At 37.2% G+C, this 72,089-nt stretch overlaps 3 protein-coding genes, 1 long non-coding RNA gene and 1 pseudogene across 15 annotated transcripts; 2 read left to right on the plus strand and 3 right to left on the minus strand.

The window, feature by feature from the left end:
• Positions 1–5,591: 5,591 nt before the first annotated feature.
• LOC130961861 (uncharacterized ATP-dependent helicase C29A10.10c-like) lies at positions 5,592–13,190 on the minus strand. Of its 2 annotated transcripts, none has more exons than XM_057887898.1 (8): positions 13,135–13,190; positions 10,780–12,283; positions 9,679–9,867; positions 9,075–9,173; positions 8,825–8,987; positions 8,573–8,702; positions 6,726–8,492; positions 5,592–6,612 (listed from the first exon to the last, which is right to left on the minus strand). In XM_057887898.1, the coding sequence occupies exons 2-8, from the start codon at positions 12,161–12,163 to the stop codon at positions 6,184–6,186; spliced, it is 4,161 nt and encodes a 1,386-aa protein (XP_057743881.1). In that variant the 5' UTR covers positions 12,164–12,283; positions 13,135–13,190; the 3' UTR covers positions 5,592–6,183. The 2 variants fall into 2 exon arrangements, with proteins under 2 accessions (XP_057743881.1, XP_057743880.1); XM_057887897.1 differs by having other exon boundaries at positions 12,731–13,184.
• A 6,667-nt stretch (positions 13,191–19,857) lies between these two features.
• On the plus strand, positions 19,858–28,437 carry LOC130960348 (uncharacterized). Of its 7 annotated transcripts, none has more exons than XR_009079071.1 (4): positions 19,858–20,134; positions 21,477–23,151; positions 26,597–26,651; positions 26,729–28,423. It is a non-coding gene; the product is annotated as an uncharacterized LOC130960348 (long non-coding RNA). The 7 variants fall into 7 exon arrangements; XR_009079070.1 differs by having other exon boundaries at positions 21,468–23,151; positions 26,729–28,422; XR_009079073.1 differs by lacking the exon at positions 19,858–20,134 and having other exon boundaries at positions 20,146–23,151; positions 26,729–26,875; positions 27,600–28,437.
• Positions 28,438–32,395: 3,958 nt separating this feature from the next.
• LOC130962343 (uncharacterized) lies at positions 32,396–33,387 on the plus strand. Its single transcript, XM_057888563.1, has 3 exons — positions 32,396–32,750; positions 32,823–33,076; positions 33,177–33,387. Exons 2-3 carry the CDS (start codon positions 32,841–32,843, stop codon positions 33,247–33,249), a joined length of 309 nt encoding a protein of 102 aa, XP_057744546.1. The 5' UTR covers positions 32,396–32,750; positions 32,823–32,840; the 3' UTR covers positions 33,250–33,387.
• A 3,835-nt stretch (positions 33,388–37,222) lies between these two features.
• On the minus strand, positions 37,223–47,489 carry LOC130962444 (uncharacterized; annotated as a pseudogene).
• A 1,724-nt stretch (positions 47,490–49,213) lies between these two features.
• LOC130962200 (helicase sen1-like) lies at positions 49,214–58,056 on the minus strand. Of its 5 annotated transcripts, none has more exons than XM_057888335.1 (9): positions 57,750–58,056; positions 55,683–55,872; positions 54,369–55,499; positions 53,298–53,486; positions 52,694–52,792; positions 52,444–52,606; positions 52,192–52,321; positions 50,345–52,111; positions 49,214–50,231 (listed from the first exon to the last, which is right to left on the minus strand). In XM_057888335.1, the coding sequence occupies exons 2-9, from the start codon at positions 55,750–55,752 to the stop codon at positions 49,803–49,805; spliced, it is 3,978 nt and encodes a 1,325-aa protein (XP_057744318.1). In that variant the 5' UTR covers positions 55,753–55,872; positions 57,750–58,056; the 3' UTR covers positions 49,214–49,802. The 5 variants fall into 5 exon arrangements, with proteins under 5 accessions (XP_057744318.1, XP_057744317.1, XP_057744319.1 ...); XM_057888334.1 differs by having other exon boundaries at positions 54,369–55,148; positions 55,242–55,872; XM_057888336.1 differs by lacking the exon at positions 55,683–55,872.
• Positions 58,057–72,089: the final 14,033 nt, after the last annotated feature.

A 72,089-nucleotide genomic window follows, 5' to 3' on the forward strand; every position in this document is an offset into this window, starting at 1 on the left:
CCTATAAACTAGAATTACACCTAATCCTCTAATCGAAATTAAGTGACCAAGACATTGGCGGTTAACTAGGTTAGATGAGACTAAATCACTAAGACATTAGGGTGTAGCCACTAACAGTTTGTCCTGAAATAAATCTTGCATGATTAATTTAGTTGGTAAGAAAACTTAATCCGAAAAAATAAATATCACAGATACCTTAACTGTTTTCTCATATATATTTCACACTAATTGCATTGTTTGCTTCCTTGAACTCTAAATTTCTATTTAATGCTATTTACAACCTTCAAAACACCACTTTGTGCTTGCCTGACTAAGTGAGTCATTCTACCATTGTTGCTCAATTTATCAATTCTCGTGGAATCGATCCTCACTCACCTGAGGTTTTACTTGTTACGACCCGGTGCACTTGCCAGTTAGTTTGTGGACTTTGAATTCCGCACCAATGTTAGCGGCACAAGCAACTATGGCTTACACTTGCATAGAAGCAGTTCTATGGAGATCACTACCTATAGAGACTTGGACTGGGGTGGTGATCTTAATGATAGGAAGTCCACAAGCGGATTCTGTGTTTTGTTAGGGAAGAATTTCATATCTTAGAGCGCTAAGAAGCAATCATTGATGGCAAGATCCAGCATTGAAGCTGAGTATAAAACAACAACATATTTGGTGGCTGAGCTGATTTGGATTAAAAACCTGATGATTGAGCTGAAATTCGACATCCCAACTCTTTGTTTGATATACAGTGAAAATCTGAGCGCTGTTTTATTGACAACAAATCCAATTCTACATTAAAAGTCAAAGCACTTTGAAACTGACTTACACTTTGTTAGAGACTATGTCACAAAAAAGATGGTGACAATTGGTCATATTCCAATATCAGTACAAATAGTTGATGTGTTAACCAAAATCTTTTCAGCTGCAGCATTTCTGAGCTTTTATGTGATATTGAATGTAAACATAGATCACAACAAGAATATTAAAGATACCAAGTTCAACAGTAAAAAAGCAAAAGGAGAAATAGAAGAATCAGAGAATAAGATGCATGAAGCAGGATTGGAGTGTAAAAAAGAAAATTTAGAAATAGCAAAACCAATAAGACAAAGTGAAATTAAAGTAGAGAACATGATAGAATATGAGTAACTCTAATAAAAATAGGCCAGATTAGCTTAACAGAGTTAGAAGGTAGTTAAAAGATTATTAGATTGTTAGTGTAATTAAAAAATTATTAGACTTCAGTTAATTTTCAATTATAAATATGCTAGCTGTCACAAGTAATTCTACACATAGTAAAATGTGTAACTTATTTAAGGGAGGTAACTATTTCACAATTTCAATAGCAGAATTACTTCACTTCTCTTTTTCCTCTCTTTTTCACTTTCTCTTCTCAAATTTTTTAGACTCTTATTCTTCCATTTCTCTGCTTAGAGTCTGGTACTTTATATATATATATAAAAGAAAGTAAAAAAAAAAAAAAAAGAAGAAGAAGAAAGAAACATTGCTTTTGTTTCACTTTATACAAACAGGAGATAATCATCTCGTTTGGTTTATATAAATCCATACATAATTCATCTATCTGGAAGAAAAATATTATCAAAATTTGAGCCATTGAGATGTCTATCTCATACTTTTTTGCATGTTCCTATGTAAGCTCGGTCACATGCAAATTAAATAAAATTGATTTTCAGTTCATTATATATATATATATATATATATATATATATATATATATATATATATATATATATATATATGTTACTGTTGTTAGTTGTGAGTTTACACCGCCAAAAATAAATGAAAGTTGATTTTATTAGACATATAATTATTTATGTTTATATATATATATATATTTACGTTTAAAATGTTTAAAATTTAATTTTTGATAAATTTAAAAAAAATAAGATAAATAAAAAAATTATACAAAAAATTAAATAAATTCAAAAAAAAAATTATTCGAAGAGACTTAAATTTTTTTAAAAAAAGTTCCACCATGATAGATTCTTTAATTTTAAGATTATGCTAAACTATGATATCATTTCCTTTTGAAATAAAACAACATAAGATAATAAATATATTTTTTATTATCTATGTATGTATCTATATCCATCAATATTATTGATAGAAATTTAATTCGTTCATAAAACGGATCCAACATTCCAATTTTCAAGTACATTCCAAATGTATGTAGCTCATTCTGCTTATGTAAATTGCAAAACTTTTTTTTATATATCCAGTGGTAGGAACTGATGAGTAGCACGCAAACTACTTATGATTATGACAATTAAAGTGTTATATTTTAGTTCTGCATGCATGCAGAATCCTTGGATGCATCTAATTAAAGATTGGTTCTTCTATAATTAATTTTTTAAAGTTGACACTGTCTTCTTGCTACCTCTATATATAATAAACTGAGTCATTTGCAAGAAATTGATTAAAAATACAAGGAAAAAAAAAAAGCAAAATGAGACACCTATAAGTTGGAATAATTGGTCGCTGATATAGTAAAGAAATCAAGGGTTGAGATATGGAAATAAAGCGACAAACTTTTGTTAATAAAATTTAATTGAAAATAAAATTAAATATACATGGTACTGTTAATTAATAATATAACAAATAAACTTTATTTTCTTTGTTAATCATTATGGATCCTTTCATCAAAACATTCACTTTGTCACGGCAATTATCATCACGAGTCATCACTATATTCTTAAAAAAAAGGTTTGTCACTTAAGAAATTTTATTTCTAAGATGGATAAAGTTATGAGAACATTTAATTTTAAAATAAAAAACTTTAATTAAGAGACTTTTTAACTGGAGATTTTACTATCATCACCCCAAAAATAGCACATAGTGGCGATCTTTTAAACCACCGCCAAATGAATAATGGCGGCAATTGATGCGACGGAGAAGAGAGGTGCTACAAAATTTAAAGATTTCATGGTGATAAATAAATATCCATAAAGACGAATATCCTTCTTCGTTTTCATTTAAGAAAATATCTCACGTCTCCACCTCATTTTTGTCATAGGTCGAGTCTCCTCCGTTGAATTATCTCGCAAATATTCATGAATATTTTTTAAAAAAATCAAAAAAATTAATACAAAATCATTATATAATTCAATATAATTCAATAAAATTTAACACAATTATAACATAATTTAACATAATCCAACATATACATTAAACTAAAATATAAATAATTTTTAATATATAAAATAATATAATTTATTTTAGTAAATGAGAACATTTTAGTAAATTTATCTTTGTAGGAATTTAGCAGATTTCTATAAAACGGGTATATTTTACCCAATCTTGAATCTTCGACCCTATTTATTTATAGGGGCAGGTTTTCATACCCATGTAGATTTTACAAATCTCTATTTACTCCTTGTTGTAGATAATCTCTGCAGGTACTGCTTATTTGATTTTTTTTTTTTTTTTTTTTTTTGCTATCCCTAATGATGAGTTTGGTATTGCTGTTGGTTTTTTTCATTTTCAAATTTATAGTAATTATGTTTTGTAAAATAAAACAAAGATTCTTCCAATAATATGCATATGCATAAGGGAAAAAAGGTATTTAGTAGGTTATTCTTAAAATTTTAAAGGAGAACATTAGACACGAGTATAAAACTAAACCAGGTTATTTATTGTTAAGATCTAAAGTTTATATAAAAAAATTTTAAATTAAAAAATACAAGATGGTTTTAAAAGACATCTTCGTATATATTTCTAAAAGTACCATTTTATAATTTATGCTTTTGAAAAGCTTAAATAATACACCTTCAATTTATTGTTATTTAAGCCACAAAAGAATTTATTATAATGTATATGTTTCAAAAAATAGAGAGGAATCAAAGCTAATGAATATCACCATAGCATACTAAGGGACGTGATGAGTATAATTTTTTGTATGCTTTTACATTAATGTTGGACAATTGCATTTACCTACTCTTGCTTTTTTCTTTCTTAACCCCTTGTATTAGGGGTGTTATCGATTCGGTTTGGTTTAATTTTGGACCAAAAACCAACTGAACTGATATGTTCGGTTTTTACAGATACACAATTGTTTGATTTGCTGCTTTTACAACAATTGAACTGAATCGAATCGAACCAATAGCGGTTTGGTTCGGTCGTTTTTTTTTTATTTCTAATGAGAAAAATATGAATCACAATAATTAGAAGTTTAAAATAGTCAATAAACTAAAATAATAAGAGTAAAATATTTAAATAGTTAGGGGTTGGGAATTTTTATTGTTAGGTTAAAGATTAAAATGGTTAAAACATTAAAATAGATGCATATGTTCAGTTCGGTTTGGTTCGGTTCGATTTCTATCAAACTAACTGAAAATCGAACCGAACCGAACCGATTGGTTTTGTTAGAAAAAAAAACAAAAAAAAAAAACAATTTTTTCAGTTTTTAAATCGATTGTTGTAATTTTTGGTTCAATTTACGATAATTTTCGGTCCGGTTCGATAACTTACACCTCTACCCTATATGGCGTTACCTGCTGTAATATTTTCAATTTATAAAGGTATATATATATCAAGTGAAAAAAATGATTCAATCGTGCATTAAAAAATGAGGCTGCTGTCCAAAAAAAAAAAAGTTCCTAAAAGGCTGGACATAGAAAAACATAGAACCTATAAGATATGGTTTTGAATAAACAGCAATGCACCTTTAAAAAAAAAAATCGCCATCGTGATGGTGCTTCTCACTGAACCTTTTTTTTTTTTTCTTAATTGTTGTCTGTTCGCTATGTCACCATCATTGTGGAGTGAAAATTAAATGCAAAAATCAGAATAAAAAAAGAATAAAAGAATAAAGCAACTATTTGTGGTCGATGATTATTAAGTAAAGTATAAAAATGTCTCAAAAGATATATGTGCTAAGAAATTATTTTTGAAAATTAAAACAGTAAAAGTATACTTAAAAATTCAAAATTTAGATCAAATAAATAAAAAATACAACTTTTTGAGAGCCAATCGATTTGTATATTTGATTCGAATTTTTGTGAATATATTTAGACCATAAATGACAAGAAACCTCATAAAGCAAGGGCAAAAATTGAAATTCACCAAATTCTTCGGGGAATAGGAACCCATTTTTGTAAATAGAGATAGATGCAGGAAAAAAGTTCGTCAGAGACTCGCTAAATCTTCATAAAATGAAATTATAATATAATTCTCGATTCTATTTATGCAAAAATTTAAAGTTAGAACTTTAGTTAATTATTGGTTTTGTTTATATGAAATCTATACAATATTTTTATAGAAGTTGATAGAGACAATACATGAATAATCTTATATAATAGTATGTAATAAATTAATAATTGAATCTATCTTAAAAACAATTAAAATTGTTGTAGCTTCATTTTATAAAATATTTAGTAATATTCATTAAAATAAATTATACCTTTGAATTAGTATGTAATTTGAACTCCAGGATTCAATTCTCCCGAACATTAAACTAGTATATATCCAAACCTAATATCGTAGCAGCAACAACAACAACAAAATTTTGTCCCACTAAGTGAAATCGACTACATGAATCAAACAACGTCATTGTACTCTGTCATGTATCATGTCTACAGATAGACCGTTTAAAAAAATTAATTAAATAATGAAAATGTCATACAAGCACACCTTTTGGGTATTGAAGTAACAAGAAAAGAAGGGTAACCTTTTCTTCCTCCTTTGGAAGTGAAACACTTCCGTTTAACATAAATGAAACACAAAACAATTTGCTAAAAACAATGTTGTGAATCCATGTTATGTACAGAGTCAGTTGACAGCAAACTACTACCTTAGATCCCTAAAATTCCCTGTAGCAGTTTTCCTTTAATATTTGGTACTGACACAAAAATGAGTACTCCGCCTCCAACCAGCTTGGTCCCCGTTCACTTTCATACATTGTTGGCGGACTAAAGTCTGCAGTCTTCCGCGCAGCACATCAATCTGCTGTACAAAATTGCATGAACCAACGCGTGTCTGACGTAACAATGTAGGCCTTATCCACACTGGATGCTGGTCTGTCCTCCAAGGCTGTGCATATCTTTGTCTTGGGCTCATACAGCTCCGGCCGATCCAGTCTGCAAGCTTTCCACGGTGAGAGATCACAGAATTAGGAAGTCAGATAGCCCCATAAATCCCCCTCAAGATGGACAATAATGTGCAGATAAGCCATGGTTACACATCTCTCTTTCCCCCATTTCCAGCAGAGTTCTGCTTCTTCTGTGCACCATACTGCCAGGAATCTCTGGATTTATCGCCCATATGGTCAAAATCGTCTAAAGAATTCTCCATTGGATATCTTGATGATCGATGATTCCCATTTCTGAAGCTTGCTGGTGCACCCATCTTTTCATCATCTTCACATGGTGCGCCCATCCTGGGCTCCCCATGCGCCTCCATTCCTCTAAATCTTTGTCCACCTGATCTCATGCCCCTCATATTTGAGGAAGCCTTACCAGGCAGTGGCGTGTAAGTAGGTCCCTTCGATACCATAAAGTCCTTCGGAAGGGAGTCCATCTCCATATAGCAATTTCGGGATTTTGCATCAGTAATCAACGCAGCCCAATCATCAGATTGTACCAGAGCATTTGCATTTCCCATGACCTGTCAATGATAACAAACACTTTTAATACCAACCAAAAAGTGTGCCAGTCATTAGGTAAACAAACATGAATTCATGATGAAAGATTAACCATCCATTAGGAAGAGATACATACCCAAAGGGCCCTCCTTGCACGTGTAAGTGCAACATTCATCCGTCTAATATCTGCAACAAAGCCAACACCATGACTAGAAGCACGCACACATGACATTATAATGACATCTCGTTCTTGACCTTGGAAAGCATCTACAGTATTAATATATAGGTCCTTCCCTTCTTCTGAATTTAAGACTTCCTCAAATTCACGCTGGAGGCATTTCAGCTGCAGCTTGTAAGGAGTAATTATTCCAACACTAATCTTTCCCATACCCAAAGATTTCAAAGTTTTCTGAAGATGCTCATACAATCGGAGACAAAATTGTGCTTCATGTATGTTTTGATAAGAGACTGATCCACCCCTGTGAGACTCCCGTCCATGTCTGATATCATAGAATATATAAGGTCTAAGTAAAGGGTCCTTGTGGTATACCTCATCAGGCAATTTAACCACGCTTTCACTGTCAGTAAGGCGCCCCTGATAGAAGTATCTAGAAGGGAAATCTCGAATTTGGGGATGCATTCTATACTGCACAGACAACAACATTGTCGGGCAACCTGCTTGTTGGAATCTCTCAAAAAGACTCCTACTGTACATCAATGTTCCAGCAGCCTTGCTAATAACTGTAGCAGGAAGCTGCTGAGGATCTCCGACCAGAACACATCGAGCTGCACCAAGAGAGAGGGGAGGCAGAATTCCCACCTCACTAGCTTGAGCTGCCTCGTCAATGACCACCATATCAAAACCATGGGAAAGACGAGAGAACAACTTGCGACCACTGCTGGAAACTGTAGTGAAAACTATCTCTGCTTCATTGGCAAAACTGGCCTCCAAACTGGCACGGGCCTCATCCATATTGAAACCACTACCAGGTCGGAACCTACTTTCCAAAAGTGCAAGGCGAGACATCTCAACTAAAACCTTGTCCCTTCCTTCAACTACAGCAGCAAGATTTTGCAGTAGAGCATCCCGACTCTGATCCCTGGCCATGAGAACATCAGGGTCTACACCAACAGATCCTTGGGAACGAACTGCAGCGGCAGTAGCATTAAGTTCTCTATGAAGACAATGTAACTGCTGAGTCAACTGAGCCTCGCGATTCTTTAACTGATGCATCCATCCAAGAACTTCGTCCTCCTTCTTGACCAAAAGCTGGTCAGTTCTACGCTCAACAGAAACTGCTTGGGCAGCACGTGTCTGAGAATCAACCCCAACTCGAGCCACATCGGGTCGATATACTTTCATCTCACCATCAATAAATCCACGATCAAGGACACGAGCAAGAAGCTCATCAGTGGCAGCATTAGATGGAGCACAAACCAACATTCTAGGTTTGGGGACCAACTTAGGCAAAGTACGCAAGAGATTCTGGTTCATGTTTTGAAGAACTTCATCAATAGATCCCATGGGTGCATTATCTGAACTGATCTCATTAGCTTGCTTGTAGCTTTCCGGGGCTACATGCTTAAGCAAGGAGGTATAGTAATGCTGATACTGCACAAGGTGAATGACATTCAACATTCCCCATACAGTATGCGTCTTTCCTGTTCCTGGAGGTCCCTGAACAAGGGTAAAGGGCCACGGTTCTTGCCTTTTTGTTGTTCCACTACTTGTACCAGCAGCTGTATGCGTGGCAGCCCATTGGATTGCTGCCAACTGGGGTTCATTAAAGGTCCTACGAAGATGATCAACAAAGTTTGGTGTAAAGCATTCAGGCATGGCTGGGGTTTGCTGCTCATATTTAGGGAAGTGTTCAGGACTAGGTTGAAGGATAGCAGTTTGCATCTGCATAGTGAGAGGGAGAAATCATCAGTTACAACTGTAAAACCACGACACAATTAGAAATTGTGTGTTTCATCATATACCTGTGAATTTAACCGACGAAATGCATGTAGAGCAACATACTCCCTCTGTGTGGTAGCAAGAGATCCAAGTATTGTGAGGTACCAAATGCTTCCAATTTGAAGTTTTCTTATGATATGATCATCATCAACCCTACAAGAATGAACCATCTTTTATAAGTAATATTATGGAAATATTGAAGTACATAAATAAAATAAAATAAATGAAAACTCAATATTAGAATCTTTAATGGCAAGTTTAGAGTAATCAATTGCCTGATAGGATCATAAGAGTCCCCAACATAATAATGGAGAATTGCACAAGTTGGATCACGGGTATCAATAGGTTTCTGTCGCCTAACTGTTCCAACCACTCGTCCAGTGATTTCCGCTTCCCCATCATCCTGAGCTAAAGATGCACTGCTCTGCTTGGACCTGACTGCTTGACATAATGAAACTGTCAATTGAAGAACATTAAAGAATTATCAGAACAAAACAATCTTATATTAGATATTCCACAACAAACCTGATCCAGGCCTAGGAGATGATAGGACTGCAACATCTCCCTCCTTAAATGGCCATTTGAAGTCATGTAATGGAGGAAGTAGTTTCACATCATACCATCCTAAATAGAAGACAAAAAATAACAAAAGCGAAGTTTAGTAGTTAACCAATAGAGAACCAAACTATAGGATTCAATGCTTTAAGTTTCAGCAACAAAGCAACAATCACACTCATTATAAGGCTAAATATAAAAAATTACAAGCAATCAAGCACAAGAGGATATTAAATTTATTGAACATGAGACCATAGTCACACAGAACGCAACATGTTCCAGTCAAGGAACATGTATATGGTCCGCCACATATAAAATACGTTATGCGGGAAGTATACCATGACATTTTGGTACGGAGATGAATTGGGAATTAGCATGGGCAAACTGGTATGCGGTATGCCACCTAATTGGTGAATTCATTTAACTACGGCTGAGACAACGAAACTCTCAGAACACAGTAGGAAAATTTAAGTTTATATAAATAAAGAGCTGTCTATACAGCATAACCAAAATGTTAACTAGAAGAAATAAAACATCAACATGAAACAAAACAAGCAAAGAATGGTATGAGTACCTCTTTCTCTTGATTCATTTGCTTTTACTCTCACCATAATATGAGTATCCCTTGATACTGTCTCCATTGATTCCTCCCATGTACTGTATAATTGAGCCCGACATTCCTCAAAGAGTAAAGGTTCAAATACTCTGACATACTCTTCGACCGACTCAAACCGTCCAGGAACACATTGTAGCTCAGTTTCCTCTGGACCACAGGAACTTGAATCAGTTACCAATAAATGAATAATAAGAAAACTTTCTCAAGGAAATAAAGGATATCATACCAACTAATTATTTAGAGAGACAGAAAGACAGAAAGAAGTGTGGGGTGTGGGGTGTTGGGGGGGGGGGGGGGGGGGATTAACCAAAGAAGAAATCACAGAGCAATTTACCAGCAACAAGTCCATTCAAGTTTTACATTTGCCAGTAATAGTATATACTACACCATAAAGCCTTAGCAAAAAATTATTAGGAGCCGGCTACATGAAATCAGGATTTTAACACAAATGGATATGTTTAACCATGCAATCCAATCAACAGCTGCATTATACTCTATTCTATCCATTTCTATCATCATTATTCTATCCATCTTATTTGCTCATGCTCTGATACCCACACCTTCAATATGATGATTCTCAACCTATCTTGCACATCCATTTATAAGACACAAATAACACTCTGGAATCTTCACTAAGCTACTAAATGATTATTTTAATAACAAATAATCATAAATAACAGACAGAATTAACGTAAAATTCCAAGTCGCCCTTCCACCTGTTATCTTCTCTTCTTTATAAAAGAAACAAGCCAACTTGAGAATCATAACGCAAAAGAGGCATATGATGGTGACTGGATTACACAAATAATTCATGTAAACCAGTGGAAGCTATCAAATCAATATCAAATTTCATTCCAAAAACAACTGTCATCACCTTTGCATATGTCTCCAGTGTTATGACTCTCACAGTGTGACAACTGGAGGAAGGGAGCAACAATACGAGAAAATCAGAAACAACATAAGGGCAAAACACAAAAGAAAAACTCTAATAGAAAGCAAAAAAGCTAATCGATCACTGTAAAGATTTGCAGTAGTAGTGACAATAAAACTATTTGATACCTGGGTGGTGCCAAAATTTTTCACTGGTAACCTCCCGTATAAGGCGTTCAACAGATGTGTCTTGGGGCTGGATGCTGACAGGAGTCTGCTTCTTCATAGGAGCATGTTTTTTGTTTCCCACCTTGACATCATTGGAGTTGGAGCTTTGACCAGTCTGTCCCAACTTCCTACTTGAACCAAGTACATTCTTCTGCTGTCTTGAATCTGTTAGTTGTTTCCATGAACCCTGTCTTGGAATGGGTGGTAAATTAACCTCTGCCGGAGGTTCCGTCTCACTGTTTAGCCTCCTAGACCTACCAAGTGGTCCAGAATTATCACCATTAGAATCAGATTTAGGTTCATGTAAGTCAGCATGGATGCCACCTTCAGCAAAAGATGTCTCAACCTGTTTCTGATCCTTAGCTGCTCCAACACGCTCAACTTGTGCAGGAACATTACGGACCTCCTTTATGGTACGAGTTATAATAGGCGATGAAAAATTCTGCCTTCTTGGTGTTGAAGATTTCATAGGACCTGCCTGCTTGACATCTTCCAAGTTAAGAAACATAGTCTGTCTATTTCGTTTCTTTCCCAACATTTCCTCTTTGCGCTGGTCAATCTTTCTCTTCCCAGGATTATTTGCACACCTAAGAGCATGACTAGCTTCAATACCTTTCACTTCTTTTTGCTTAGGAATCAAACTGGGCTCCTCTTGAGCATCATTAGAAGCTTCACTTTTTATACTGCCATCTGAATTTGGGACAATGTTGCTCTTCTGTTCGGTAGAATTTGACTCTAGACCTACAGAGGCACGGCTACTCTTTTCATCAATTGTACTATCAGGACCTTTAGTATTACCAGACTTGCTTTCAGAAGTAATATTGCTAGACTTCCTTTCAGAAGCCACTCCACCCCCATCCACCATTCCAGATGTTGTTTGCTCTTGTGACACTTGACTTTGTTGGAGCAAATTATGAGATCCATTTACATCGGCAGAGACCTCGTCATCAGACCATTCCCCTTCTTCCCTCTCTGTGGATTGAGCAGCTGCTGAACTTAGTATCCGTGAATCCAAAACTTTCAAATCGTCCTCTTTGCCAGACTTGGAACTAGCATTTGTATCTTGTTCTTCTGCTCCCTTCGATACAGCATCTACATCAGGGATACAAGAGGAGGATTTAGGCCGAACAAAAGGTTGAAATCCAGAGACAGATGACGCATGTGAAAAAGCATGATTATTTATTATTCCTTGGGCAGCAGATGATGCTGCAAATAAATCAGAAGAGTTAGGATTTGTTGATGGCTGAGTCTTTTGGGGCTGGAGACAAATAATACCATCCCTCTCATCATTATCTTCTGCAGGTGGCTCATTGAGATCAAATAATGGCCTTCCTCGAGAACCCATCTCCTATGCATATGGATACAAACTAAATTCGGATTATATTCAAGTTGAACGGGCACTATACTTCTATTCTTTTTAACAGACAATGTCCATGACATGCCCACAATGAGGATGTAAATGGATCTGCAAATCAAGCACAAAAAAACACTAGTCTATAAATGCCTTAATCAGACCAAACACATGATCATCAATTATAATCATCTCACAGTTAAGTACCATGTAGCAACATATACAAATGCATAGAACATTTAGAACACTTTAAGCACATATTATTTGGATGAAATACATAGAGGTCTCGCACCCTGCCTAAATGCAACTACACCATTATAACAACAAACACAATAACACCATAATTTACCAACCCAAACCGCTATAAGATACAATCAAATGTCAACCATTATCCAGTTATTCACCACACGCAAATTCCTGATTAAGATTCAAACAAATCAGAATATTAAGACACAAAACAAGCAAGAGGAGAGAAATCCTAAACAGCACATCAAAAAATTATTAAGAAAAACAATTTTCAGCACTTCTAAATCCTAACTGCATCGTAAAGCTAAACTTAACTCAATTTTCCAATCCCACTCTTCAACAAAAAATAACTCCCTTCAACTGCCAGAGAACATGAGACATAGCCCCAATCGAACGTAGCTGAATCAAATACAGATACTCCAAGAGGTCAATAGCAATCCTCAACTCTTATAATCCCGGATCAAAAAATCCTCTAAATTTATCTGCAAGCCATCAAAACACTGAGAGTGGCCTAACTTATACATCTAGGGTTTCAATACCAACCAACTCATCGAAAACCCTTCTATCAGAACCATTCCCTTACAAGTAGGATCTTATCCTCAAACTCACCCTCCATAACAAAGATCAAACCAGTTTGTTCATTCCCCCAATTAAAAACCACATCAGAAATAATGGCACAAATAAAAGTGGTCAACCCTCTCTATTCATTCACTTCTTACCAAGGTTGCGAGAGAAAGGGGCAGAGAGAAAGGGGCGAGGGTGGGTAACTCCGTACTGGGCAGATCTGATTCTCTCTGTTTTTTTTTTTTTAAATATTTAACACTGAACCAGAAAAAATCCGGCCGGTTCCAACGGTTCACCAATTAATCGACGGTTTGGACGGTTTTTAAGTTGATTTTTTGTAGAACGGTTCTCTTTATTAACCGAACTAGATAGGTAACCGGTTTTTAATTAATCCGGTTAAATTAATCGGTCCGATTAGAGTTTTAAATCATTGTTTTTTTTTAGTTTGTCTAAAATTGTATGTACTTTACTTCTGATATCTATATTATGCTAATACAAAAATCCATTTATTCTTGATAAAGATTGAGATTATTGTATCTAAATTATTACAATTTTTCCTCCATCACCCTTAATTTTTTTAGCGAAACCTCATTCCGACCCCTAATAATTTCACGAAATTCCTATCCTCCCTTTAACGAAAGCTAATCAAATCGTGATCCCTGACGAATAACTCTGTAAGACCTTCTGGCTCCTCCATTAATGTCTCCATTTAGAGTTAACGGATCTTGCCTATGTGAACTGTTAAGTCAACAATTTAATGGACAAATTACCCCCCTTTCTTCTTTTCTTTTCTCCTCTCCACCTCTGTGCGAACAAAAACACCACCAGGCCAACTCTCCTCTCTCCTTTTCCTCAACATCATTTTCGGCTACCATCATTACCAACATCCACTATCATTCTCTGTTCTCGCTGCACCAACCCACTGTTATAACACCCCGTTACCCTAAGCCTTACCTCTAGTCGTAAAGCGAAGGATAACAAAGCGTCACGACAGTTCTAAAGCTTATACAGTAGTAAATATAGAAGAAAATACTAATACTAGAAGCTTGATGAAGAAATATAGCCCAAAGACATAGAAACAAATATACAATCATGAAACGTTCCTCACGATAACAAAACGCATAAAGGCACAAGATACAACATAGAACATAATACCATAAAGATTAAGATATATATATATATATATATATATATATATATATATATATATATATATATATATAAAGAACTCTAGTCGTAGCCCGCGGAGTTTAGGCCGATTAGTTACAAACAGACAATACAGTGTTTTTAAGTTAAAATAGCTTATACAACTTATCTCTCAAGTAAGCCTCTAAGGCAATAAAGTATAGAATAGAAAAGATGAGAGAAAACTACAATAAAGGTAAACCAGAATAGAACAAAAGAGAAACCATTCTCCGCTCTGTCACCATGTCCGCAAACTCACCGAGGTGGATTGCGACCTGCATCTAAAAACAACAACAATATATGGTATGAGAACCGGAGGTTCTCAATATGGTAACAGTGCCCAATATGTAAGATATAAGGTTCCGGGACGCCAAAGGCAATTCTAGAACTTCATATCAATACAGAATATTCAAGCTTAATGAAATAAATAACTTAAACCATAAACCATAAACATGGTTATCTAAACTTAGGGGATTCTAACTAATACCAAATCACGCCGCTGTCCCACAGTCTTAGCCAACATACCCTCCACGCGATCCCATCGCCACCCCCTACCTAACCTCCTTAGCACCAAACAATCACAGATAATGCAAGCAAGTAGAACACAAGTAATATACATGTACAGTAAGTAGAACAACTAGTAAGTAAGCATATTATACATTTAGGCAAGAGATGCAAATAAGCAAAGCAATCAAAACACTTAGAAGATGCACATGATGAATGCATGTCCTATGGGCTCGTGATATCACTTGTCGGTTCAAAATGCCAACTCAACACATCCCTAGGATGCCGCCTTTCTACCACGACCAGGGTTATAGTGCTCTGCTCACTCTTTCTAGTGCCCAGCACTTTATCTTGCGCCCCGTGAGTTATAGTGTCCGGCACACTCTTTCGGGTTATAGTGCCCGAGTTCACTCTGGCGGCAGAAAGGTTATGTGAGCGGGAGATCGCTTCAGTCCTATCTCAACGTAGGCGGGAGACTGCCTCGACCCCTACACCAGCATCGCTACCTTGACAAGCAGGAAACTGCCACAGACCTTGTCTGAGGCACATAGCGACTTACCAAATCAATGTATGTCACGTGAGCGGGAGACTGCCACAGCCCTCACATCCGAATGTAGGTGGGAGACTGCTACAGTCCCTACAATGGAGAACAATTCATATCACAATCACATACTCAATCTCATCATCCAACCTCAATATCACAAATTCATCATTAACCTGGCTCCCCATCAGTTCACATGACAACTCCATCCAACTGACATACCAAACCTAAGTCATCGTCTACTAAACTCATGCATAATTTACCAATTTAAGTCACCAACCCATCTCTATTAGTCTTAGGGCCTAATTACTAGGTAGTAATCTCAAAGAGCAGTTTAAAGAAGTTTAGAAAGATAGAGAACCCTTGAAAAACGAAGAAAAATATTTTTTCAGCAAAATAGGGACTATGCGTACGCACACCCCTACCGTGCGCACGCACGCGTTGAAAAAGTGAGGGTCGCGTACGCAACTCCTCTCTCGCGTACACAAGACTCCTAACCCGAGAGGAATCCCCGCGTCGCGTGTTAAAACTCGCGTACACATAGCCAAAATTCACATGCTCGCATACGCAACACAGTACCCACCTACGCGAGATCCCCAGGGAGTGGAGAATGCCCGCGTCGCGTGCACAGGTTCGCGTATGCATGCTGCATCAGACTCAGAAAAATTTTAATGCTGCAGAAATTCAATTTTAAACACCATACTTTAAACGCTCATATCTTCCTCTACAAAACTCCATTTTCCTCAAACTTTATAAAATGTTAAAGCTATTTAAACCATCTTTAATTTAAAATAAAATTCAACAAATTTCAAAAATCGAGACTCAAGTTATGATCCGCCAAAGTTCACTAAAAACATATTTTTACCAAAAGAGATAATTCTCTAGTTTTCTAAAACTTCAACACCAAACCAACTCAAAATATACTCAAAACAACCAAAAATCCACAATAGACACTCCCCAATCATTTATCAATTACCTAACTATCAAAACCATTTAATACTCACCTCATCTAACTTCAAGTTCAACCTAAATTCACACTAAACTTCCTCAATACCACCATTCAATATTTCCAACAATCATCAATGTTACAAAGATAAAATCTTTCATCCAATTAGTCCCATTATCATCAATCAATTCATTCAATTCATCAAATCTCCTAAATCATTTGTTTTCAATATGAACCACAATAACCAATAATCAATATCATTATCAACATTTGTCTTCAACATCAACACCTACCACCATAACTCATCAAAGTCATCATACTCATTAATAATCATCATCTATCAACATAATATATATATATATATATATATATATATATATATATATATATATCTTCACATGCAAACTCATTCAACCTCCATCCAAACCATCATCAAGCATAACATGTACATACAAATAATTATACAACCACATCATTCAAACCTATCATAAAGGCCACTAGCCTAAGTTTCTAGAAACATTACATATTACATAAAAGAAACCGAAATCGTACCTTGGCCAATTATCCTCCATGCATAAAACCACTTCACCACAAGCTTTCAAGTCTTCACTCAACACCAAACAACAACAAGAACACTCTATATCATGAAAAACAACAAGAATCAAAGCTAGGATTATGACATAAAACTAAACCAATGAGTTTTAGGGTAAAACCCACCACTCACCCAAGTTAGATTACACCTAAACAACAAGAACACAAAGAAACTCAACAACCCAAAAGTCATTTTTGAAAATAACATAGGGCGGAGAAATGGAGCTTGGAAAAAGAGTTTCTTACCAACTTTGATCTGTTAGAAATGAAGAGCTTGGCAAGAGCTTTGCGTGACCACAAAACGTTCGTCAATCCAAGTACAGTAGCTCAAGATATGGCCAAGAGAAGGAGATGATGAATAGTGTCAATGGTGGACACTCTTCTCTCTCAATCTCATGCCCTCTCTCCCTCTTGTTCTGAAAATGAGCTTTCTTGGCTCATTTATGACTTTATATATGTTGAGCTTGGGTCCAATTTGGGCCTGTTTCAACCGCGTAGCGTTTTTGGTCCGTTTGCCCCAACTTTGAACCACAACTTTTAGAATTAGCGCCCGGTTCGCTATTCCAAATATTTTTCTTAAGATTTTTACTATTTTATTCTCTTTCACGCAGTACCGGACAGACTTAAGCCAGTATTGTCGGGTAATCTATCGGTAAGCATTTTTTATGCAAAACTTTTCTCAAAAGATACATTTTCCCACTTAGAAAAATCTATTGAATCTAAATCTCACCTTTATATTTAAAAAATATATTTTTTATATGTTTGAACCTATTCTGGACAATTGAATTTTTATTTTATTCTAAAATTCAGTTCTTACAACTGTCACCTTCTTCTTCTTCTTCTTCTTCGCTGCACCAACCCATTGACACCTCTTTCAATTGAGTAATTTTTTCTGTTTAAATATTTAAATTTGGTTTGGAATATTGTCTTATGAGTTGTCCTTTTCTGGATTTTGATGATTGAGTATAGATATTTACTTAAAGTATCGATTTTTATTTGAAAGAGTAATTTGGTGATTATGGGGTGCGATGGTGTTTTAATTTGTTCAAGGTAAAGTTCTTTACTTGGAATGCAAACTTGGAATTTAGTGTGAAACCAAATAGAGACAAAGTTATCTACTTGGAATGTGGACATGAAATTTAGTGTGAAACCAAATAGAGACAGGGGCAAGCTAGTGAGAGAGGGATTGTGAGAATAAGGAGAAGAAAAAGAAAGAGAGGATAGTTGTGGCAGCACAGGATTGCCGATGGTGAACAAAGAAGTAGGGGAAGAGATATGACTTCGTGGTTTTGGTTCAGTCAAAAAGAAGAAGAATGATGGCAGTGGAGTAGTACAGCAAAAGTAGAAAATAGTGATGGATGCTGGTGATGATGGTGGCCAAAAATGGTGGAGAGGAGAAAGAGAGAATGCAGAGAATGGTGGTAGATGTTGGTGATGATTAGGAGCCGGGTTGAGGTTATACTCCTCCTATTGACAGAGACTTTGATGGAAGAGCCAGAATATCTGACAGAAGTAATAGATAGAAGTCGCGATGAAATTATGCTTTTGTTAAAGGGGAAAGAGATTTTGTGAAATTGTTAGGGGTTGAGGTGAGATTTCACTCTAATTTTTTAAAATATAAAAATCCTAAATAGCTAATGGTTTATCACTCAAATGTCTACCCATTTATCTCACATGTTAGTTCAATGCAACAAAAATGTAAATTAGATCCACGCTTCTCTCTTCATTTATTATTTCTCTGAAATCCAGAATTGTAGAATTGTTGTTATGGTGTTAGTTGGTTGTGTGTGGTGAAAGATTTGCATCTCTCGATTTTTTCTCTGTTCAATCTACTCATCATATCCGTTTTTTTTCCTTGCATCTTCCGTGATGCATAACTTCTCTTCTTCACAACCGCCCTTTATTCGCCTTTTTACTTCGTGCCTCTTAGTATGTACCATGATATGTTTGGTAATTTTGTTGTTTGTTGCAAACTATCTTTGATTAATTTTTTCTTTTTCTTTATTTGGAGATTTTTTTGCCTACATCTTATTAGGCTCTTAGTTTTATGTCCTTTGTTTTGGGACTTTTCATGGCAAATTTACTTTGTACATTCTTTTTCAGCGGTTTGAATTTTAATATTTTATTGTTTATTGGTAATTTTTTTCAACCTTGCCTCCTTTTCCTCTTTTTCTCACTAATAGTAGTCTTATTTTTCCCTCAAATGATAGTTTTTATTTTTGTCCTCAAGGAGCAATTAATTGAAAATAGAGTCCTACATTTTGTTAAAATTATGGTAATTTTTTATGTTAAGTCTTTACGTTTTTTACCAGTGTTTATGTACATGTATTCTTATTAAACTGTGTATATATATTCTTATTAATCTTTATTTTTTACCGTTCATAGCAGCGAACAAAGCATAGAGCATCGTTAAAACTTGAAAGAAATTGTTTTCATGGACTTCTATATTTGTCATTATTTGATATTTTTTACAAAGCTAAATAATTTGTCCTTTTTCAGAGTAAGAAAAAAGGAAATATGTTTTAATAGCTATGCTGAGTTCAGCTGTTTCTTAAACTTCATGTCTTCTTGCAGAAGGAAAAAATAGTCGGCCAAGGCAAAAGAATAATGGATCCTTGGTAGGTATATTTTTTCTTTGATAAATCATTTTTCGCAAAAGAATGTATTATTTCTTTTATAAATGGTATAAATAGAGTTTGTAAATTGGCTATTAGAAGATTAAAGTTTATAGGATGCTGATGAATCCATATTTGACGATATATTTTGGTTTGATTTAAGTGGATTTCATCATATAAATCCACATGTATTCATCCAAATAGCATACTTTTGTGTTCTCTCCCTAAATTGAACCTAATTGTGAAAATTAAGGTACTGAAAACTGGACCGGACTTGTCGATCAAACCAGTTCAACCAAGAACCGACAATGAAAACGGTCCGGTCTACTACCATAACCGCTGATCAAGAAACCGTTTGGAAACCGTTGAACCGGCCGAGAACTGGTCGGTTGGATCGGACCGGTAATCGACCGGTTCTATGAAAACGATGTCGTTTTGTGTAAAACTTAAAAAAACCCAAATGTGAACCCCCTTTTCACCAGCATTCCATTCGTGACCCCCCCCTTCCCCATCATTCGTGAAACCCCCCTCCTTTGGAGCAAAACCCTAGCCGCTTCTTCCTCAGGTTCCTTATCGCCGCCGCCCCAAGTTCTCCGTTCTCGTCGCCTCCGCTTCTTCCTCTTTCTTGGCTCCGGAACCTAGGTAGCTTGGCTCGTCATCCACTGGCTTCTCTCTTCGTGGCTTGGAGGTTGGAGCAGCTTGCCGTTTGCTGTCGTCTCACCTATCGCCGTCGTCTCATCTCTCGTCGGTTGCCGTCCGTGTCTTCGTCGAAGGTGAGTGGTCGTGCTTTGCTTATTCCTTTTAATTTTGCTCTGGTTACTGATGGATTTGGTTACTGAATGCTTGGTTCTTCTTCTTCCTTTTAATTTCTGAAATTTTTGCTCAAATATTGTTGCTAATGTTCTTCTTCTTCTGCCTTGCTAATGCTTTGTTTAATTTAGTATTGTTTTGAACTTTTGAATTTCTACCTTGATAATGCTCTGTTTAATTTTTAAAATTTCATTCAGTGTTTAATATTTAATTTAGTGTCATCACTGCCTTACTGAATGGTGTTGCTGTTCGATAATGTACTGGTGTTGCTATTTTAGTGTTTTATAATGTACTGCTGTTTTCAGTGTTTTGTAATTACTGAATGGTGATTGTTGAGTTTAGATATGGTGTTGTTGATGATTAACTTAGTGTCACCTTTTAAATGTTTGTTCTTTGTTGCTGAATGCTACTGCTGTTTAGATATGGTTTTGTACCTGTTGATAACTTATACCGTGTTGTTTGTGCTGAGGTTTTATGTTGTTGTATACTTGTTTTTTTCACAGCTTCATGTTTTAGGAATGGTTTTTATTGGCCTCATTTTTTAAGTGTTTGTTTTTTTATATAATAATTTATTCCTATTTCATGGTATGAATCTAAATTAATTTTTCACTTAGGTAGTTGTTATGTTTATCAGCAAGCTTCCAATTTGTTTCTGTAGTACCTGCCTCTACTTTTTAATTGTTGTACAAATGAATGTGTGATATATGTTGGTTGTCTCTTCTTTTTTACCTCTTGTTGACTGTGGTAGAGTTGCTTGTTTGTTTATAGGATTTGGAGCATTTTCCAATTGAGATTAATTGGTTATGTATAACTTATTCATAACGTTCACATACTAAATCATGTTGCTGTTTCAACCTAGTTGATGTGTCATATAAGCCGAGTTTACCAGCTATTGTTATTTTAATTGCTATCCACCTGTGTATAAGAATGCTTATGGGATTATAGTCTTCTTGTCTTGGATATAAATCCTGAAATCCTAAAATGCCAATAAATTTGAAATTCTTGTTGTAATATTTTATATTTGTAAGATATTTTAAGATTTATATTATTCTATAATTATATTTTAAAATGTTTATTTATAATTTATTTATTATTTTATTCTAAAGCGGTTTTTCTGGTTGAACCACGGTTGAACTGGTTGGACCAGTAAATCAGTGAACCAGGAACTAGAACGGTTTGATGACCGGTCTGGTTCTCAAAACCTTGGTGAAAACATGCTATTTTGTGCTTAATATAATCACTTTTATCCCACTTTATTCCATTCGATGCCTTGATGGTTTTGATGAGTGATTTCAGGTGTAATAGGTTGGAATGGCTTGATGAGAGTGGAAGAGAAGCATGGAATTGGGAGAAAACAAGAAGAAATCAAAGGAGAAAAGCATTTCAGCCTGTACTCACGCACACCTTCTGTGCCCACGCACAAGGGTAAAAATTAGCACATGTGCCCATGCACAGGTCTGTGCCCACGCAGAGGAGGAAAATCAGCATGTATGCGTACGCACAAGTCCCAACGCGTGATTCATTTATTGCAAATCGCTGGGGGCGCTTTTTGGGCCTCTAGAGCCCAGTTTTGGACTTCCTAAAGCTGATTGAGTGCTATATCAAAGGGGGCCTCCAGGCCTGTGCATGGGCACACTTGTATTCAAGGCCTCTATCCGTGGCGTTTGCACACATAGTGCAAACGCACAACTCTACAATTTTGCGCACCACGCGTACACGTCCCTCACGCATACGCGTCACTTTCCATTTTCTCTCTTTCACGCGTATGCGTCGATCTCCATTTTCGCAAGCACCATGCGCACGCGTCTCCCATGTGTACACATGGGTCCCTCCCCTGTTTCACACTATTCTTTTCTTCTCTTCTCTCTACTTCTTCTCTTATTTTCTCTTCTCCTCTCTTCTTTCCCTCCTCCAACCACCATTTTCCACTATCATTCACCACCCACCGCACTTATCTTTAGTTAGTTATTTAGTTAGTTAGTTAGTTAAGTTATTTGTTTAGTTAATTAGTTTAAATTTCTGTTTTGGTGCTACGTGTTGGATAATTGAGTTGAATTGTTGATTCTGTGAGTTTGAATTATTGATATTTTTATTGCTATTTATTATTAGATATCTTCATTGAGGTCATATTTTGTTGCTTGGCATTGAGTTCTTCATGTTTAATTTTGTGCATACCAAGTACTCATAACATTGCCTTTGAGAATGCTTTTGGATTTCTAAATTGCATGTTTTGGCCACCATTTAATTTGATTCATTATCTATAGTTAGGCAATTCGTTCTTTCTGGATGCATTTTTTTGTTAGATGATGCTTGTTATGATTGATTTTTATTTAAGTCACCTATTTGATGCATTAACATTAAGAATTGTGAAATTGGATCATAAGCTTACCTAATGACACTTTTTGAGTTTTTTAAACTTTGTGGATTATGCTTGACATGTTTTCCACTTCGTGTCACTTAGGTGTTGCTGCATTATCCAATTCACAATTCTTTGATTCTTACTTGAATACTTTTATGCTCCTTTATTGCTTGTTTGTTTATCTTAACATACAAGTTTCTTTTTTAAAGTATTTCAAACACACTATATTGAGTGAAGTGCATGCTTATTTTGTCTAATTGTGACATAGCTTTCCATGCTAGTGTGTGTGTTCTAAATCGCACAACTTAGAATTCACACACTTGTTTCCTTCATGTCACAAACTTATTCACTTACTCATTTTAGTGATTATTGCCTCATTCCAACAATCCATGCTTCCTTGTTTTTGTATTTACTTGTATTTCCATCCTATTTTCTATTTTTCATAGATGATACACCATAAGCAACAAGGGAAGCGGGAAGAAGAGCACGCAACACTCGATTGATCCACTAGTTGGAGGTGGTAATCCGAAGTCGCCATATCCCCCTTGCTCACCTTTGATAGCACTGCGGACCATGCAAACCCTTAAGTATGGGGAGGTCGTCACCAATCGACAATCTTGGGTGACATACTCTAATCCCAACCACTTTCATCTTTTATCTTTCCTAGTTGTATATATTTTAGTGCTTTAATTGCATTTTTTCTTAGTTTATTGCATTTCTTTGCATACATATAATAAGCTTAGTTAATTTGATAAAATTTTTCAAAAAAAAACATTCTTAATAGGACATTGACATACTAATTGATTTGAATTGGAACTTTTGATTGAAACTTGCTTGAACCATATTGTGGAACATGTTTTTGAGCTAGAACATAAGCATGTGAGTTTTGAGCCTTATTGTGTGGTTACGTTATTTGACCACATATTTCATTCTTGTGTGTTGCTCTTCTCTATGATTGCAATCTTTGGTTTGTTTAATTCTATATGTCCATGGTTTAATGTATATTTATGCATTTATGTGATTGAGGCCATCACTTCTTTATAGCTCACTTAACTCAAATAGCCTACCATTTCATTTACCTTTGTTTGCCAGTTTGAGCCTTTTTAATCCCCTTTTGTTCTTTAGTTTTCCACATCATTAACCTTAAGCGAAAAACAACGAAATATCCGTTATTTGAATCTTTGAGTAGTTTAAGTTAGTGAGAGTGTGTGATGTTTAAGTGTGAAAAAATTTAGGAACATTGGTAAATAAAAATGTGTTTTATGCTTATTGAAAAATGTTAAAAATTTGGGTACATGCTCATGTAATATTATAGAAACCATATGCATTGATGAGTTGGTATATATATTATGTTCAAAAAAAAAAAAAAGAGAAAAAAAAAGAAAAAAAAAGAGAAATAATGAAAAGGGGACAAAATTACCCCTATGTGAAATTTAATAAGAATCAATGCATATATGATGGAATTAAATTTGATGCATGAGTGTGCATATGTAAAAGTGAGATTGTGGATAGCTAAGTTTGATATTAGAAGTTTATAGGTTGTGTGTGTGTTAGGTGATAATTTAGGCTAATCAAATATTCAAATGCAAGCTCACCTAGCCATATATACATCCTTACCTTTAACCTTGGCCGCATTACCACCTTGAAAAGACCTCATGATATTTGCATAAGTACATTAAGTATTTGTTAATTGGTTAGATGAAGAACAAACTTTAAAAACCATGATTAAAGGAGCATTGAGTGATTAAGCCCTACACACTGAGCGACTAGAGTGTATACACATCTGGTGAGGGTTTGATCTCCTTGTCACCATAAAGCACATGCAGACCATCCTTGAACTCAATAATAGTTGGGTCATGCCAGTAGATTTGTTTGTATGTCAAGTACCCCAAACCTTTGAAAAGTTCCTACAGGTCCTTCTTGTTTACGAAATCAATATCCATAGAGGAAACTTCTCTACCTTCCCGTCTAAGTAATGTAGCTTACCATTAGCTCTAACAAGCTTTCCGCCATGGTTAAACACAGGGATCACAAATACAGACATCTGCAACATTTATAACATGGATCATTAAAGTTTTACGATAATGAACAACAATGCCAACAACATTATCATCACGAAAACCACTACAAACAAATTTCATTGCCCGGAATACTCACTAGATTTCTCAACCCCTACCATTACCAAACCCTAATTAAAAACAGTGTTTATTGTTAACTACTTTATCCATTAATGATACTGATCAATACGAACGTAAAGCATTCACACCACTCATAGACATGCATGGAAAACAATTACATTCTTCAACTAACAACGTGAAAATCGAAAAAAAGAACTAACCTTTCATTACCGTCTCACACAGTCAACAACCAACTCCTCCCCACGATCGTCGCAGATTTGATTATACCACACTACCGTTCTAGCTTCGTGCAAAGGTTCTGGAGGGAAACAATGCTGGGAGATGAACAGTTAGGACTTTTTAGTGAATGACTAATAAGAAGAAGGAGATTACAGTAATTGTACCTCGAAAGTGAGGGGGGAATTTGAAGCCAACGCAACGATGTTGTTTTAGTTGCAGGGAGGGGGTTTTGAGTCCCTGCAACAAATTCTACTTACACGTGGTGACACGTGGCGCCTGCAATTGACAAGTCAGCCTCCACCTGACACGTCATCTAGGCAACCTGTTGGCAACCAGTCACAGGGTTCGAAATATCCAGTAATATTGATCGTAGAGGACCTGGTTGAGGTTTCTAGGTGACAAAGGTGCGATATGTCCCAACTCAAAATGTTCAGAGGCCGGAAAGGGTATTTACCCTTGTTTAATTGAGTTGTTATCTTACTTTCCATGCTTTTGGTAGTTGTAAATTTTATTAATTCTTGTTATTTTACCATGTTTTTCTTTTATACCTACCAAGTATTTGATAAAATGCTTGGTTGACTTTTTGTCTAATTTTTCACACTCTTAGTTGAAAAATTGGGTGTTTGAGTGAACTTGAGTTATGAATGTCCATTCTACATTGTGTTAGGATCCATTGCCGATTTAGACTATACTTGCAACGAAAGTTATTTTATCTAAATCCAAATTGGCACAACTCTCTCATCTATCAGATGCCATTGAAAGCATTGAAATTGTCTTGCACAACTTATTTAAGGGCTTGATAAAAAATAAAATGTCTTTTTTTAACATTATGACTCAATAGAATTTATTTACTGATTCTTATCTATCCAAATCATACAAAAACTTCCATCCAAATCATACAAAAGCTTCCAAATTTCAAGGGTCTCTTGAAGGTTGAAAATTTTTATATCTTTGATTTGTAAATATATAAGATTCAACTGTATTACTACAATATTCTTTTTCTAGAATTGTATGTATGTCATACCTATTTTAATCTTTTTGTTTTGGAATTTTGTGAGAAAATTGAAGCTTATTTTTTAAAATATTTAGATATGTATTTATTTTTGTGTATTTTAAATCTTGTAACCTTAGGTAGACAAATGGGACTTTAGACAAAGGAAATACTTAGTGAAGGAGAATATTTTGCTTTTCAACATTGTAAGAAGCTCAATAAATGTAAACTCTGAATAATTAGTAACTCATTAACTAATAAATTAATTATTATTTAAAAAATTTAAAAATTATATTTTAGAGTTTAATGAAGTAAAAATAATTAAAATATGAGTTTTGACACTCATTTTTACAATTTTAATCTAAACACGGGCTAATAAATTGAACCGACTGGACCAAACCCAAATCAGACCTAAGACTCAACTTGTATAAACTCCCAAATGAAGCTCTCTTCCCCAATTTTCACCTTGGATATGCTGAAGAAGAGAGAAATCACGTTAAAAACTCCAACCTCACCTCTAAAAATTCAATCATCCAAAACTTTCAATCCAAAACTCCGATTAATGAGCCGTCAGTAGTCTTGCGTTCGTCTTAGAATTCTCTACAAGATCTACCCAATAATTTGTTAAGAAAATTGAGAATTTATTATCAGTTCTTTCCTTTCATTTTTGTGATTTAGATTTTAAAAATTGAGAGATTTTGTGATTTTGATGGCTTAGGAATACTCTAGCGGTGGATAATCACTGGGTTCAGTCTAATTGATCCGTGAATAAGGTAAGAAACTATTAGACCCTTGTGAATCATTGAATTAGTGAACCCTATATTAATTATAGTGATATTGTGTGAATTAGATTGTGTTTTTGTTGATTTGGAGTTCAGTTGGACGGTTTGGAACGAAATCCGGGTGATTAAACTTGAGAAATTGACATTTGGAAGCTTGGAGTTTGCGAAAGGAGAGATTTTTGAGGTGTTTCGAGCTTAGGGAGGAATCGGACAAGGTATAATTTTGGTTTCTCGTAGTTATGTTTTTAATGTCACGTGAAAATTTGGGCTAGAAGACCTTAAGATAGGAATGAATTGAATGAATTATTGATGGATTGTGAATATGGTTTAAGATGCGTGTATAAAGGATGAATAAAATTGTATGTGTTGGATTATGACTTTGATGGGTATAAAATAATGACGATGGTTTGAGGATTTATAGTGAGTATGTAAAATTGAATTGAATGGATTGATTGAGAGATGTGAGTGTCGAATTTGTAAATGGTTTGCTATTGAAGTTGGTTGGTTTTTTTTAAAAGATTTAATATTGGAATTGGTTTGATTTTGAAATAATTTGATACTATGAATTATTTGAATGATTGAGAGGTGTTTGGTTTGGTGGTTGGGACTCTTAAAGGGCGGTAAAAGTCCAAGTTTTAGAAGAAATGTTGTCGAAATTTTTATGAAAATAGGAGGCTTCGTTTGAAGTGGCTATTTAGAAAGATTTGAATTTTTAAGGATTTTATAATTTGATTTTGAGTTATTAAGAAAAGGATTACGTTTTGAGTTTGTTTTATTTAAAAAAGAATGAATTGTGTTTTGAGTATGAATTGTTGATGAATGAAATGGGAGGTGTGATAATAAGGAATGAAGGATGATGAGAATTGATTTTTAAGTCTAATTGTTAACTGAATATTTATGAATTATAATGATAATGAGATATGTGTCACTGAGTAACAGACAGTGGCGTTGTCCATTTGCTCCGAAAAAGGGATGAGGAAGAAGAATGATGAGAACTGAGATTGATTAAGAAATTAAATGAATAAGAATGAATTGTAATGATAATGAGAATGAATTTCTGAATGTGTCTCCGGGTAAGATGCAATGGTATTATTCATTTATTCCAAGTAAGTCAATAAGCCGGGTAAGATACAATGGTGTTATCCACTTGCTCCGAGAAAGAGTTCGAGAATCTAGGTAAGATGCAAGGGTTGAGTTTTGTCGCCGCTTACTCCGAATTGAGAATTGTAACACCACCTGGGTAAGAGGCAAAGGTGAAGTTGTCCCCTGCTCCGGGTACGGGGGTAAGATGTAAGAGTTGCGGCGTTGTCTCACTTACTCTATGTTTGGTGTTCTATCCAGGGTTAGTTACCGGTTCATAACATTATCCACAAGTGTCTTATTTCTCTCTTCCATTGAATTCTCTTTACTTTGTTTGTCTCCAATTTTTGAAATTTTTTTTAGGATGATGTGCTATCTTCACTTGATTACTTTATTTATCATTTTTATATATAAAATTTTGGACTAGTTTCACAGTAAAAAAAATACTTTTTTTCATTTTCAAACACAATTGCATACGCATCTAATAAGAAAAAAAGGTTAACAAATATGCAAAACAAAATATTCAGCAAATCAAATTTAAAACGTAAAAATAAAGCATGAAATCTGACTTATATATCATAAATGAGGGAACAAGTCACTCAAAAGTCTTCGGAATCATATTTTTCATCTGATACTGTGTAATACTCTTGAAAAAAAATATACTTCTTTTGCGACATCGATTAGAATTTCATTCAAATTATTCCTTACCAAATCTATTTCACCATCATCATTAGGTATAGAAAGAACTGTTAAATTATCAAATGACTCATTTTCATAAGTAGTTTCAGCATCAATATCAACTTGATCACTTATATTAAATAAATTCCTTAAAATAGTCATCATAACATAATATTTATTTTTATCAATACATTTTACACATATAGAAGCATTGGTATACTTTATATGTCAATACAAAAGATTCTTCTTCATAGTATTTTTGGTTAAAATATACGTATGTCGAATCATAAACATCCTACCTAATTTCATACCAATCACATTTGAATAATGCAAGCTTAAAATTTTTATAATAATCTTTAAAATTTTACACAATGACACGTAATGAATGGTTAAAAAATGTGAGTCCTTCGTTCTCAACTCTTTTATTATTCCCAGGTCAATGTCTTTTTAGTTTTTACTGGTTCCTTTTTATGTTTACCTTTGTTTTTTGGTTTCTTTTTTTTACTCTTTTTCATTACGTTTGGATGATTCTTTGTGAATTGTGACTCAACTCTTATTTCTTTTCTGCTTATCTTTTGTGAGCCTTCTTTACGGGATCTAGCTATTTGTTTATTTTATTTTTTTTTAAATCTCATCGTGTTTTGTTAATCTGTTATTTATCTGGTTATTTATCTTATTTTTTTCCTTTGCTTTCATCTTAATATTAAAAAATTCTTGCAAATAATGTGCCTCTTTGCATTTTTGTACCAGTAAAAATTTTGAATTTGTTGTTTCTTATTCGTTATTTTGTTAACGTATTATTTTTTTAATTTATTATTATAGTAACTCTTTTTATCCATGTTTTCTATTTGGTATGTGGTTGAAATTTTTTTTTATTCTTTGGCTACCCTTCTTATTTAATTTTTTTATTTATTATTTTCCGATAAATTTTTTAAGTGTTTTATTACTATGTTTACGTAGTTTATTGGTTTTTTATTTCCATTTGTTTTTATATTCATGGTTGGTCTGGTTTGCTATGTTTAATTTTTTTTTCTTTTATAGTCATTTTCAGTATGCTTTTTTCAAAGAAAAAATTTAGGAGCCAGAAATTTTTGTATTTTGTGGTCTGCACTTAATTATTAAAAAAAAATAAATAATTTTTTATCATTAAATATAATTTTACACCATTAAAAATACTATTAATAACCAATTAATAATTACAAAACATAAAAGTGAGTGATTCCCTAACACTCCCCTTCTCCAAATTCCCCATGTACATGGATGCATGGGTTCTACAAGTTTGATCTTGGTGAAATAAACGTCGGTCTAACTACCCTCTTATTATTACTTTTTGCGTTTTTATTAGTTCGTTCTTTTCTTATTTAGAAATAATTTTTCTTTCAACTTCGGTTTCTCTCTCTCTCTCTATATATATATATATATATATATATATATATATATTGATTTTTGAATATCTACTATGGTTGAATATTCATGTAGTATTTTCTCAGATTTTGCATGAGTGATACATGTTCTCTCTATTTCTCTAAATAAAACTCTTCTCTCAGATTTTGCATGAGTGATACATGTTCTCTCTATTTCTCTAAATAAAACTCTTCGCATCACAATGTCTATTGTATCAGTTTGGCCTTTCATAAGTAGAAACAGAATAAAGCGTCCATAATAAAGACATTTACCGTCTATTCTTAATTCAACACATTTTTACTGTAGTGTTCGAATAGATATTCTAATTTTCTCTCGAACCATAATAATTAATTCTTTTTTTCAAATCCTTGAATTGTTTATTTCTCTTATCTTAAAATTTATTTTATGTTTTCTATGTTTATCTTTTGTTTTACATTACACACTCGTTTTTTAGGGGACCTACACCCATTATTTGGCATAGATGTTACATCCTATATATATATATATATATATATATATATATATATATATATATATATATATATTTTCTTCAATCTTTGTAGAAGATATATTACTTCCAGGAACGAATTCAGAAATATTATTATGGGGAGTCAATTATATTTGTAATATTAAAAACTTATGTAAAAAATTATATAATATAAGATGTATTACAAAAATATACCAATAGAAAATACATTTTAAAATGCGAAAAATATGTATACTTTTTACTAATGAAATAGTCGATTCTTCGTAACATAAAATTCATTGATAATAGAATATGTGTCAAATTTTTCAATAATTTTCTTTTCAATATAATTAAAAGACAAATTAGCAAGAAATTTATCTTTTATTTTGTTTCTAAATCATTTTTTACAATTTTCATAGCTAAAAAAGATCTTTCAATTATAACAGTTAAAACAGAGAGAATTAATATCAAATAAATCAAGAAAAATGGTAGAAAAAAATCCACTTTATAAAATTTGAAATATTTTGTTTAATTAAAAAATATTAATAAAAAATTATTATTACTTACTTTTTAGATATTAAAAATTATTAATATTTCAATTGAAATAGATTTTTATTTATATTAGATTAAATATTAAATAAATTTTTTTAAAAAATTAAAATTATATTTAATAATTTATTATTATTATTATTATTATTTAAATTGGGAACTCTACTCATCTCCTGTTTGTCCACCTCATATTGCGAGGAAATTTGAATATTTCACTACCAATGATATATATCTTATTGACAACATAAAAAATACAATTATTACTCTAAAACTAACCAAGACAACGAACAAGTATTTTTTATAATTAAATTATCCATTTTTCTTTCTTCTTAATTAATTAGTTACTTCTTGGTTGAATATCTTTCTTATACTTTTATACATAACACCGCACGAAAATATATTAAAAAAAAAATAAAAATACGGAGTTTGAATTTTTATTTTTAAAAAATTTTAAAAAAATCTACATATTAAAGTAGGTTTAAAAATGTATCTAAAAATTAGTCCTTTTAAAATGAATTCTCCCTAAATACTTAATATATATGAGATTTTAATTTACATATAAATTAATTTAAAAAATACTTAAAATTAGAGATTTTTTAATAAATAATGTTGTTCTAACACCTAACTAATTTTTTTTAAAAAGTCGTATTTGATGAAACTCGTATGTACGACTTAGAAGGAGATCTTTCATATCTTTCGAGATCCACTCTACAATATGAGACCAAAAAGCCAAATAAATCATTTTAGTCCTCAAAAGTTATAAAAAAATAAATAAATTATTTCTTTCACGTTCATGGCACGTAAGGGTGGCAATGGGTAGGATAGGGTAGGATTTGAAGCCAACCCGAACCCTATCTGCAGATTGAAATTTTTATATAAACTCAACCCTACCTTATCCACGGGTTGAGAATATCTCAACCCTAACCCTACCCGTTCTCAATTCGCGGGTATCCAACTCTATCCACGGGTTACAAAAAAGATAAAAAATTATTATATAACTTCATGATAATTTAAAATAGAGCTGACTTTTATGTAAAAAAAAATATTATATTATCAATTAATGATCTTTTTTTAGTGACTAAGGATCTTTTACATTTAGTGAGAGTTGTTTGGTTCAACATCCACTTGAAACATATTTTTATATAAATATATAAAATATACATATATAGAATGCGGGTTGATCGAATAGGATTGAGACTCAACCCACACCCTACTCGATCCGCACGAGAACCCAACCCGCACTCTACCTTACCCATTGCGAATCAGATTGACAACCCTACCCAATTAAGTGGAGTTAAATTAGGTACTCGCAAGTAGGATACATGTTGCCACACCTAAATTGTCACGACGAGATACTATACAAAAAAAATCACAAAATCCAATCTAATTTATACTAATCGATTAGTATTGCATTATCAATTCCGACACCAATGACAAAAAAAAGTAATAGCAGCAACAAGCAATAAGGTAGTCTAGCAAAAAGACTTGCAAGGACTAGTGTAAAGAGAATATTTTGGAGTGATAAGTGAAAAAGTTCGCTGTTCCAATTATTAATATATTAAGAAATACTCATTAAAAATATTTATTATTTTACATACAATTTCGTTGTTAATGCTCACTTAAAAAGATATACATATTTTTCATCAGGTATTTCTCATAACTAAACTATCCATTTTCCATTCTCCTTAATTAATTTGCTGAGTTAATACTCAAAATCGTCCCCGAAAGATACCTCGATCTCCATATTAATCCCCGAAAGATAAAGTTAATCAAAAGAGTCCCCAAAAGTTACACGAGTTAATCACGTTTGTCCTTCCATTAACTCCGTTGGTGACCTGGCTAACTGTTGCTGATGTGTGTGGTTAGCTTCCAACATGGAAGATGCCCACGTGTAATGACCTGTTGCTGACAGGGTAAGTTTGAGAAAACAGCTCAAATTAGTCCCTAAGTGTTTGAAACCTAATCCTAAATTCCACGATAAATAGGTCGCCTTCATCAATCAGATGGCCATATACCTGGGTTCGTGTTCAAATTGGTGGTTTCGGGCGACGATGGAGGTCGGAAATGGAGGCCGTGGTGGCGGTGTGTCGTTGTTCTCGAACGGCAATAATGGTTCCAACGCCTCAATGCGAAGCAGGAGGAAACCCCATGAGGAATCATGTTTCTGTGGGTTGAAGGCTGCGATAAGAAAGTCTGGGACAGCGGAGAACCCAGATAGACTATTTCGTGCATGTCCAAGGTACCGGGTGAGTGTTGTGTAAGATTTTAAGGGTTTTTGATGTTGTTTTGTGTGTTGGGATTTTGTTTAGTTTTTTATTTTCTGATTTCTGAATTATCAGAAGGGCAGTCACTGCAACTACTTTAAATGGGTTGAGGATGATGAGTATGAAGGGATGGGCCAAGGTGGAATGAGGAAAGATTATGCGGCTGAGCTGCAGGTTGATAGTGACTGTGATGAATGGAGGTTGAAGGTGGCATGGAGACTGGGCAGCTTGGAAGCTGAAGTAAAAGCATTGAAAATGTTAATAGTTTTTCTGTTTGTGGTAGTTGTGCTTAATGTGAGTGTTTGTAGTTTGTTGTGTCGTTCCAAGTAAAGCAAATTCCAAACACTTGATGGTGTAATGAGATGAATCCATTGAATGCGAATAGATGTTTCATTTGGTTGTTTTATATGAAGACAACACAAACCAATTGAAAGGTTCCAAACCAATTCGGTTGACTATTAAAGTAACATTTACTAAGGAATGGACATAATCAGTAGTGAAAGTAGTGTTAAACATTGAGTAGTCAAAGTACTAATAAATATTCAGTTGCCATAGAAGGCTAGATGTCACATTTTCTTAAGGACCAAAAGGTTTAACATAGGAAACAGACCACATCAAAGTCATAAGCTTTTACATGAGGATACATAACCTAAAAAGTATCCTAGACCAAAATAAAAGGGCATGGTACAACTTGTATTGACATAGATAACCAAAATGTAGATAATGTAACTCCAATTGCCCTGTGCAAAATAACAGAAAGTATCCTCACACAAAAAACCAATTCAACCACAATACAATTCAACACTAATCAAAGTCATTTATCAGTCTTTCTTGGGGGCTTGAAGGCGGGAGTAGGAACGAAGGTCATAAAGTCGGCCAGTTTTTTAACAGTGGCTGAACTAGTCCCCTTAATTGTCTCAGCAGAGATACCGACTGGTGTGGCTACAGTAGCTTTAGGAGACGACTGAATTCTGGCTTTCCCTTTAATGACCTTTAACTTCGATGGCCTAGCAGCGAGTTGTTCCTACACAAATTAATGGTACATCTAGATTTAGATTTACCTTATTAAATAAATGAGAGTTATGAAATAACAAATGTTCAAAATGAATCACATGTGGCAGATTACCTGTTGTGTTTCTTGGGTTGGTGGTATACTATCACACTGGCTAACATCAATTACTGTCGGAGTCTGTGTTGGTGATGGGGCTGGATTAGGTTCAGCTGGGACAGTGGTTGCTTCAGGGGCAGCCCCTTCTGCAGCAGGGGCAACCAGAGCTAGTTGCAGCTGCAGCTGCCTAGCATGCTCTTCAGCTTCGGTAGCTTTCTTCTTTGCACAGCTTCGCTTGTTGTGTCCTATCTCACTGCAATACATGCATCTGATAGGGTTGTATTTCCTCTTCGTCTTTTTTTTTGTCCCAGTGGGTTGTTCCTCTTTGTCTCTTCTCCTTTTCTTGGTTGGTCTTCCAGGCGTTGCCTTAAATGGTGGTGGGACGGGTGCTGGGTGTGGAGTTTTTTCCCACAGATCCTGACCTTTCACTGGATTCACATTGAAGCCATAAGTCTTCCTGTACGCTTCCATCTTCAACCATTCGTGACAATAGTCTTCAGCACGTTTGTCATTCTTATCCTGTATAGCTGAGATTGCATGCATACACGACATCCCTTACATAGAGAAACCAGCCATTATTTTAAACTCGTGCATAAAATTAAATTATAGTAACTAAATGTTGAATTTGTTACCTGTTAGTTGCCAAAAATGACAGCTGCATGTATGCTTTCCAAGGTCAACCACCATATTGGTTGGCCAGCCATGAACTTCATACAGTTCTTCTTTTTCATCACCAGACCATTGAGGAGCCCAGTGGCTAGACAACGCTGTCATGGCTTCAAGTCTGCTCTGCTGAACAGGGGGGAGAATCCCTTCATAATTCTCTAGCTTCTTCCGATTGTCAACAATACTCTTCATGATGATTCTTCTTACTTCCTCAGCTAATGTCAGAATTGGCTTGCCCCTATCATGCTTGATTTTTGCGTTGAAGGACTCGCAAGCATTGTTGCATATGTTATCCACCTTTGGCAGTTCACTGAAGTGGGCCTTTGTCCATGCATCTTTTGGCCACTTCTCCAAATATTCCCATGCTTTTTGATTAATGAGCTTCACTCTGTTCATGTTTCTGTTGAATTCAACTGTTGTCCTAGACCGAGCACATTCCCAAACCATATCCTTCAGTTCAGTACTAGACCACTGTTTTGAGAAATTGCGCCATAAATGCCAGACGCAGAATCGATGGTGTACCCTGGGAAATACTTCCTGAACAGCTGGTATTAACCCCTGCAAGTTGAAAGAGACACGACAAGATAACATGTCAAATTCGTCCCTAAGATAACTTCATTAAATCAAATACATCCCTCAATGTTATGTTATTAAATCAAAATAGTCCCAGTATTGTCTTATCAGAATCAATAAAGTGCTCACCTTCTGCATGTCTGAAATGAAGCACCATTTGTTCTCCCTGTAGTCTCCCAGGTCATTGTGCAGTAACTCAAGGAACCACTTCCAGTTGTCCTTGTTTTCAACACTGACTATGGCATAAGCAATCACAAGTATGTGATTGTTAGCATCCTGCCCACAAGCTGTTAAAATCTGACCCCCATGTAGTGTTTTCAAAAACGCTCCATCAAGACCAATTAAGGGTCTGCAACCAGCCTTAAAACCTCTCTTGCAGGCATCAAGGCAAACATAAAAGCGATCAAACAGGGGAGGACTCTCAGGCATGGGGATAACAGACACTTGAACTGTGGAGCCGGGGTTACTTGTCAGCAAGCCATTGGCATAGTCCCACACCAACCCATATTGAGCTATCTCATCACCCTCAACTATTTTCCTAGCGGCTTTCAAAGCTCTTGTAATGCATGTGCTATTCAGATAGACATTGCACTTTCTAACAAACCAGTCATAAACCTCTCGATGCTTCATGGTCGGGTGTTTTCTAAGCTTAGGAACTAGTTTACTCAGAGTCCAGGTTTGGGTTGCAGCTCTGTTTTTCCTCCTTCTAGGACAAGTGTGATTATCTACTAGTGTCTTAATTTGCCAAGAACCATCTTGCTTATTACATGCACAGTAAACTACCCAGGGACAATCTTCAGATTTGCAGACAGCCCTAACTCTAACTTTGTCATTTTTTTGAAAAAAGAATATTTCTACCCCACTGGATTATTCCCTAGTTGCTTGCATGAATTCAGACTTTGACTTAAATACCATACTGACCTCGAATTTCAACTCTCCAAACTTTGTTTTTTCGTTGAACTGAGGGTACACAGCTGGTGCTTCTTCATCAGACTCCAACACCTTATCAGAATCCTCCGAATGCCACGAGTCAGCATCTGAGGCAGCATCACTATCATCTAAATCTGGTAAAAAAGAAGTTTAACACATTAGAAACCCTAACATTTGCATCATAATTTTAGGAAACAACTAACCCTAATGGAATTAACATACCAGACTCCGAACTTTCTTCATCTTCAGACCCCTCATAGTTGGAATCATCAGTCTCTATCTCTTTATCAGCTAGTCTTTTCTTAGGGGGCTTATGCTTTTCTCTGACTTCAGACCTTCTGCCCCTTTTTCCACTTCTTTTTTCCTTCCCAGAGTCACTGTCACTCTCACTGCTATATAGGTTGTCTCCTACAACCTTTGGAGGCCTATACAGTTCATCTTCAGTACTCTCATAAGAGTCATGAGAGTCAGTGTCATCTTCCTGGAGTTGAGCTTCCTTCACTTGTCTTCCAGATCTTGTGACTCTGCAGCCACTGCTAGTTTGTTTGTCCTTTGCCCCTTGTGAGTTATTGCCTGCCTCTGATGACGAATTTGATTGAGGTGGGACTGATTTGGCCTGATAACTGGTCTTCTTGGCCTGAGGAACAGGCTTCATGTGCTGAGCAGTTGTCTTCTTGGACTGAGATGTTGTCTTCTTGGGCTGGTGGGCTGCTTTACTAGGCTGAGACATGGGCTTCACCTTTGGTTGGCTGGGCTCAGATATGGGCTTCATTGTAGGATTGGGCTGTGACTTGGGCTGTGACTTGGACTGTGAGGTTGTTCTGTTGGGGTGACAGGTTTGCTTCTAGGACTGAGGATCAATTCTTGTGGGTTTCTTCACAGGTTGGGAGCTGCACTTCCCCTGTTTCAACCCTGCAGCTTCCACATTCACTACTTCATCCTCAATCTGGTCTACTATACAAGGCTGAGAGATACAATGCTCCAGGTAGATATTGATCACATTGTGGTTTCTCCTGCAATCCATGCACATGGCAACCAAGTCTGCGTCTGTGACTAAGTTTCTCAACCCTGATGAAAGAGGAACTCCAGGATCTTTCCACCAACAATTTCCAGCTTCAATGTAACCCAACTCCCTATAATAACCCCTTACATAGAAGACGTCAAGCGTGTCTCCTTCAACCCCCATCAGCACCTCTGTATTATCAGGTTCGTATACCATATCTCCTTCAGCATTCTTCTTAAACAGTCCCCCATGGTGAAACACAAAGGTCATCGGAGGACCTTCCATCTACAAGCAGAAACAAAAAAACCTCCTTAGCCCACACAGATTGCAACTGCCTATTCTCAATCATAACATAAGAAACCCCAACCCCAAAACAAACATGCAACAACGAAAACTAACTCCCATTAACATCAAACACCCATAACACAATATCATCACAACGGCATTCAAAGCAATGCATTCTGGCCTTAAACAACACTCACACAAACCCCTACCCCTAATCAGACAGAGATATACAGAACGCCACCCCTCAGACATCAGGCTACAAACTGACTTCAAAAAAAAGGAAAAAACTTTAATGCTTACCTCTAACCGTCACGCTTGCTTCTTCCACAAACAATGTTGCTAACAGCTGACGACCGCTCTTCTCAGTACCAACAGCTACTCCGCTTTGATCGTCAGCCAACGAGGACAAACGTGGATGGCGATGTTCGAATGCAACCTGAAGGGGTTAGGGCATGGCTTGACGGAGACGAAACAATTTGGAGCCAAACGTGGAGATACTCGTTATGGAAGAGGGTGAATCCACTCTGCAACGTTTTGAATCCACTATCTCCACGAAACGACGCCGATTCATGTCTATCTAGACATTCCCTCAAAACGGCGTCGTATTCCTTCTCTGCCAGCATGGCTGTTAACGTGCCACGTGAGCAGATGTTAGCCATGTCATCAAGCAAATTGACGGAAGGACGAACCTGATTAACTCGTGTAACTTTCGGGGACTCTTTTGATTAACTTTATCTTTCGGGGACTAATATGGAGATCGATGTATTTTTCGGGGACGATTTTGAGTATTAACCCTTAATTTGCTACTTCTTTGTTGAATATCTTTGTTTTACTTTTATATATAACACTGCATCGAAATATATAATAGTCTTGAATTATCAATTTCGACACCAATGGCAAAGAAACAGTAGTGGCAGCAACAAGCAATAATAAGTAGTCAAGCAAAAAAAGTTGCAGGGACATATGTAAAGAGAATATTTCGGAGTGGCAAGTGAGAAAGTTCATTGTTCTAACTATTAATATATTAAAAAACACTCATAAAAAATATTTATTATTGTACAATTCCATTATTAATTCTTCACTTGAAAAAATATAGATATTTTTTATTAATTTATAATATATTTTATGATTTTGCATTGTAAATTTCTTGAGTTATATAATTTAAAAAAGCACTCAATATTTTTTAGATAAATCATTTGCTTCATCAATATTATTTAAATAATTTTTTAACTAAGTCACCAAATTCAGTTTTCATCGTACACTTAATATTTATATTTTTTTTACAAACATTATATAGATTAGTGTTTACGGTATATTAACTTAATATATAAGTATATAATGTTAATTTTTTATTATTAGAATATATAATTAATAATTAATAATTAAATATACTAAAATAGATGGGGTCGACTATATGGATCAAACGACGCTATTGAATTTTATCATGTCTACAGAGAGACTGTTTACATGTAAATTTCGTTTGACCACCTCATGGATGATATTCTTAGATCTTCCTCTGCTTTTCACCCTTTATCCATCTTTCATCTCATTCACCTTCCTAATTGGGTGTTCTGTCGGTCTTCTTCTCACATGTCCAAACCACCTGGCACCTGAGACGTGATTCTATCGTCTTTTCCACAATAGGTGTTACTTCAACTCTTCCTCTTATATCTTCGTTCCTTATTCTATCCAATCGCGTATGACCACTCATCCATCTTAACATCTCCATCTCTGTCACACTCAACTTATGTTCGTGCTCCCCTTTGACTGCCCAATACTCTATATCATAAAACATAGCCGGTTTGATAGTAGTGCAATAGAATTTACCTTTAAGTTTTAAAGACACTTTTTTGTTACATATAAAACCAAACGCACTTCGCCATTTTGACCAATCTGCTTGGATCCTATGATTTACATCTTGTTCAATCTCTCCATTATCCTGTATGATGCACCCAAAATACTTAAAATTTTTAATTTTTCGTAGAATGTTTTCTCCAATCTTCACCTCTGTATTGGGGTTTTTTCCTCGGCAGCCAAACTTACATTCCATATATTCCGTCTTGCTACGGCTTATACTCAGACTATACACTTCTAGAACTTCTCTCCATAAATCAAATTTCTTATTTAGGTCTTCCCTTAACTCTCCCATAAGGACGATATCATTGACAAAAAGTATGCACCATGACATAGGCTCTTGGATATGCTTTGTGAGTACTTCCAACACTAATGTGAAAATATATGGACTTAAGGACGATCCCTGGTGTAATCTTATACTAATACGAAATTCCTCTGTCACACTATCTTGAGTCTTTACACTAATTGTAATCCTATCATACATGTCTTTAATGGCACGAATATAGACAATCCTTACTCTCTTCCTTTCTAAAACCTTCCATAAGACCTCTCTTAACATCCTATCGTACACTTTTTCCAAATTAATAAATACCATATGTAGATCCCTTTTATTACTACGATACTTCTCCATCATTCTTCTTAATAAGTATATCGCTTTATGGTGAATCTGACTAGCATAAAATCAAATTGATTCTCTATTACGTGTCTCTTGTCTCAACCTCTGTTCTATCACCATTTCTCATAACTTCATGGTATGGCTCATAAGTTTGATCCCTCTATAATTTTCGTAACTTTATATATCCCCTTTATTCTTGTAGATAGGTACCAAGGTGCTCTTTCTCCACTTGTTGGATCTGTGACTTTAAAATCTCATTAAAAAGCTTGGTTAATTGATAAACCCCATTTTTAGGGTTTATCTTGTGCTTAATTTAGTGAATTTTATCCATTATTCTCACACTTATTCATAGAAATCGCATGGTTTACATTTTTTCTTCCTGATTTTGTGCTATGATTGAAAACATGCTTCTTTGACCTTAAATTTGCTAATTTTAATCCTCTCATATTACCATTCGATGCCGTGATATGTTTGTTAAGTGTTTTCAGGGTTTATAGGGCAGGAATGACTTAGAGGATGGAAAAAAAACATGCAAAAATGGAAGGAACACAAGAAATTGAAGTTTTGGGGAGCTGGCAGCAACGTGCACGCGTGACATGACGCGTACAGTGACTGGCGCAGTCGCTGACGCGTACGCGTGACCAGAAAATTTCGCAGCGATGCATACGCGTGACAAAGCGTCACGTGCTGTAGATATCAAAAATCTCTGGGGGTGATTTCTGGGCTATTTTTGGCCCAGTTTCAAGCCCGAAAATGAGGATTAGAGGTTGCAGAGTGGAGCAGAATTGAGGGGGAATCAATCATTCATTTACTTTTCACATTAGTTAGATTTTAAATGTAGTTTTCTAGAGAGAGAGGCTCTCTCCTCTCTCTAGGTTTTTAGGATTTTTAGCTTTATTTCTTCTCCAATTCAGATTTCTGTCTTACTTTAATTTAGTTTCTATTCTACATTCTATTATTCTAGCATCTTAGTTTATTTTCTCTTGTTGATGTCTTTATTTTCTCAATTTAGTTTATGAACTCTTCATGTTAGATTCAATTTCTTATTAATGCAATTTGAGGTATTTCATGTTTATTGTTTCTTTCTTCATTTGTTATTATTGAGTCCTTGCAATTGGTTGTTTAGATTTTACATTATCTTATTACTTTTCTATACTTTTATTTTGTGCCTACCAAGTGTTTGATAAAATGCTTGGTGGAATTCTAAATTAGATTTTTGGTATCCTTAGCTTAGATTTAGTAATTTGGAGACTCTTGAATTGTTAAAGTCTCTTGTTGGTTGGCAATTGAAAGTTGTTAGTTGGCTTGAACTTCACTAACTCTAGTCTTTGATTAGGACTTATGAACTCAAGTTGAATTACTCACTTGACTTACCTTCAATTGTTAGAGGTTGACTAAGTGAGAGCAATTTGCAATTACCATCATAATTGACAATGACAATGAGGATAAGAATTCCGATTCTCAATCCTTGCTAGGACTTTTCTTAGTTGTTAGTTTATTTTCATATTATTTACATTTCTTGCTCATTAAACTCAAAACCCAAAAATACTTTTCCATAACCAATAATACATACGCTTCTCTGCAATTCCTTGAGAGATGACCCGAGGTTTAAATATTTCGGTTAATTTTTATTGGGTTTGCTTAAGTGACAAACAATTTAATGAAATTTGATGCATATCAAGCCACATATGTCACGGCTAAACATTAGGAAACAAATTCTTTTCAGTTTTAGTTGATTTAGTGTATCCCATTTTATTGGCTGTAAATATCTTGCATTACCATAATTAGGACATCAGGTAGCTAATTGTTAGGTACAGTACTGTATATATAATTGATATGCTATTCAATAAAAGAAGACAATTTGGCATGGTATCAGAGCTAGGTTGGCTCTGATAATCATCACACAAAAGAGACCTCCGCCGCTGAAATGGCTGGAGTAGGTGAGACTCCTCCAAAAAGAGAGAATTCAAAAAAAGATGAAGATGGATCCAACAAAGGACCATCGCCTTATGATCTGAGCGCTAGCGACAATCTTGGAAACGTAATCACACAAGTGCAATTACGAAGAGAGAACTATGAAGAATGGGCTCGAGCTGTGAAGGTGTCGTTACGTGCTAGGAGAAAGTGGGGGTTTTTAGATGGGATTCATAAGAAGCCATAAGAAGGGGCATCTGAAATGGAGGACTGGTGAACGGTTCAATCCATGCTTGTCTCATGGGTGATGAATACGATTAAGCCACGGCTATGCTCCACCATCTCATACGCTGAAGATGCAAAGGATCTCTGGGAAGAAATCAAGGAGCGATTTTCCATCGTGAATGGTCCTAGAATTCAACAATTGAAAGCTGAACTTGCCAAGTGCAAACAACAAGGACTGACTATGGTGGAATACTATGGAAAACTGAAGACTCTTTGGGATGAGTTGGCAAACCATGAACCAGTGCTTAGATGCTCTTGCGAAAGCTGCAAGTGTGATATTGGGTCACGATTAGATAAGAGAAGGGAAGAAGAAAAGGTGCATCAATTTCTAATGGGGTTAGAAGACGTAAGCTATGGCACAGTGCGATCCAATATTCTCGCAACGGATCCTCTACCTTCTCTCAACAGAGTGTATGCAACTTTGGTACAGGAAGAGAGAATGAAGATAATCAGCAGAACCAAGGAAGACAAAGGAAGCTTAATGGGACTGGCAGTACACACTGGGTACAAGCACAAAAGCCAAATAAAATAAAGACACTTGTATGTTCTCACTGCGGAAGAACAGGACACGAGATCAAGGGGTGCTTTCAACTGATTGGGCATCCGGAATGGTGAGGAGATCGATCTCGAGACAAAATGGGAAGCAACACCAAGACCTCGCATAAGCAGGGAGGACGCTTGCGAGGGGGGGCTGTCATACGTGCCAACACAGCACAAGCCACAACAGAAAAATCAAGTGACCATGAAGAAGAAATAAGAGGAAGCGCAGTGACTGGACTTAGCCAAGAACAATGGCAGACGCTGTTAGAGATGCTAAATGGCAACAATGGAAGTAGAACTGAAAGCATGACTGGTAAGGAAGGATATGTTATGTGGATTATAGATAGTGGAGCCTCTAACCATATGACAGGGAATTCAAGAGATCTAAGGGGCTAGAGCGTATTGAAGGATGCACGGTGGGGCTACCAAACGGAGAAGAAGTTCTTGCAAATACAAAGGGAACGGTGACTCTTGATGGAGGGCTTAAATTGACCAATGTTTTTTATGTGCCAAAATTAAGATGCAATTTAATTTCAATATCACAATTAACAAAGGATGCAAATTATACTGTATTATTTACTCATGAGCTTTGTGTTATGCAGGACCTCATTTCGAGGATATTGATTGGAGCAGGTGAACAAAGAGATGGGCTCTACATGTACCGTGGTGTTCGCAAATTCACAGCATGTCAAACCCAAGAGAAGAGTAGTATTGATCTTTGGCACAAGCGAATGGAACATCCTTCCTATAAAGTGGTACAAATGTTGCCGAATTTGAATGGTGGTTGTAAATTTGAAGAGAAGAATAAATTATGTGAAGTTTGTGAAAAATCTAAACAAACACGAGATAAATTTCCATCAAGTGATTCTCATGCAACACATCCTTTTGATTTAATACATTGTGATTTATGGGGAGCCTATCATACCGCCTTTTCTTGCGGAGCATCTTATTTTTTAACAATTGTTGATGATTATTCAAGAGCAGTTTAGATCTATTTATTGTGTGAAAAGCGGGAGGTGTCAAGTGTGATGATTAATTTCTTTGCTCTCATTGAAAGGCAGTTTAATAAACAAGTCAAAGAAGTGCGTAGTAATAATGGGACCGAGACCGAGTTCATCTGTATACGTCCATATTTTTTGCAGCATGAAATTGTTCATCAAACATCTTGCACTGGGACACCCCAACAAAATGAAAGGGTAGAGAGAAAACATAGACATATTCTTAATGTAGCTCGTGCACTGAGATTTCAAGGATCTTTGCCCATTCGATTCTGGGGAGAATGTGTTTTAACTGCGGGACACTTGATCAACCTAACACCATCATCTGTTCTTAACGGGAAAACTCCTTTTGAAATGATACATGGAAAACCACCCGACTATAATCATCTTAGAGTTTTTGGCTCATTGTGTTATGCGCACAATCAACAAACCAAGGGTGATAAATTTGCCAGCCGAACTTGTACATGCGCATTTGTGGGATACCCATTTGGAAAGAAAGGATGGAAACTTTATGATATGGAAAGAAATATTTTTTTATATCTCGTGATGTCAAATTTGTAGAAACCGAGTTCCCGTTTGCATATTTGGCCCAGGAAAATTTGGTTTTCACTTTTGTGCATGAGGAGAATTTTTTGGAGTCCATTAATAATAAGCCCACACTTGAAGTTCACAAGGAGGTCCTTCCTCAGGCTAATTCCAATGACGAGCCCATTGTTGCTGTTGGAGGGGGTGAATCTCCACATACAGACCCAACAAGGACAGCTTCACCCCTCATTGAAACTAGCAGCCCCTCACCAACTGTCTCAGATGATGTGCCTCTTTCTATCGACACCACCACGCTTTCTGAACTTCCTCTGGGTCGTGGACACCGCGTAAAGCACCCTTCGATCAAGCTGCGTGATTTTGCCACCAACACCATCATTGTAAACCCGTCCATCTCTTCATCCTCTCCATCACATTCCTCAGGTCCACTCTATCCCTTATCTCAATATATGTCATGCGATAAATTTTCTGTGCAACACCGTACTTTCCTAGCAGCATTAGGGGAAGAACGTGAACCCACAAATTTTCATGAGGCAATACGTGATGCTCGATGGAGAGAAGCCATGAGTGTTGAAATTAAAGCTCTTCAAGACAATGGTACTTGGCACCTTACACATCTACTTCCGCAAAAGAAAGCTCTGGGGTGCAAATGGATTTATCGCATCAAATATCGATCGGACGGGCAAGTTGAAAGGTTTAAGGCACGCCTCGTCATCCTTGGTAATCATCAAATTTAAAGGCTGGATTATAATGAAACCTTCGCCCCGGTCGCAAAAATGGTAACTATTCGCACTATTTTAGCTGTGGCTGCTGCTAAGGATTGGGAACTCCATCAAATAGATGTTCACAATGCCTTCCTCCATGGGAATCTTGAGAAGGATGTTTATATGAAATTACCACTGGGGTTTCACGTCCCTACTCCTAGCATGGTGTGCAAACTTCAAAAATCCCTCTATGAACTCCGCCAAGCTCCGCGCTGCTGGTTCTCTAAACTTTCTGTTACCTTCCTTCAGTACGGGTTTCAGCAGTGTGCCTCCGATCACTCACTGTTTGTCTCTCGTCATCACAATATTCAGCTTGTGGTGCTCGTTTATGTTGATGACCTTATCGTGGCTCGTAATAATTCTCTTGCTATTCGCCAGTTCAAGGACTACTTAAATCAATGCTTCCACATGAAAGACTTGGGAAAACTAAAATACTTTCTAGGGGTGGAAGTGGCTCGCTCTTCCATTGGCATTTTTCTTAACCAATGCAAATACGCGTTAGATATTATCATGGAGACTGGCATGCTTGGCTCTCGGCCTGTGTCTACACCTATTGAAGAAAATCATCGTCTTGCATTGGCTGAAGGACCTTTGCTCTCTGATGCAGCCCAGTATCATCGTTTGGTTAGTCGTCTCATTTATTTGTGCTTTACTCGCCCGGAACTCTCATACAGTGTTCACATTCTTTCTCAGTTCATGCACCAGCCTCGTGAAGAACACTGGCAGGCCGCCTTACGAGTTGTTCGCTATCTAAAAGGCCAGCCTGGGCAAGGTGTTTTATTGTGCCGGGAAAATGATTTTACCTTGCATGCTTGGTGTGATTCTGATTGGGCGGGTTGCACTCTTACTCGTCGGTCTCTCACTGGCTGGGTTATTCTCCTTGGCAACTCACCAATTTCATGGAAAACAAAGAAACAACATACAGTGGCACGGTCCTCTGCAGAAGCCGAGTATCGCTCCATGGCTAATACCACTTGTGAACTCAAATGGTTAAAGGAACTGCTCTTGAGTCTCGGGATCTCCCACACGCAACCAATACCTCTCGCATGTGATAGCCAGTTAGCACTTCATATTGCTAAGAACCCTATTGTTCATGAGCGTACTAAGCATATTGAGGTTGATTGTCATCTTGTTCGTGATGTTGTCATCCAGGGCCTCATCCTTCCCTATGTCCCAACAAAATTTCAAGTTGCAGATATCTTGACTAAAGCTTTGAGCTCCCATTCGTTTGCATCAATGTTGGACAAGTTGGGCATTAGTAACTTACATGCCCCAACTTGAGGGGGGTAATGAAATCTGATGCATATCAAGCCACATATGTCACGGCTAAACATTAGGAAACAAATTCTTTTCAGTTTTATTTGATTTAGTGTATCCCGTTTTATTGGCTGTAAATATCTTGCATTACCATAATTAGGACATCAGGTAGCTAATTGTTAGGTACAGTACTGTATATATAATTGATATGCTATTCAATAAAAGAAGGCAATTTGGCACAATTTAACATTAATTGAGGCTTAATTGTCAGTTTAGAACTATACTTGCAACGCAATATTTTTGTGAAATTCTTTACCGACGATTTACCCCGCATCATTAATCAACTGATATCTTTTTCTCTCCAAGGTCCTTCCAAACTTCAATCAGAATATTATTAGGTCCTACTGCCTTGCCATTTTTCATCTGCTTTAAAGCCTCTTTTACCTCGAAGTCTTGAATCCTTCAATAGTAGTCGAAGTTTTAATCTTCTTTCCTCGTGCATAACCGACTAAGACTCGGAAGAGTCTTTTTTCCTTCATTAAATAACTTGTAGAAGTAGCTCTTCTACCTTTCATTGATCTTCTCCTCTTGAGTCAAAACTTCTCCGTCTTTATCCTTTATGCACTTAACTTGATCCAAATCTCTCATTCTTCTTTCATGGCTTTTTGCGATTCTATATATACATTTTTCTCCTTTTTTCGTGCCTAAAGACTGGTAAAGACCTTCATATGTTCTTGTTCTTACTTCATTTACAGCCACTTTTGTCTCTTTCTTAGTTACCTTATATTTTTTCCAATTATCTGCATTGCGACACAAAGACCACTCCTTAAAGCACTCCCTTTTTGCCTTTATCTTTTCTTGTACACTCGCATTCCACCACCAGGACCCCTTATCTCTTGGTCCTATCCCTTTAGATTCACCAAAATTTTTTTTGTTGTTTTTCTAATAACTTCTGTCATCTCCCTCCACATCTCCTCCGCACTTCCATCCCTATCTCACTTTGCCTCTTCTCCTACCCGTCTTAGGAAGCTTCTTTGTTCCTCACCTTTCATCCGCTACCACTTCATCCTTGGGTTCTTCGTATGATGTCTTTTCCTCAACTTTTGCTCAACGCGAAAATTCATACCGAGCATCCTATGTTATGTTGTTAAACTCTCTCCCGAAATAATTTTACAATTAATGCAAAATTTCTGGTCAATTTTTCTCAACAAGAAGAAGTCGACTTGAGAGCTTGTCATGCCATTCCTATAGATTATAATATGTTTGTTTCTCTTTTTAAAATATGTATTTGCGATGAGAATGTCAAATGTTGAGAAAAAGTCCAAAATATTAGAATTTAGGATTTGGTATTTATAGTTTAAGATTTATTATCTATGATTTATATAGTAAAATATATAACTATCTTTCAATAATTTTCAAAGCAAATTAGCTGAAATTAAATATTGCTAATATAAAGTTTTTTGTTATTTTTATCTCAAATTAGGTAGTTATTTTTAAATTCCCATCTATATTTAAATTTAAATTATGTTCCATATATTTTTAATATCAGTGTTCATAAAAAAAATTTCATTATCCATATAAATCAATTTTCTATTACGTTAATCGGTTAATTATATTGATTTTTATGTTAATCCATTTTAAATTTTTATGTCATATATATTTAAAGGCAGAATTAAAATTGTAATCAAATAACAAATTTTTATAACTTAAACAAATAAAATTCAATAGCCAAAATTAAAATAAAATAAAGTAGTTGAATGTTTTCTATGTTGATTCATTTAATAAATATGACAAGTTAAATATGTATAATTTATAAGTCGTGAATTATTTCGTTAAATTTTTTTGTTTTTTCTTTTTCATTATATTATTAGGATTTAAGTTTTTTTTTTTATTTTATATAAAAATATTACTTTAGTATTTAAGTTTTTAAGGTTTATGTTTTAGGTTTAGGGTTCTCGATTTATATTTTTATAATTTTAGGTTTTATGGTTTAATGTTTAGGTTTTTGGATTTTACATTTTAGTGTTTTAGGACTTTAGTCATATGATTTTTAATTTAGGGGTTTGGATTTATGTTTATCGTTTATTATTTATGGGTTTATTTTTTTTTAGTTTTTTTAATTTAGGGTTTAGAATTTTGTGGTTTAGAATTGTGATATTTGCATTTTAGGATTAGGGTTTTGGCTTTAGTTTTTAGATTTTTTTTTGTTAGGTTTTAGGGTATGCGACTAAGGGTTTAGATTTTATGTCCAGAATTTAGCGATTAAAATTTAGGATTTAGTGTTTAAGGTTTAGAGTTTGAGTTTATGATTAGATTTTACTAGTGAGGGTTTTTGTATTTCGTTTTTCAGTTAATCTGTTTTGTGATTAATGTGTTATATTTTTATTTCTGATACAAACTTTATGCTTCATTAGTTTTATTAAATAGGTTGAATTATTTTTATTGCCGCACAGAGTCATTATCGTTCAATTTTTTTAAGTATTAAGAGTATTAATCATTTGATATAAAAAATTATTGGTTTAAATGTAACTGTTTGTAAAGTGAATATGAATTTAAAAACAAGTTATGTAGGTAAATAGTATGTAATAAATTAATAATTGAATCTATCTTAGAAATCATTAAAATTGTTGTAGTTTTATTTTATAAAATATTAAGTAATATTCATTAAAATCAATTATACCTTTGAATTTGTGTGATCCGAACTCCGGAATTCAATTCTTCCGTGCGTTGCACGGGACATTGAACTAGTATATGTCCAAACTTAATATCCCAGCCATTAAAAAAAATTTAATTAAATAATGTAAATGTTCATAGAAGCACATCTTTTGGGTATTGAAGTAACAAGAAAAGAAGGGTAACCTTTTCTTCCTCCTGTGGAAGTGAAACACTTCCGTTTAACATAAATGAAACACAAAACAATTTGCTAAAAACAATGTTGTGAATCCATGTTATGTACAGAGTCAGTTGACAGCAAACTACTACCTTAGATCCTTAAAATTCCCTGTAGCAGTTTTCCTTTAATATTTGGCACTGACACAAAAATGAGTACTCCGCCTCCAACCAGCTTGGTCCCCGTTCACTTTCATACATTGTTGGCGGACTAAAGTCTGCAGTCTTCCGCGCAGCACATCAATCTGCTGCACAAAATTGCATGAACCAACGCGTGTCTGACGTAACAATGTAGGCCTTATCCGCACTGGATGCTGGTCTGTCCTCCAAGGCTGTGCATATCTTTGTCTCGGGCTCATACAGCTCCGGCCGATCCAGTCTGCGAGCTTTCCATGGTGAGAGATCACAAAATTAGGAAGTCAGATAGCCCCATAAATCCCCCCCAAGATGGACAATAATGTGCAGATAAGCCATGGTTACACATCTCTCTTTCCCCCATTTCCAGCAGAGTTCTGCTTCTTCTGTGCACCATACTGCCAGGAATCTCTGGATTTATCGCCCATATGGTCAAAATCGTCTAAAGAATTCTCCATTGGATATCTTGATGATCGATGATTCCCATTTCTGAAGCTTGCTGGTGCACCCATCTTTTCATCATCTTCACATGGTGCGCCCATCCTGGGATCCCCATGCGCCTCCATTCCTCTAAACCTTTGTCCACCTGATCTCATGCCCCTCATATTTGAGGAAGCCTTACCAGGCAGTGGCGTGTAAGTAGGTCCCTTCGATACCATAAAGTCCTTCGGAAGGGAGTCCATCTCCATATAGCAATTTCGGGATTTTGCATCAGTAATCAACGCAGCCCAATCATCAGATTGTACCAGAGCATTTGCATTTCCCATGACCTGTCAATGATAACAAACACTTTTAATACCAACCAAAAAGTGTGCCAGTCATTAGGTAAACAAACATGAATTCATGATGAAAGATTAACCATCCATTAGAAAGAGATACATACCCAAAGGGCCCTCCTTGCACGTGTAAGTGCAACATTCATCCGTCTAATATCTGCAACAAATCCAACACCATGACTAGAAGCACGCACACACGACATTATAATGACATCTCGTTCTTGACCTTGGAAAGCATCTACAGTATTAATATATAGGTCCTTCCCTTCTTCTGAATTTAAGACTTCCTCAAATTCACGCTGGAGGCATTTCAGCTGCAGCTTGTAAGGAGTAATTATGCCAACACTAATCTTTCCCATACCCAAAGATTTCAAAGTTTTCTGAAGATGCTCATACAATCGGAGACAAAATTGTGCTTCATGTATGTTTTGATAAGAGACTGATCCACCCCTGTGAGACTCCCGTCCATGTCTGATATCATAGAATATATAAGGTCTAAGTAAAGGGTCCTTGTGGTATACCTCATCAGGCAATTTAACCACGCTTTCACTGTCAGTAAGTCGCCCCTGATAGAAGTACCTAGAAGGGAAATCTCGAATTTGGGGATGCATTCTATACTGCACAGACAACAACATTGTCGGGCAACCTGCTTGTTGGAATCTCTCAAAAAGACTCCTACTGTACATCAATGTTCCAGCAGCCTTGCTAATAACTGTAGCAGGAAGCTGCTGAGGATCTCCGACCAGAACACATCGAGCTGCACCAAGAGAGAGGGGAGGCAGAACTCCCACCTCACTGGCTTGAGCTGCCTCGTCAATGACCACCATATCAAAGCCATGGGAAAGACGAGAGAACAACTTGCGACCACTGCTGGAAACTGTAGTGAAAACTATCTCTGCTTCATTGGCAAAACTGGCCTCCAAACTGGCACGGGCCTCTTCCCAATTGAAACCACTACCAGGTCGGAACCTACTTTCCAAAAGCGCAAGGCGAGACATCTCAACTAAAACCTTGTCCCTTCCTTCAACTACAGCAGCAAGATTTTGCAGTAGAGCATCCCGACTCTGATCCCTGGCCATGAGAACATCAGGGTCTACACCAACAGATCCTTGGGAACGAACTGCAGCGGCAGTAGCATTAAGTTCTCTATGAAGACAATGTAACTGCTGAGTCAACTGAGCCTCGCGATTCTTTAACTGATGCATCCATCCAAGAACTTCCTCCTGACTCTTGCCCAAAAGCTGTTCAGTTCTACGCTCAACAGAAACTGCTTGGGCAGCACGTGTCTGAGAATCAACCCCAACTCGAGCCACATCCGGTCGATATACTTTCATCTCACCATCAATAAATCCACGATCAAGGACACGAGCAAGAAGCTCATCAGTGGCAGCATTAGATGGAGCACAAACCAACATTCTAGGTTTGGGGACCAACTTAGGCAAAGTACGCAAGAGATTCTGGTTCATGTTTTGAAGAACTTCATCAATAGATCCCATGGGTGCATTATCTGAACTGATCTCATTAGCTTGCTTGTAGCTTTCCGGGGCTACATGCTTAAGCAAGGAGGTGTAGTAATGCTGATACTGCACAAGGTGAATGACATTCAACATTCCCCATACAGTATGTGTCTTTCCTGTTCCTGGAGGTCCCTGAACAAGGGTAAAGGGCCACGGTTCTTGCCTTTTTGTTGTTCCACTACTTGTACCAGCAGCTGTATGCGTTGCAGCCCATTGGATTGCTGCCAACTGGGGTTCATTAAAGGTCCTACGAAGATGATCAACAAAGTTTGGTGTAAAGCATTCAGGCATGGCTGGGGTCTGCTGCTCATATTTAGGGAAGTGTTCAGGACTAGGCTGAAGGATAGCAGTTTGCATCTGCATAGTGAGAGGGAGAAATCATCAGTTACAACTGTAAAACCACAACACAAACAAAAATTGTGTGTTTCATCATATACCTGTGAATTTAAGCGACGAAATGCATGTAGAGCAACATACTCCCTCTGTGTGGTAGCAAGAGATCCAAGTATTGTGAGGTACCAAATGCTTCCAATTTGAAGTTTTCTTATGATATGATCATCATCAGCCCTACAAGAATGAACCATCTTTTATAAGTAATATTATGGAAATATTGAAGTATATAAATAAAATAAAATAAATGAAAACTCAATATTAGAATCTTTAATGGCAAGTTTAGAGTAATCAATTGCCTGATAGGATCATAAGAGTCCCCAACATAATAATGGAGAATTGCACCAGTTGGATCACGGGTATCAATAGGTTTGTGTCGCCTAACTGTTCCAACCACTCGTCCAGTGATTTCCGCTTCCCCATCATCCTGAGCTAAAGATGCACTGCTCTGCTTGGACCTGACTGCTTGACATAATGAAACTGTCAATTGAAGAACATTAAAGAATTATCAGAACAAAACAATCTTATATTAGATATTCCACAACAAACCTGATCCAGGCCTAGGAGATGATAGGACTGCAACATCTCCCTCCTTAAATGGCCATTTGAAGTCATGTAATGGAGGAAGTAGTTTCACATCATACCATCCTAAATAGAAGACAAAAAATAACAAAAGCGAAGGTAAGTAGTTAACCAATAGAGAACCAAACTATAGGATTCAATGCTTTAAGTTTCATCAACAAAGCAACAATCACACTCATTATAAGGCTAAATATAAAAAATTACAAGCAATCAAGCACAAGAGGATATTAAATTTATTGAACACGAGACCATAGTCACACAGAACGCAACATGTTCCAGTCTAGGAACATGTATATGGTCCGCCACATATAAAATACGTTATGCGGGAAGTATACCATGACGTTTTGGTACGGAGATGAATTGGGAATTAGCATGGGCAAACTGGTATGCGGTATGTCACCTAATTGGTGAATTCATTTAACTACGGCCGAGACAACGAAACTCTCAGCACACAGTAGGAAAATGTAAGTTTATATAAAGAAAGAGCTGTCTATACAGCATAACCAAATTGTTCACTAAAAGAAATAAAACATCAACATGAAACAAAACAAGCAAAGAATGGTATGATTACCTCTTTCTCTTGATTCATTTGCTTTTACTCTCACCATAATATGAGTATCCCTTGATACTGTCTCCATCGATTCTTCCCATGTACTGTATAATTGAGCCCGACATTCCTCAAAGAGTAAAGGTTCAAATACTCTGACATACTCTTCGACCGACTCAAACCGTCCAGGGACACATTGTAGCTCAGTTTCCTCTGGACCACAGGAACTTGAATCAGTTACCAATAAATGAATAATAAGAAAACTTTCTAAAGGAAATAAAGGATATCATACCAACTATTTATTTAGAGAGACAGAGAGAAGAGGGGGGGGGGGGGGGGGGGGGGGAGAAGAAATCACAGAGCAATTTACCAGCAACAAGTCCATTCAAGTTTTACATTTGCCAGTAATAGTATATACTACACCAGAAAGCCTTAGCAAAAAATTATTAGGAGCCAGCAACATTAAATCAGGATTTTAACACAAATGGATATGTTTAACCATGCAATCCAATCAACAGCTGCATTATACTCTATTCCTTCCATTTCTATCATCATTATTCTATACATCTTATTTGCTCATGCTCTGATATCCACACCTTGGACACAATGATTCTCAACCTATCTTGCACGTCCATTTATAAGACACAAATAACACTCTGGAATCTTCACTAAGCTACTAAATGATTATTATAATAATAAACAATCATAAATAACAGACAGAATTAACGTAAAATTCCAGATTGCCCTTCCACCTGTTATCTTTTCTTCTTTATAAAAAGAAACAAGCCAACTTGAGAATCATAATGCAAAAGAGGCATATGATGGTGACTGGATTACACAAATAATTCATGTAAACCAGTGGAAGCTATCAAACCAATATCAAATTTCATTCCAAAAACAACTGTCATCACCTTTGCATATGTCTCCAGTGTTATGACTCTCAGTGTGACAACTGGAGGAAGGGAGCAACAATACGAGAAAATCAGAAACAACATAAGGGCAAAACACGAAAGAAAAATTCTAATAGAAAGCAAAAAAAGCTTATCAATCACTGTAAAGATTTGCAGTAGTAGTGATAATAAAACTATTTGATACCTGGGTGGTGCCAAAATTTTTCACTTGTAACCTCCCGTATAAGGCGTTCAACAGATGTGTCTTGGGGCTGGATGCTGACAGGAGTCTGCTTCTTCATAGGAGCATGTTTTTTGTTTCCCACCTTGACATCATTGGAGTTGGAGCTTTGACCAGTCTGTCCCAACTTCCTACTTGAACCAAGTACATTCTTCTGCTGTCTTGAATCTGTTGGTTGTTTCCATGAACCCTGTCTTGGAATGGGTGGTAAATTAACCTCTGCCGGAGGTTCCGTCTCACTGTTTAGCCTCCTAGACCTACCAAGTGGTCCAGAATTATCACCATTAGAATCAGATTTAGGTTCATGTAAGTCAGCATGGATGCCACCTTCAGCAAAAGATGTCTCAACCTGTTTCTGATCCTTAGCTGCTCCAACACGCTCAACTTGTGCAGCAACATTACGGACCTCCTTTACGGTACGAGTTATAATAGGGGATGAAAAATTCTGCCTTCTTGGTGTTGAAGATTTCATAGGACCTGCCTGCTTGACATCTTCCAAGTTAAGAAACATAGTCTGTCTATTTCGTTTCTTTCCCAACATTTCCTCTTTGCGCTGGTCAATCTTTCTTTTCCCAGGATTATTTGCACACCTAAGAGCATGGCTAGCTTCAATACCTTTCACTTCTTTTTGCTTAGGAATTAAACTGGGCTCCTCTTGAGCATCATTAGAAGCTTCACTTTTTATACTGCCATCTGAATTTGGGACAATGTTGCTCTTCTGTTCAGTAGAATTTGACTCTAGACCTACAGAGGCACGGCTACTCTTTTCATCAATTGTACTATCAGGACCTTTAGTATTACCAGACTTGCTTTCAGAAGTAATATTGCCAGACTTACTTTCAGAAGCCACTCCACCCCCATCCACCATTCCAGATGTTGTTTGCTCTTGCGACACTTGACTTTGTTGGAGCAAATTATGAGATCCATTTACATCGGCAGAGACCTCGTCATCAGACCATTCCCCTTCTTCCCTCTCTGTGGATTGAGCAGTTGTTGAACTTAGTATCCGTGAATCCATAACTTTCAAATCGTCCTCTTTGCCAGACTTAGAACTAGCATTTGTATCTTGTACTTCTGCTCCCTTCGATACAGCATCTACATCAGGGATACAAGAGGAGGATTTAGGCCGAACAAAAGGTTGAAATCCAGAGACAGATGACGCGTGTGAAAAAGCATGATTATTTATTATTCCTTGGGCAGCAGATGATGCTGCAAATAAATCAGAAGAGTTAGGATTTGTTGATGGCTGAGTCTTTTGGGGCTGGAGACAAATAATACCATCGTTCTCATCATTATCTTCTGCAGGTGGCTCATTGAGATCAAATAATGGCCTTCCTCGAGAACCCATCTCCTATGCATATGGATACAAACTAAATTCGGATTATATTCAAGTTGAACGGGCACTATACTTCTATTCTTTTTAACAGACAATGTCCATGACATGCCCACAATGAGGAAATAAATGGATCTGCAAATCAAGCACAAAAAAATACTAGTCTATAAATGCCTTATTCAGACCAAACACATGATCATCACTTATAATCATCTCACAGTTGACTAGTTGAGTACCATGTAGCAACATGTATGAATGCAAAGAACATTTAGAACACTTTAAGCACATACTATTTGGATGAAATACATAGCGCTCTCACACCCTGCCTAAATGCAACTACACCATTATAACAACAAACACACTAACACCATAATTTACCAACCCAAACCGCTATAAGATACAATCAAATGTCAACCATTATCCAGTTATCCACCACACGCAAATTCCTGATTAAGATTCAAACAAATCAGAATATCAAGACACAAAACAAGCAAGAGGAGAGAAATCCCAAACAGCACATCAAAAAACTAGAAAAACAACTTGCAGCACTACTAAATCCTAACTGCATCGTAAAGCTAAACTTAACTCAATTTTCCAATCCCACTCTTCTCCAACAAAAAATAACTCCCTTCAAATGCTAGAGAACAAGAGACATAGCCCCAACCAAACGTAGCTGAATCAAATACAGATACTCCAAGAGCTCAATAGCAATCCTCAACTCTTATAATCACGGATCAAAAAATCCTCTAAATTTATCTGGAAGCCATCAAAACACTGAGAGTGGCCTAACTTATAAATCTAGGGTTTCAATACCAACCAACTTATCAAAAACCCTTCTATCAGAACCATTCCCTTACAAGTAGGATCTTATCCTCAAACTCACCCTCCATACCAAAGATCAAACCAGTTTGTTCATTCCCCCAATCAAAAACCACACCAGAAATAATGGCACAAATGAAAGTGGTCAACCCTCTCTCTATTCATTCACTTCTTACCAAGGTTGTGAGAACTGAACCGGTCAGTGAACCGGTCAAGGGACAGATTCAATGGTTCAATGGTCCAACCAAGATCCAACTATGGTTAAACCAGTTTAATTAAATATAAAATAAAATTATTAAAAATTCAATATATGATTTTAAATATTTAAATTCAATAATTTTTTGACTAATAAAATTCAAACCTCCACAATTTTACATAATAATTTGTCTATAATTTATTATTAAAATTCACAAACAAATTCAAACATCAAAGTTTATAATTAAAAAAAAAAACAAAACACACATGAATGATAAGCACATAATATCCACCACAAAAAGATAATAACAAACAAGTTTTCAAGTTTAATTGATATGAAACTAGTCTAATTTGGCTGTATAGTTCATAAAAGATTTCAAGACATTATTTTTTTCCAGAACACAAGATTTGAACCAATTCAACCAACCAAAACATTAGCACACCTTTAATTTGTATTGTATCAAAATTCAGATAATTATTTACTACAACTATCCAAAAAAGTCAAAGAAACAAAAAAGAACAAAATCCCAAGTTGAGAATGAGGGAGTCAGAGACAGAAAGATAAGCCACACATAAGAATCATAAGCATAAGCCAAACAAGAACAATTGGCCTAACAATTCGTCTGTACTTGTTATCAAATCTCTCAGCGAAATCCAACACTTTCATATTGTTAAACATCTTAAACCCATATTGTTAACCATTAATCAGGTGCATCAACGCCCAACAGAAACATAGAAAAAAGCTTTCACCAATAGTCTGGCGGTAGGGATTTTGAAATCAATTCCAAAATGTACCTGGCAAGTTTTGAACCAACAATAAACATCACAAATCTGATTATTAATTTTATTTTATCAGCAATCAAATGAACAGTATCATAAAATCAGATTACAAATTTATTTGAGTTTATTTTAACCTATAATTTTAGAAATAAAATAAATGAAATCATAAAAAAAGGGGAAAAAAACAGTGGCAAAGAACAGAGTGAAGCAAGCAGAACCTTAGCAGAGAGGCGAGCAGAACGGCGACGTCACTCGAAGAAGCAAGCAGACGTCACTCGCGGTGGAGAACGGCGAGGCGAGCACAGGCGACGACGAAGCAGCCCTTCGCGGCGGCGACACAACAGCTCCGAGCAGGCCTTCGTGCGACGTCGAGGAGAGGATCGAGGAGAAGCGAGCAGACCTTCCACGGCGACGGTGGCACCCGCGGTCTGTCTCCGCCGGAGGAGAAGAGTTCCGCGATGGGATGGTGGCTGGGTTCGTTAGGGATGGATTTGTCGCAGTGAGAGAGAAAGGGGCGTGGGTGGGTACCCCGTACTGGGTAGATCTGATACTCTTGTTTTATTTTTATATATACCATTGAACCGGAAAAAATCCGACCGGATCCGGTGGTTTACCGGTTAACTTCCGGTTCGAACAATTCTTAAGTCGGTTTTTTATAAGACGGTTCTCTTATCAATCGAATCGGACAAATGACCGATTTTCGGTTAACCTGATTGAATTGGCCGATTCGGTTTGATTTTTAGAACATTAATTAATATTTTTTTAAGAGTAATTATCCAAATAACTCCCCAATGATTTTAAAAGCTGACATTTTAATTCCCAAGAAAAATTAATACACAAAAACATCCTCAAAGTTTTATTTCGACAGACAAATCAGTCCCAAATTCATTTTTTGGCAGATTAATTACCAAAATCAATCCCCAAGAATTTTAAAAACAGACATTTTAGTTCTTAAGAAAAATTAATACACAGATCAATCCCAACGTTTTTTCTCCTTTAAACATGACAGTCCTTCGTCTAAAAAAAGAAATAAGATTATTATTATTATTATTATTATTATTATTATTATTATTTGTACAATAATATTGTACCATAAGTTTTTTGTATTTTTTTAACAAAAATAATAATAAATTTATTCCTTAGATTCTTATGTATGTATTTATAATATAAAAAGTATATATATATATATATATATATATATATATATATATATATATATATATATATATATATATATATATATATATATATTCACTCAATAATAATAATAATGTTTAATAAAAATTTAGAAATTATCTACAACAAATTTAAGGTTGAAATCATTTGATATTTTTGTATTTAATATAATTAAAAGATATTCTATTTTAAAAAACATGTTTGTATTAAAAGAAAATGTTTTAATTTGGATTTTAAAGCATCATTATTCACCTTATTTGTTTCTAAGTATTAATATGTTATTGTCATCGTCGACATGCACAAAACTAAGTTAATAATAATAAAGGTTAACATATAGGAAAAGTAAAATGAACGAAAAACTGTTATATCTGATAGAAAATATCCGCTTTTAAAATCTTTAGAAATTGATTTAGATAATTACTCTACCAAAAATAAACTAAAGACTGATTTGTCTAAATTAATCTATGTATTAATTTTTCTTAAGACTAAAATCATTGAAAACTGATTTGGATAATTACTCTTTCTTTTAGTTTGTCTAAAATTGTATGTACTTTACTTCCGATATCTGATATCTGTAGTTATGCTAATACATAATGTAATAGAAGGATTGATCAAGATGAGTGGAAACGTTTATGTCTACCCATTTATTTTTTATAAAGATTGAGACTATTATATCTAAATTATTACAATCTTTCCTCCATCATTCTTAACTTTTTAGAATATACAAAAATCCCAACGGCTAATGGTTCATCACTCAAATGTCTACCTATTTATCTCACTTGTTAGTTCAGTACAACAAAAATATAAATTAGATTCACGCTTCTCTCTTCATTTTTTAGTCTCAGTTATTATCTCTCTTGGTTTTTTCTTTGTTCAACCTACTCATCATATTTCCCTCGCATCTTTCGCGATGCATATCTTCTCTTCTTCGCAACCACCTCTTATTCGTCCTTTTACTCCGCGCCTCTTGGTATGTACCATGATATGTTTGCTAATTTTGTTGTTTATTGCGAATTTTCTTTGATTAATTTTTTCCTTTTTTTTATTCGGGGATTTTCTTCCCTGCATCATTCTCTGTTATTAGACTCTTAGTTTCGTGTCCTTTGATTTGAGACTTTTCATAGCAAATCTACTTTGTGCATTTTTTTTCAACGGTTTGAATTTTAGCTTTTTTTTTTGGTAATTTTTTTTAACTTTGCCTCTTTTTCCTGTTTCTCTTACTAACAGTAACCTTATTTTTTCCTCAACTGATAACTTTCATTTTTATCCTCAAAGAATAGTTAATTGAAAATAAAATCCTACATCTTGCTAAAATCATGGTATTTTTTTATTTTTTAAGTCTTTACATTTTTTACCAATATTTATGTACATATATTCTTATTAAACTGTGTATTTATGTTCTTATTAAGTTTCATATTTTATTGTTCATAGCAGAGAACAAAGCACAAAGCATCATTGAAAGAAATTATTTTCATAGACTTCTATATTATTTGTCCATATTTGATCTTTTTTGCAAAGCTAAATAATGTTTATCCTTTTTCAGCGTAAAGAAAAAGGAAACATGTTTTAATAGCTATCCTGAGTCAACTGCTTCTTGAACTTCATGTCTTCTTCCGGAAAGGAAAAATAGTCGGCCAAGGTAGAAGAATAATGGAGACCTTCAGTAAGTATACTTTTTTTTTAATAAATCATTTTTAGCAAAAGAATGTATTATTTTTTTTACAAATGGTATAAATACCAAGGTTCTGAAAACCGAATAAATTATCGAACCGCTCTAGTTATTGATTTACTAGTTCATTAGTTTAATCGATTCAATTGTAATTCAACCGAAATAACCGTTTTATAATAAAATAATAAATAAAATATAAATAAATAAATACACTAAAACATAATTATAGTCTAATATAAAATTTAAAATTTCATCCAAATTAAAAATACTATGTTAACCACAATATTATAATCTTATTCAAATATAAACTCAAAACAAACATAAAATATTAACATCAAAATTTGTCATCAATCATTAAAATCAATCAAAACTTACTATTGATTTGCTTCGCTTTATTTCTGTCAGTTGGACCAGAAGAAATGAAGAATCACGAATCAAGTGATTCAGCAAAAACTTACTACTAGTGCCACTATCACCACTTCGATAAAAAAAAAAAAAAAACACCAATCACAAACTATTTGATCACATACAAGGGCACGGATTCAGTACGCTGGCCTCTTTTGGGTACCGAAACGCCAAAAACTTATTTGGCTTATTGGTGCGCCTTTTTAATAGGAAGTCATTGGATATTTTATATTTTTTTAGTTCATCGGTGAAGATTATCCTGAATGTAGTTTGATGTAATTGGTTACTTAATATCTTTTTGCAGTTTTTGTGTCAGTGGGTTATTTTAAAAATATTTTTTTTATGGTTATTATTGTTATATCAAGAATATATATGGGTTTATATCAAAAAATTAAGAAAATGTAAGATTAAATTAATTAGAGTTAAATATCTCCTATTATGATAAGTGCCACCTTCAACTTCTTCAACCTTTCAGCAGCAAAGCCAAACTATCCTTTTCTCAATGCTTCCTTAATACTCTCTAACATCTCATTCGCTGCAAGAATTATCCTCACAAACCTTTAACAACTCCCTCTTCTCTCTAATCTTCGTCACAATTTCGTGCACCTCGGCATCAACCATCTAGTCGAAGATGAGCTTGATGATTCCGACAAGATTGTCGGAGAAAAGCTGGAATTGAAAATAGCGCTATTGGCAAGAGAAAAGAATAACTCAAAGTTGTCGCGGTGAGAGAAGATGTAATATTGGACCTTAGATCAGATCTAAGAAAAATGCGATTAGTCGTTGAATGAGGAGGCAGAAATTTAGTGTGGATAACAACATTGTTAGATAGAAGAAATCACGCGTCGTCAAAGATATAGTCCATCGGATGATTGAGAGAGGGAGAGATGAATTGAGGGGGTCTGCAGCTGCAGATGGATAAAATTGAGGTTTAAGATGGTGATTTTTGTAATTGGATTTATTTTAACGTAAATATTATAAAAATATTTTATCTATCTCACAATTAGTGGATATGCATTAAGCTCATAACGTATCCTATATTGATTTTAAATTTGTCTTTTTTTTATTAGATTCTGTAAGAAAAAATTATAAAATATTAGAAAAATTTTAATTGATAAAATAAAAAGTTATAAGGGACATTTATGAAAAAATTCAAATGTTAGTTTTGACTCTAACAAAATATATTTATCTTATTTTAAAAAAAAAATAAAACACTAATTAGTAAATTTATAAAGTAATTTTATTAATCACAATAATATGATATGAGAAATTAATAATTATTAGATTAATCTTATTAATTATACTAATATGTCATAAAAATTTATTAATTATTTAGAATATTAATTATAGTAAGATGTTATAAAAAAATTAGTATGTTTTAGATTAATTTTATTAAATTGATAGATGTTACTGTTGATTTGGGGAATAAATTAAAAATAAAAAAATATACGTAATAAGTTCTAAGATTCAAATGAGAAGAGGAACGGATAGGAAGAAGAAAAAGAAATTATAATCCCTAAATTCTAAATTAGTAATTTTTAGAGTGTTGCGGCCTGGCCCAGGGAACCCACGGGTCGACCCGGCCCGAGCTCCACCCAGCCCGGCTCCGCGCCCTTCAACCGACCCGGACACGTGTCCTGTGCGGCTCACACACGGCTGCAGGACAGCGTCCGTGAGAATATGGGCCGGTCCCCATGAGGGGCCCACTACTGACATGTATATAAAGGGAAAATTGGCTCTTCCCCCGAGGTACGTCACCTTTTCCATATCATTTTCCCCCCGACTGCACACTAGCTGACTAGAGCGTCGGAGTGTCTTTGCAGGTGGCACCCCCCCTTTACCTTCACAACGGAAGCTCGGCTGCGTGGCAAATCCGGGTTTAGCATAATCGCGAGCGAGGCGTCCTTATCCCATCCCGTAACCACCCGACCTGTCCGGTAACCGACACCGAACATTGGCGCCGTCTGTGGGGACCGCCTCAATGGATATTGCGCTGGGTCCCGGAGACCAAGGCCGGGGAGCCGGAGCAGAAGGGGCGGCCTCTGTCGCCTCGCTAAGAGGGCGACGAAGGTCCCCCCGACAACACACCGAACAACACACGAGGACCCGACCCTTCGGAGGAACGGGCGGCGACAGCGCCATAATAATGCAAGAGCTACGTCACAGGGTCCAAAACTTGGAGCGGCAATTGGCCAACCAGGAGCGTGGCGAACGAGCTACCGATCCCAGCTACGTCCCATCCTCCGAAAGCCAGGAAAGAGACTCTTACCGAAGCCGTCCGCGACATGCCTCCGCATCCCGAACGGAAGCGGAGAGCACCCGGGAAGAATCCCCAATTCCGAGGAGACGGAATGACACGATAATTTACTCCCGAGGCAAGGAAACGCGCCACACATCGCGACGTCACGAAGACGGCAGGTCCAACAGGACACGACAACCTGTAATAATGGGCACCACCCCGTTCCACCATTCCATCCTCGAGGTCCGGCTGCCGAAGCACTTCGACAAGCCGACGGACATGAGGTACGATGGGACTCAAGACCCCCTAGAACACCTCACTGCCTTTGAAGCAAGGATGAATCTAGAGGGAGTAGGGGACGAGGTGAGGTGCCGAGCTTTCCCGGTAACCCTCGCGAGACCCGCGATCAGATGGTTCAACGGCTTACCTCAGGGATCCATCCACGGTTTCACGGACATCAGTCGTGCATTCCTCGCCCAATTTACAACACGAATAGCAAAGGCAAAACACCCGATAAACCTTCTGGGGGTAACCCAGAGACAAGGAGAGTCGACCAGAAAATACCTGGATCGGTTCAACGACGAGTGCTTGGAAATCGACGGCCTAACCGATTCGGTAGCCAGCCTTTGCCTGACGAATGGCCTCCTCAACGAAAACTTTCGCAAACACCTCACTACGAAACCGGTCTGGATGATGCATGAGATCCAGACGGTAGCTAAAGAGTACATAAATGATGAGGAAGTCAGCCGAGTCGTGGCTGCCAATAAACGGCAGTCCGGCTACCCCCAACCTCGGCAACCCGGTAACGGAGAAAGACTGAAAGAACAAACCAGGGAGGAGGCGCCGAACAAGGCTCCCAGGTCGTTCCCCCGGGTCGGAAAATTCGCCAACTACACACCACTCACTCTTCCCATCATGGAAGTTTATCAACAAATAGCCGAGAAGGGGATCCTGCCGAAGCCCCGACCACTCAAGGACCGTACGGGAGGAAACAAGAACCTCTATTGCGACTATCACAAGGGTTACGATCACCAAACGCAGGACTGCTTTGACCTAAAAGATGCACTGGAACAAGCGATAAGGGAAGGCAAGCTAGCAGAATTCTCCCATCTCATCAGAGAGCCGAGGAGACGCTATCGCGACCATGACGAAGAAGGAAAAACCCGTTCAGCAAAGCGGCGACAAGAGCCAGAAGATAGGGACCACGGCCTCACTGTGATAAACGTGGTAACAGCCAAAAACACCGCGCCAAAGTCCCGATCGGCGCACAAGAAAGATGCTAAGGTCTTAGCGGTTTCCTCCTCGTTGGCGCGAAACTCTAAGAAGCCTCCGTCCATTTCTTTCGGCCCGGAAGACAAATGGTTCGACGACGCCCCGGAAAACCCCCCATGGTCATCACGGCCAGAGTGGGAACCGGCCTCGTCAAACGCATCCTTGTCGACACAGGGGCTGATTCAAACATCATGTTCCGCAACGTGTTCGACGCACTGGGGCTGAGGGACGCCGATCTGACGACCCATCAACACGGGGTCATTGGGCTAGGCGACAACTTCATCAAACCTGACGGAGTGATATCCCTACCGATCTCGGTAGGACAAACCCAAGGTCGAAGGTCGACAATGGCCGAGTTCGTGATCCTCCGAGATTCCACCGCCTATAACATCATCTTGGGAAGGAAGACGATAAACGATGTTGAAGCGGTAATCAACACAAAGCTGCTAGTCATGAAGTTCGTTACTGATGAAGGATCTATAGGGTCCATAAGAGGGGATCTCGAGACGGCGGTCGCCTGCGACAATGCCAGCCTCTCCCTGAGAAAGAAATCAAAGGAGGCGTCTGGTGTGTTCCTGGCTGACCTGGACGCCAGGGTAGACGACAAACCTAGACCGGAACCAGAAGGGGACCTGGAGAAATTCAGAATCGGCGACACGGAGGAGAAATTCACGTTCATTAACAAGAACCTCCCACAAGAGCTAAAGGAGCCCTTGATCGAGATGATAAGGGCCAATAGGGATTTGTTTGCCTGGACACCTGCCGACATGCCAGGTATAGACCCGAAAATCATGTCACACCATCTGGCCGTCAGACCGGGAGCACGCCCGGTAACACAACGTAGAAGAAAGATGTCGACAGAAAGGGCGGAGGAAGTGGCCAAGCAGACGGCCAGCCTCCTAGAAGCAAGTTTCATACGAGAAGTAGACTACTCGACGTGGCTCTCAAATGTTGTTCTAGTGAAAAAGCACAACGGCAAATGGAGAATGTGTGTAGACTACTCTGACCTTAACAAGGCATGCCCAAAGGATTGTTTCCCCCTCCCCAACATAGACGCGCTCGTCGACGCTGCGGCGGGCTACCATTACCTGAGCTTCATGGACGCCTACTCCGGGTATAACCAAATACCGATGCACCGTCCAGACGAGGACAAAATGGTGTTCATAACGCCAGGGGGAACCTTCTGCTACAAGGTGATGCCGTTCGGCCAAAAAAACGCAGGAGCAACATACCAAAGGTTGATGAGCAAGATATTCCGGGATCTTATAGGCAAAACGGTGGAAGTCTACGTCGACGATGTCCTCGCGAAAACAACGCGATCAGACGACCTCCTAAAGGATCTGGAAAACGTATTCGCGTCTCTCCGGCAACATGGCATGAGGTTGAACCCCCTCAAATGTGCCTTCGCCATGGAAGCTGGCAAGTTCTTAGGATTTATGATAACTCAGAGAGGGGTAGAGGCCAACCCGGAGAAGTGCCAGGCGGTACTCCAGATGAAGAGCCCAGGTTGCATCAAGGACGTCCAAAGATTGGCGGGGCGGCTGACCTCGCTATCCCGGTTTCTCGGAGCGTCGGCAGCAAAGGCCTTGCCATTCTTTAACCTCATGAAGAAGGGGATGGCGTTCGAGTGGACACCAGCATGTGAGGAAGCCTTTCAACACTTCAAGGAAATCTTGGCAGCACCACCTGTACTAGGGAAGCCAAAGGACGGAGAGCCGCTATACCTGTACCTTGCCATAACAGGAGAAGCCCTGGCCGCAGTTCTGGTACGGGAAGAAGGGAGGGTTCAACAGCCGGTCTATTTCATAAGCAGAGCCCTGCAAGGGGCAGAATTAAGATACAACAAGCTAGAAAAGCTGGCTCTAGCACTCTTGACCTCCTCACGAAGGTTGAAGCAATACTTCCAAAGTCACCAGGTTGTCGTAAGAACGGACCAAGGGATCCGACAAGTGCTTCAAAAACCCGACTTAGCGGGGAGAATGATGACTTGGTCCATCGAACTCTCCCAATACGACATACGGTACGAACCCCGGCAAGCCATCAAGGCACAGGCGATGCCAGATTTTCTGGTCGAAGTAACTGGGGACCCAACCGAAGAAGCGAGCACACGGTGGAAGCTCTATGTGGACAGAGCTTCCAACCAGACGTTTGGAGGCGCCGGGATCATCCTGGAAAGCCCGGTTGGAGTCGTATACGAGCAGTCGATCAGGTTCGAATTCCCCGTTTCGAACAACCAGGCAGAATACGAAGCCCTTATAGAGGGCTTGACCCTAGCAGCAGAAGTCGGGGCAACAAGGCTGGAAATATGCAGCGATTCTCAGGTCGTCACCTCCCAGGTAAACGGGAGCTACCAAGCCAAAGACTCGCTATTACAAAAGTACTTGGAAAAAGTCAAAAGCTTGAGCCAAAAATTCGAGGAGGTCACGGTCCACCACGTGCCTAGAGAAAGGAACACACGGGTAGACCTCCTATCAAAGTTGGCCAGCACTAAACCGGGAGAAGGCAACCGATCTCTTATCCAAGGTATGACGAGAGAGCCAGCAGTCACCCTACACGTGACAAGACTGAGCCCTTCATGGCTAGACCCCATCACTGGTTTCCTGGAAAATGGCAAACTCCCTGGCGACGAAAAGGACGCGGCGAAACTGAGAAGGGAAGCAGCCAAATACGCCGTCATCCAAGGACAGCTGTTTAGGAAAGGGCTCAACCAACCCCTATTAAAGTGCTTACACCCCGACCAAACAGACTATGTCCTCAGGGAAGTCCATGAAGGCTGCTGCGGATACCACATAGGAGGCAAGGCCCTGGCAAGAAAATTAGTTCGAGCCGGATATTATTCGCCGTCAATGATGGCAGACTCCAAAGAGTTCGTCAAAAAATGCGTCAAGTGCCAAGAAAACGCCAATTTTCACAGGGCACTGGCCTCCGAGTTAAGCTTGTTAACGTCCTCCCGGCCATTCTCTCAATGGGGAATCGACCTCTTGGGACCCTTCCCTGTTGGTCCTGGGCAGGTCAAGTACCTCATAGTTGCCATTGATTACTACACCAAATGGATAGAAGCTGAACCACTAGCTAGCATATCCTCATCCAATTGCAGGAAATTCTTGTGCAGGCAGGTAATAACGCGATTCGGGGTCCCGGAAGTCGTCATCTCGGACAATGGCACGCAATTTACCGACAAAAAGTTCACGGAATTCCTCACCGGCCTGGGTATAAGACAGAGGTTCTCCTCGGTGGAACACCCCCGGACAAACGGACAGGTGGAGTCCGCGAACAAGATCATCCTTTTAGGGCTGAAGAAGCGTTTGGATAATAAAAAGGGCGCTTGGGCCGACGAGCTAGCCTCGGTACTTTGGTCCTACCGAACAACCGAACAATCCTCCACTAAAGAGACTCCCTTCCGGCTAACATACAGGTTGGATGCGGTAATACCCGTAGAGATCGGGGAACCGAGCCCCTGGCTACTTTTGAAGGGAGTAGAGGAAGCCGTGGAAAAGGACTTGATAGATGAAGTCAGAGAAATGGCCCATTTGACAGAAACCGCACTGAAACAAAGAATGGCCCTATGCTACAACACCAAAGTGCTCAAAAGGGAATTCGGACCAAACGACCTCGTCCTGAGGCGAAACGACATCGGCCTACCGACCCCTGGAGCGGGCAAGCTGGCGGCAAACTGGGAAGGCCCCTATAGAATCAAAAAAGAGATGGGTAGGGGCGCTTTCAAGTTGGAAAGGCTCGATGGTAAGGAAATCCCAAGGACATGGAACGCAAACAACTTGAGAAGGTTCTACTCCTAACAAACGGGGTGACACGCCGGCCAACTAAGCTAAGTGGTTAAATTGTGGATTTGAAATTTCCAGTATGACCTGTGAGTCCTTTATGCAATTACCGAATAAGATATACTTGTGCAAATTTTCTCTCGTGTATTGTTCCCTTTCCTTTTTCCCAGGCAAATCACCCCACCACAACCCGACAACGATGCGCGGCCCCGGGACTGATCACCCCGGGAGCCCGTCAACTATCGCGGTAAAAAACGGCCACGCAAAAGGCCACGACCTGTTAATATAAGCGACGGCTATAAACCAATAACGGTTAATAGAGACGATAACACGACCAGACGAATAAGGAAAAGTTAATTACATTAAAGCGGACAAACGACTAAGAAGTCAAATTGTTCACAAGCCAAAACAAAACGGCCACACTACAAAATTTTAAACAAAGTTCATTTCTTGGGGACGTCAACAATCTTGCCGTCCTTAATGACCTTGAAAACACTGATTGCCGACGTGTCGAACTCGGGGGCAACAATTTTAACCTGAGCTTTGAGGGCCTCCTCGGTCGCCAAAATCGCACCCTTCCCCTGTTTGACGACGTCTTTATACTTTGCTTTCCATGTTGCCAGTTCGGCCTCCACGGCCTGCTTCTCTTTCTCGACTTCGGCCACCCGCTTCTGCGCCGCGCCGACCTGACTCTCCAAAGCCATTTCGCGCTCGACCAGACGTGAAACCGTCGCATTCGACTCCTCCAGTTTTTTCTCAGCAGTAGTGGCCTTCTGTTCGGCAGTAGTGGCTTTCTTCTCGGCGGCGTCAAGCTTTTCCTCAGATTGGGTCAATTGCTCCCGAAGGGTCTCAACTTCACTTTTTAGCCCGTTATTAGCCTTCCCGGCAGACTCCAACCTCCTGCGGAGGGACTCCATCCCAGACAGTTCGAACTCAGCCTTCCGAGCTATCACTGCGCCGCGTAGGAGGGTACGGTACATCCACCTCGCCTGCCCGGCAAGGGATGACTCATGAAAATACTCTTCAGTACCGGGAATCAGCTGGGAGTCTATAAAGTTCTCGGCGTCAAAATTCCTCTCCATGACAGTAAGGACCCCCTCAGGACTAGACGACGCCTTCCTCTTCCTCTTGAAGCTAGGAACCTCCTCCACCTCTTCATCAGCATCCGGGTTAGGCGTGGAACCCCCAGTGCCGATAACCTCACGAAAAGGAGAAGCATGAACCGCCTGGTCACCTTCGGTCGCGGCGCCTTGAGCCGAGGTGCCGGTCTCGTCGACCGATGCCCTTTGCTCGGGAGCAGCCTTGTCCTCCGGAGGAGCAGCAGGCCCCCCAGCGGCAGACTTCTCGTTACCCTCCTCCTCGTCACTACCACATAGGAAGGTTTGGAACAAGTCAGGAAGACCCGTTACCTCGGCAGACATTCCCACTGTAAAAAAGAGAGAGGGAGAGTGATGAGCGGATAATTTATACGCTTTTTGGCATTGTTTTTAGTTAGTTTTTAGTAAGTTTAAGCTACTTTTAGGGATGTTTTCATTAGTTTTTATGTTAAATTCACATTTCTGGACTTTACTATGAGTTTGTGTGTTTTTCTGTGATTTCAGGTAAATTCTGGCTGAAATTGAGGGATTTGAGCAAAACTCTGAAAAAGGCTGACAAAAGGACTGCTGATGCTGTTGGAATCTGACCTCCCTGCACTCGAAATGGATTTTCTGGAGCTACAGAACTTCAAATGGCGCGCTCTCAACGGCGTTGGAAAGTAGACATTCAGGGCTTTCCAGCAATATATAATAGTCCATACTTTATTCGGAAATTGACGACGTAACATGGCATTGAACGCCAAGTTCATGCTGCTGTCTGGAGTTAAACGCCAGAAAAACGTCATGATCCGGAGTTGAACGCCCAAAACACGTCATAACTCGGAGTTCAACTCCAAGAGAAGCCTCAACTCGTGGATTGATCAAGCTCAGCCCAAACATACACCAAGTGGGCCCCGGAAGTGGATTTATGCATCAATTACTTACTCATGTAAACCCTAGGAGCTAGTTTATTATAAATAGAACATTTAACTAATGTATTGGAGGTCTTTTTTGGATCATTCGGTCTTGTGACCACATGGGGGCTGGCCATTCGGCCATGCCTGAACCCTTTACTTATGTATTTTCAACGGTGGAGTTTCTGCACACCATAGATTAAGGGTGTGGAGCTCTGCTGTACCTCAAGTATTAATGCAATTCTATTTTCTTTTATTCAATTCTCTCTTATTCTTATTCCAAGATATTCATTCGCACCCAAGAACATGATGAATGTGATGATTAGATAACCCTCATTATTATTCTCACTTATGAACGCACGTGATTGACAACCACTTCCGTTCTACATGCAACAGAGCTTGAATGTATATCTCTTAGATTCCCCAACAGAATCTTCGTGGTATAAGCTAGATAGATGGCGGCATTTATGAGGATCCGGAAAGTCTCACCTTGTCTGTGGTATTCCGAGTAGGATCCTGGGAATCCGGAAAGTCTAACCTTGTCTGTGGTATTCCGAGTAGGATTCCGGTAATGAATGACTGTGACGTGCTTCAGACTTGCAAGTGCTGGGCGTGATGACAAACGCAAAAGAATCAAGGGATTCTATTCCAGTAGGCGTAGGAACCAACCAGTGATTAGCCGTGCTGTGACAGAGCGCGTGAGCGTAGTTTTCACTGCGAGGATGGGATGTAGCCTTCGGCCAGGTGATGCCTCCAGACGATTAGCCATGCGAGTGACAGCCGCAGAGGACCATTTTCCCGAGAGGATAGAAAGTAGCCATCGTCGAACGGTGAACCCCTATACACAGCTTGCCATGGAAAGGAGTAAGAAGGATTGAGTTGAAGCTGTAGGAGAGCAGGCGTTCTTGAGCCATACAGTATCTCCATTCGCTTATCTGAAATTCCCACCAATGAATCTGCATAAGTATTCTATCCCTTTAATATCTTCTATTTTCTTATTTCTATTTTCGAAACCATAAACCCATTTAATCTGCCTGACTGAGATTTACAAGGTGACCATAGCTTGCTTCATACCAACAATCTCTGTGGGATCGACCCTTACTCACGTAAGGTTTATTACTTGGACGACCCAGTACACTTGCTGGTTAGTTGAACGGAGTTGTGAATTTAACCAGTGCCATAAGAATGCCTTCATCTCAAAATAGTTAGAACATGGATCACAATTTCGTCCACCAAGTTTTTGGCGCCGTTGCCGGGGATTGTTCGAGTATGGACAACTGACGGTTCATCTTGTTGCTCAGATTAGGTAATTTTCTTTTCAAAAATCTTTTTCAAAATTTTTCTTTTATTTTTCGTTTTTCCAAGCTCTATTTTCGAAAAAAAAATTTAATAAAAATCCAAAAAAAATTAGAAAATCATAAAAATAAAAAATATTTTGTGTTTCTTGTTTGAGTATTGAGTCAATTTTTAAGTTTGGTGTCAATTGCATGCTTTAAAATTTTTTTCTTGCATTTTTTCGAAAATCCCATGCATTCATAGTGTTCTTCATGATCTTCAAGTTGTTCTTGATAAGTCCTCTTGTTTGATCTTGATGTTTTCTTGTTTTGTGTTGTTTGTTGTTTTTCATGTGCATTTTTGCATTCATATTTTCCATGCATTAAAAATTTCTAAGTTTGGTGTCTTGCATATTTTCTTTGCATCAAAAATTTTTCAAAAATATGTTCTTGATGTTCATCATGATCTTCAAAGTGTTCTTAGTGTTCATCTTGACATTCATAGCATTCTTGCATGCATTCATTGTTTTGATTTAAAAAATTTCATGCATTGAGTATTTTTGTTGTTTTTCTCTCTCATAATTAAAAATTCAAAAATCAAAAAAATATCTTTTCCTTATTTCCCTCTAAATTTTCGAAATTTTGGGTTGACTTGGTCAAAAATTTTCAAAATTAGTTGTTTCTTACAAGTCAAGTCAAAATTTCAATTTTAAAAATCTTATCTTTTCAAAATGTTTTTCAAAAATCATATCTT

The sequence above is a fragment of the Arachis stenosperma genome, chromosome 2 (assembly GCF_014773155.1).
Source record: "Arachis stenosperma cultivar V10309 chromosome 2, arast.V10309.gnm1.PFL2, whole genome shotgun sequence".
Classification (NCBI taxonomy): domain Eukaryota; kingdom Viridiplantae; phylum Streptophyta; class Magnoliopsida; order Fabales; family Fabaceae; genus Arachis; species Arachis stenosperma.

Excerpts from the sequence above, each read along its gene's own strand:
- LOC130962343 (XM_057888563.1), top strand. The coding sequence starts at position 32,841 with ATGGCCATATACCTGGGTTCGTGTTCAAATTGGTGGTTTCGGGCGACG. Across the intron at positions 33,077-33,176 it reads CTATTTCGTGCATGTCCAAG|AAGGGCAGTCACTGCAACTA; the intron begins GTACCGGGTGAG and ends CTGAATTATCAG.
- LOC130962200 (XM_057888333.1), bottom strand. The coding sequence starts at position 55,752 with ATGGGTTCTCGAGGAAGGCCATTATTTGATCTCAATGAGCCACCTGCA. Across the intron at positions 52,793-53,297 it reads AAATGAATCAAGAGAAAGAG|GATGGTATGATGTGAAACTA; the intron begins GTAATCATACCA and ends TCTTCTATTTAG. Across the intron at positions 52,112-52,191 it reads TTCGTCGCTTAAATTCACAG|ATGCAAACTGCTATCCTTCA; the intron begins GTATATGATGAA and ends CTCACTATGCAG.
- LOC130961861 (XM_057887898.1), bottom strand. The coding sequence starts at position 12,163 with ATGGGTTCTCGAGGAAGGCCATTATTTGATCTCAATGAGCCACCTGCA. Across the intron at positions 8,493-8,572 it reads TTCGTCGGTTAAATTCACAG|ATGCAAACTGCTATCCTTCA; the intron begins GTATATGATGAA and ends CTCACTATGCAG. Across the intron at positions 6,613-6,725 it reads GTGCAAGGAGGGCCCTTTGG|GTCATGGGAAATGCAAATGC; the intron begins GTATGTATCTCT and ends TATCATTGACAG.